Source organism: Sciurus carolinensis, chromosome X, assembly GCF_902686445.1.
Source record: "Sciurus carolinensis chromosome X, mSciCar1.2, whole genome shotgun sequence".
Taxonomy (NCBI): domain Eukaryota; kingdom Metazoa; phylum Chordata; class Mammalia; order Rodentia; family Sciuridae; genus Sciurus; species Sciurus carolinensis.
Window position 1 is genome coordinate 60466439 of NC_062232.1, and position 72089 is coordinate 60538527.

A 72089-nucleotide genomic window follows, 5' to 3' on the forward strand; every position below is an offset into this window, starting at 1 on the left:
GGCTCAGTGGGATTAATTAAAATCTTTAATCATCAAGTAGTTTATGCTGAACTAGTGAAGGCAGATTCGATGATATCAAAGGGTGGGGGAAATCTAAAAAGGAGCATCAGACATCAGACACTGGAGGATTAGTGTCCAGAGTTGCTATTAAGATTGGTTTAGTTTTCAACAACAAAAAATAGAGAAATGTAGAGAAATGGGAAAATGTGACCCATTCACAGGAAATAAAGCAAATATTAAAAGGAACTTTGAGAAGACTTAGATTGTGGACTTTGCAGACAAAGCTACCAAAGCAGCTACTATATATATAACAAAGAATCTATTTCCTGGAATACTTTGAGGAGTATCAGTATTAGTTCTTCTTTAAAGGTCTTGTAGAATTCAGGTGGGAATTCATCTGGTCCTGGGCTTTTCTTGGTTGGTAGGCTTTTGATGGCTTCTTTTACTTTGATGCTTGAAATTGATCTGTTTAAATTGTGTATGTCCTCCTGATTCAGTTGGTAGGATTATATGTCTCTAAAAATTTGTCAATGTCTTTGAGATTTTCTATGTTGTTGGAGTATAGATTTTCAAAGTAGCTTCTAATTATGTTATGTATTTCAGTGGTGTCTGTTGTGATCTCTCCTTTTTCATCACGAATTCTAGTAATTTGAGTTTTCTTTCTCCTTCTCTTTGTTAGTGTGGCTAAGGGTTTATCAATTTTGTTTACTTTTTCAAAGAACCAACTTTTTGTTTTGTCAATTTTTTGAATTGTTTCTGTCATTTCAATTTCATTGATTTCAACCGAAGATGATTAAAATATTCTAACAGTGGTGTATATAGCAAGAAGCAGTCTGTACCCTGGAGCCATTAATCATGGATTCAACATAAATCAAATGCTTAGGCCACTTACAACAAAATGGCATTGTAGACTTAAGTAAAAAATTAAATACGTACTCATAATTTAGAAATAAAAAAACTAAGGAAACTGTTAATGAATTAAATGAAGTTAGGAAAATAATATGTCATTACATAAATAATATTTTAAAAATATAAATTATATATAATGGAAATTCTGAAGACTAAATATAAAATGAAGTGAAAGATTTACTAGAGGGGCTCAAGAGTACATTTAGAGCCAGGCACAGTGGTGCACGCCTGTAATCCCAGCGGCTGGGGAAGCTGAGGCAGGAGAATCGTTGAGTTCAAAGTCAGCCTCAGCAAAAGTGAGGCACTTAGCAACTTAGTGAGACCCTGTCTCTAAATAAAATAAAAAAGGACTGGGGATGTGGCTCAGTCATTGTGTCCCTGAATTCAATCCCTAGTACAAAAAGAAAGAGTACATTTAGTTTCAGATTAAAGAATCACAAATGTGAAGATAGATCAATACAGATCATGCCATCTGAAGAACAACAACAAAAAAAAGAATAAAGAAAAATGAAGAATCTCATAGAAAGTGTGACATGCTGGGAAAAAGTAACATATGCATAATGGATAGTAGGAGGAGAGGAAATAGATAAAGGGGCAGAAAATATTTAAGTAAATGATGTCTATAAAATTTGGTAAAAGTCACTGAACTTCAAATCCAAGAAATCTAATAAACACCCAATAGGATGAACAGAAAGAAGTCCACAACAAGCCACACCACAGTAAAAAAGGTAAATTCCAAAATAAAAAGAAAATAAGAAAAGCAGCAAGAGAAGAGCAATTAATTAGCAATTAATAATGAGATTGCCAATAGACTTCACATCAGGAACAATGGCAGGCACAAGATAATGAGATGACAGTCAACATGGTGACAGAAAAAAATAACAAATATCAACCACTAATTCTGTACCTAACCAAAATGTCCTTCAAAAATAAAGGGTAAATTAAGACATTTTCAGGTAAACTAAAACAGAGATTTTCTTTCTGGAAAACATTCCCCCCCCAAAATACTAAATGAAGTTCTTCTGAAAGAAAATAATATTGAACTATAATTTAAATGCACTTGAAAAACTGAAAAGTTCAGTAGAGATACTTATGCAGGTAAGGATAAAGATGGTAAAATTACCTATATCCATCCTCTCTGAACTAATTTAATAATCAAGTACATTAAGTAATATGCACTGTATCATAGGGATCATAGCACATTTGTTGAACATATTCACAATGCAGTATTATAGTAAGAAAATTATATTAGGTGGTAATTTGAATCCATAGCAATCAATAAAGAGAATCAGAAATTATAAGAAGTCCATATATTTTATTAAAGGAATAAAGCAGGAGGGGTTACACTAACTGACTTGAAAATATGCTACAAAGCTATGGTAATAAAAAGAACATAGTGTTGACATTAAAAGCAAAAACTGGCAAATGGAAGAGAATGGAAAGCCTAGAAGTAAACACAGCCAACTTATTTTCAACAAAGGTGCTAGGAATACCCATTGGGGAAAAGATATTCTTTTCAATAAAAGAGCACATTTTTTACAAATGGTGCTGGGAAAATTTGCTGTTCTTATGTAGAAAAATGAAATTAGACCCTTATCTCTCACCTACACAAAAGTAAACTCAAAATTGATCAAAGACCTAGGAATTAGACCAGAAACTATGCAACACCTAGAAGTAAATATAGGCTCAACATTCCAGCATATAGGAACAGACAATGATTTTGTCAATAGGATCCCTAAAACTCAGGAAATAATGCCAAGAGTTAATAAATGGATAGCATCAAATTAAAAAGTTTTCTGCCCAGCAAAAGAAACAATTAGAAATGTGAAGATAGAAGCTACAGAATTAGAGAAAATCTTTGCTTACTATTCTTCTGAGAGAGGATTAATATCTAGACTATATAAATAAATCTAAACCTTGACATCAAAAATCAAATAACCCAATTAAAAAATGGGCAAATGAATTCAACAGACACTTCTCAAAAGAAGAAATGCAAATGACCGACAAATACATGAAAAAATATTCAGTATCATTAGCAATTAGGGAAACTACACTGATGTTTCATTTCACACAGTCAGAATGGCAGTCATCAAGAATACAAATAATAAATGCTGGAAAGGATGTGGAGTAAAATGATCACTTACAGTGTTAGTGAGATCGTAAATTAGTATAACAATGATGGAAATCAGTATGGTGGTTCCTGAAAAGACTATGCATGGAAGCACCATATGACCCAACTACACCACTCCTCAGTATTTATGTTAAAGAATTAAAGGCATCTTACTACGGTGATACATGCATACCCATGTTTATAGAAGCACAATTCACAATAGCCAAACTATGGAACCAGTCTTGGTGTCCACCAACAGATGAATGGATAAAGAAAATGTAGTATATATACACAATGAAATTTAATTGAGCCTTAAAGAAAAATACAATTATGACATTTGCAGGAAAATAAATGGAACTAGAGATCATCATGTTAAGCAAAATAAGTCAAACTCAGAAGGTTAAAGGTTGTATGTTTTCTCTCATATGTGGAAGCTAGAGAGAAAAAAAGGAAAGGAAAGGTGGGGTAGACCTTCTAAGAATCAAAGGGAAATCAGTAGAGGAAAGGGAGCAAGTAGGGAGGAAGGGAAAGAGGGGGGAAATGCTGGGGAGTAATATTGAGAAAATATAATGTTATATTGTGTGCATGTAAAAATATGTAACAACAAATCCCTTCATTATGGATAACTAAAATGCACCAAAAATACGTAAAAAAATTAAATGGGTTTAGTAAACTAATCAAAAGGCACAGATTGGCTCATTAAATTGAATGAGAAGAATATCCAACTGCATGCAGTCTACAGGAGAGAACCACTTTAATTCAAAGATAAAAATAGGTTGAAAGTGAAGGGATAGCAAAAGATACACCATGGAAATAATAACCAAAAGTCAGATATTATGAAAAAAATAGACATCAAGACAAATATTGTTATCAGAAGTAAACAGGAACACTTATTATAATAAAATTGTCAATTCTTCAGTAAAATATAACAATTATAATCATATTTTCACCTAATGAGAGTTCCAAAATACATGTAACACAAACTGGAAGAACTAAAGTTAGAAACGGACAGCAATTACAATTGACAAGTTCAGTACCACACTTTCTTCTTTTTAAAATTATTTTATTGGTTCTTTTTAGTTTATATATACATGACAATAGAATCCATTTTGATATAATTATGAAAGCATGGACTATAAGTTGTTCTAATTCCATTTCCAGTACCTCCCCTTCCCCAGGCCTCCTTGAATCCCCTGGTCCTTTCCTTCTATTCTACTGAAATTTCTGTCATATATCCTAAACTAGAGAAATGCAGTACTCCACTTTCACTAATGGATACAATGTTCAGGCAAAAGATCAGTAAAGAAACAGAATATGTTATCAAAACTGTAATAAGAATTTATAGAAAATTCCAACAAAATATACCAGAATATACATTTCTTTCAGATGATCATGCAATATTCTACAGGATCAATCTCTACTTGCACATGAAACCAGACCCAAATGAATTTAAAAGTATTGAAATGATATAAAGTACATACTTTGATCATAATAAAATCAAATTATAAATAGAAAACACAAGGAAATGTAAATCACAAATATGTATGAATTAAGAAACATACTCATAACTAAGTATTGGGTCCAAGAAAAAAGACACAAGGGAAGTTGGAATTACTTGAAGTGGACTGAACGAAAAAACCAACAACATACCAAAGCTTATGAAATCCATCTAAGTACTCTTAGAGGTATATTTATAGTGATTAGCATATATTTGAAAGACAACAAATTGAGAGCCTAACTTTCCACTTTAATATACTATGAAAGAAGAGTAATCTAAACACTAAACAAGTAGGAGGAAGAAAATTACATGGATTAGAGTTGGAAATTAATGAAAGAAATAATAGAATATTAATAGAGAAAATAAATAAAACCAAAAGTTGATTATTTGAAAAGATAAAAATAAACTTTTAGCATTGCTCATTAAGACAAAACAGAGTAGATTCACATTACTAATATCAACAATTAAATAGTGGTTATCACTATTCTATTAAGAAAATATAAAGGATTATAAAGAAATGTATATAAAAATGCTAACAAATTAGATAAATTAATAAAATGAAAAAATCTTAGAAACACACAAACTACTGACTGACTTGCCAAGAAATAGTAAAAATTATTAAATTGTATACTATAAGCATGTGAAGTTCATGGTATTTGAAGGCCAGATTTGGCCTGCATGTCGTACTTTACCAATTCCTATTCCAAGTGGAAGAATGCTAATTTATGGAACAGGAAGGAATGATAGGCAAAGAAAGGACTGCAGTCTGAGGTCAATCATTTAGTCCTTTGCTAATACACATGAGGTAGGTGAAACTATACAAGCCCAGAAAGGGAGAAAAAGCAGGTAAATTTTCTTACTTTTCCCCAACAAACATACACTTAATTAGAATTACCAGATTTGTTTACTTCTTTCACATTCCTGAGCTACTGGACTACAAGTCCTGTCCTTGTCTGAAAAAAGGTGATTAGATCTTTGTATATGGTAGCAAAGAGATCACACTAGTATTGGATATCTGAAGAATGAAAAATGTGTAGCTATACTCTGTGAATATGAAACTTAGCTTGGAGGATTTTCACATGGTAATGTTAGTAGTAGGTAATACATTAGAAATTTGCTAAGTGTCTTTTTATACCACATGACACCCCTATATAGTAGATTCTGTTATTATGCACATTTTGCAAATGAGGAAATTGAGGCATTGAGATAATAAATTACCTGTCCAAGTTTAAAGGGCTAGTGAGAACTAGAGCCAAGTTTGTAATCCAGGTGGAACTCAACAGACCTTGATTTTCACCATTGCACTATATGGATATGTGATCCCAAGCTCACAAAGGTTCAAATGATTAATATGTTAAATACTTTTTCACAAAATATTTATAAACAATTCAAATATTTCATTCACATTATGTTTTACATTTAATTCTGTATATATAGCGTTTTTAACATAGAACTCTTAATTGTGGGCCTGAAGTCCTGCTTGATAGATTCCCTAGGGCTTTTTCAAACAACTTGAGAATCTTGGCTGTAGCCTATTGTCTTCCTTTGCTTAAATACCTTCTACAATATTTCTGTCTAGTGTTCTTAGACTGCCATAAATAACACCATAGACTGGGTAGATTAAACCACAGACATTTATTTTCTCATAGTTCTAGAGGCTGAAAGTGCAAGACCAAGGTTCTGGCAGGGTTCATTTTCTTTTAAGGGCTTTGCTTTTCTTCTGATTAGCAGATGATCGTCTTTTTGCTGTGTTCTCACACAGGAGGGTGGGGAGGGAGTAAGAGGGAAAAAAGTGAGCTCTCATGTCTTTTCCTCTTTTTATAAGACCACCAGCTCTATCAAGTTAGGGCTCCACCGTTATGACCTCGTTTAACCTTTGTCACCTCCTCTCAGGCATCATCTGCAAATACAAGTCACATTGGAGGCTAGGGCTTTAATATATGAATTTGAGAAGTGGGGGACATAATGCAGTCCATAAAAATTCCAATCATGAATACTCACAATTCTCCCTTCCAAGCTTCAGACAGGAACTCATTTATTCATTTGCATACCTATGCTATCCTTCATAACTTAACATAAATAGTTGTTTGGTCTTTATTGTATTCATCAAGCCTGTGTTTTGGGAGTTTGTATTTACTGTTCCCAATTGTTCCCTTTAGGATTGTGTTCATCAGTCTGTTCATATAGAGAGCTTAACTCTGTAGCTGGCACATTGTAATTACTGAATAAGATAATACTATTACTTTTTCTAACAACTACTGGGTTATTTAAAGTTAGAAGGCTTCTGCTCCAAATTCCTTGATTCTTCTCTTCTACATACTAAACTGCGATGAAATATATTTATCTTATAAATTTTTTTAAAGATGGCAGAAATATATTTATAACATAAAAAATTTTCTCACCACAACAAAATGATAAATATTTAAGGTAAATGGGTATGCTTATTACCATCTCAGATGCTTTCTTCTTCTTTTTATTTGTTTCTTTTTAGTTCTACATGACAAAATCCATTTTGACATAATTATACAAGCATGGAATATCTCTTGTTCTAATTCATACTCCAGTACCTCTCCTTCCCCTTCCTTCTCCCTACTCCTTCCCCCTTCCTTCTATTGATCTTTCTGCCATTTACCATAGTTATTTTTTAAATTAATATCTTGTGGATGTACATGATGGTGATATTCACTGTGGCATATTCATATATGTATAGAATAAAGTTATATCAGATTCATTTCACTTTCTTTTCCTATCCCCCTTTCCCTTCATTCCCATTTTTCTATTCCAATGAACTTCTATTTTCCCCTCCTCCTTTTTGTGAGTTAGCTTCCACATATCAGGGAGAATATTCAAACTTTGTATTTTTTTGGAATTGTCTTATTTTAATTAGCATGGTAGTCTCTTTCTTGAAGTGTGGATGTCTGAAATGCACAAACTATTTTAGAAGTGGTCTCAGCATAGATTATAAGTATGACTACCACTATTGTAAATAATTTCCACTAATACTAAGGTAACATTTACCTTTTTTTGTTGTTTGTCGTGACTATTGACCATTTTTCACTGAATCTGAAAAATTCCTGTATTGTTTTCTTCTGCAGGAATTGCTACTTAACCATGTCTCTCCATCTTTATAACTGCTTGGTTACATTTCTTTGGATATAAATCAAGACATTTAAAAAATTATTTGTATATGGACAAAATACTTTTATTTCTTTATTTTTATATGTTGCTGAGGATAAAACTCAGTGCCTCACACATACAAGGCAAGCACTCTACCACTGAGCTACAATTCCAGCCCCCAAGACATTTTTCCTATTTAAAATCCAGTTACTTGTTAATACCTCTTGGGTCTACAATGACAAGTCTACCCAAATTTGTCACGGTTCCAGGTTTGCTGGTAGGTACTGCATACAGCATAGAAAAATCCTGAGCAAAATGTAAGACACATTATGTAATTTAGGCATCGTACTCTCAGGTTATATCTGCTCTCAGATAATTGCTCCAACAACAACTGGAATAAAATGTAGGTTGGAAAGGATATGTTGTGCTTGATATAGTCACCTTGCTTACTAGCTATGTGATCTTGAGCAATCTTCTCAAGCATATGAATGTACCTAATTTTCCTCACTCATAAAGAATATATTAATCTGCTCTACTTATCTTGCAAGGGTTTTGGAAGTATCATTTGTAGAAAATTTACTTAAGAATGAAGCCAAACCAGAGGAAATAAGAGATAAGATATGACAAGAAACATTTTTCCTGCTTCCACTATTGGAGCACTTAGATCCAGCAATGCTTGAAGTCTTGAAATTTTCAATAGCATGAGCCAATATGCTTTTTCTGAATCAAATTTGAATTGGGTTTCAGTCACTTAAACATGAAAAAGTCCTGACTCAAACATCTAGGGTGGAGCTAAGCATTATTGGTCCATGTGGTGATAATTCCTGAAAAATAGAGTGCCTATCTTTCCTTTCCACACCCAAGGTATCTGGAAGACTGAGGGGAAAGAACAGTAATGAGTCACATGGGTAAGCTTCAGAATGGGGAGGATAGATAGGGACTTTTCTTTGGGGTATTTGATTAATTACATGAGAGAGAGCATGGCCTTTTGGCATGGGAGATCACAGACTTATCTACTCCCTCCATAGGGGAAAAGGAAGCATCTTAGTCATCACTATGCCACTTGCATGTTGTTGAGTTTATGGAGAACTGTGTTGGTGCTATAAATGTTAACAGATGTTAACAGTTCAATTGAAGATTCTGATAAGCTGGAGAAATCACCTTGTTTAATGGGTGATGGCAAGCAAGTTTGAAAAGGCAATTGGTCATAAGTGCGTTTGAGGAGATTTGGTGTTATGTAATTAGAAAGTAGCCCAATATCAAAGACATCATTTATTACTGAATATAGTTTCCAGAGCAAAACAACTGGGAAAATGGTTCAAGATGTGTAGCCATGTTCTAGATTTCAAAGATTGAGACAGGAGGTATGGCATATGAAACTTTCAGAGCCTAATTAAGAAATAGCTGATTTTGGTGTAGATAATCTCTGATAGATGGTTTGAAATTCATTTTATATTACCCAGTGCAAAGGAGCTTCAGCAAGCTCTTGAGATTAGAAGGGAACAACAGAACCAATTTAGCCCAGTTCTCTAAGCTTAGGAAGAATCATTTCCTACTGATTATTCCTGACATTTTTACTGTATATGAGTAATATATAGAGACAACATATAAATTACTTCATTCATATATCTCAGAATAGAAAAAAAAAAAACTCATAATAAACTGACCTCTGCTCTTTTAAGTCAGAGTTGGGGAACAGAACAGAAAAATCAACACATGGTAGCCTACAACCATCCTTATATTCCCAGTTCCCTCAAAACATCTGTTGACTTTCAGAGTTCTGCACACAGAGAATGTTGTTTATGAAACTTTTGTTTTTCACTGTGGTTGAAAAGGATCTTTTCACTATTAATCCGTTTTTCCTTCTTCCTTTCTCAACTATCAACCTCTTATTCCCTTTATACTTAACACCCAATTAACTATCCCCTTATCATTTCCCCTGTTAATTTTTTTCACCTCACCATGCTCTTGAATTAGGTCCAGGCATTCTTGAACTGGCCAGGTCCCACCTCTTAGCTCCCCCAAACTCCCTGTGTATTCAATTATTTATGGGAGCATGAAAAAACAGAGACAATCCTTAATGCATGAGACATTCAAATTTGAGGACTGCAGACATGGCTTTAGGGTATCTTATCTTTCAAATATTTATCTTCTTTATCCTCTTTGACTTAAGCTAAAATTCTGAAGAATTTTGAAGCAGACCAATTCTTTATGAAGTTAAATGGTTTTGGAGTGTCCTAAATGGTCTTAATGAGCCATTTTTATCATAAGTTGTTCCTTGAATGACACTCTTATTCTCTCATCAATCCCAGTCACCTTCAGATGCTGCAATATAAAGGAGTTGAGCTATCTTAGTTCCCATGGAAAATATTATATTTTTAGACCTCCAACACCCCTTCTATCTGATTTGTAGGTTGGTTTCTTATACCATTGAATTTGAGAAAATAAAATTTACATTATATGCATATACATAGAGAGATACATATTTTTATTTATTAGTATTATGTTTTTGCAGGGGGCATACAGGCATGTGACACAGATTTGGTCAAGCAGATAAATCTTCATGACACTTGGAAGTGTAAGAAAACAATATGAGGTTGGAGCCACATGGAAAGATTGGATCTTCTGGAAATGATTATGGTTAAGGAATCTGATTCTTTTAGAGAATCCAGGAAGTATCACATCCAGTCCCTAATATCATAAGTATTGAGTAGAGGATGGTAACTATAGTAGTATTTCTGCTGGAGTATTCCCCTGATATGACTGAGTTTTGTTCTTACCTGAATTGGCCCGGTTCTTTGTCTCTCATGAAGATTTGGTGATTTATCTAATAATCTTTTAATCCTTTTCTGTCAAAATTAAGTATAGTCAGCAGGGTAAGGTAGCCTATAATCCCAGTGACTCAGAGGCTGAGGCAGGCAGATCACACATTCTAAGTAACTTAGTGGAATCCTGTCTCAAAATAAAAAGAAATAAAAAGGGATGGGGATGTGGCTTGTTTTTTAAGTGCCCCTAGGTTTAATCCCCAGAATCTAAAAAAACATAAGTATAGTCAATTTTTGAGTGTCTATAAAAACCTAACTTGTAACTTTAAACACTTACCTAAGCCACTGTGGCTAGAATCTTTTGAAATTGCAGGAGCGGAATGATTTAGAATTGAGAGGATGCACACTCATTTAAAAAGTCATTACTGTATTTAGTCTAGTGTTCCTGGTCTGAAGTACATCTGATCATATCCTTTCCACAAATATTAAATTGGGAAAAGACCACAATGCACTTATTTAGAGAAATAAGATATTGAGAAAAAGACTGTTTGGAGCAATGCAAATAACACTCAACTAAAATGGACAGATTAGGTTCTAGTCTTGGTTATTCCACTTCTTGGCTATGAGAAATGAGCAAGTCTCTTGTCCTTTCTGAGCCTTAGTTTCCTTAACTGAAAAATGAGGTAAGTGATGTTTGACCTTCTTTGGATCTTGGATTCTGAAGAAGCTTATGATAGATATGGAAAATCTTTCTAGTAAATTATACTAATTGAATTACAATCATGCAGACATGTAAAAATTATAAAATTTCAGAGATTCTTTAAGCTAAACATGCTTTTAAATCACATCAAATATCATGGCTCTGGTGGTCAATCTTTTCTTTCCATTTTTATCACCTCTCCTCTCTTGCCTTTTACTCAGATCTGAAAATGCCAGTATAAGACTGTATCCAACACACTGAGCACCCACTTTATCACTGACAGTGACACTTAAAGTAAACATCAAGAAACTGATAAGAAAATGATAAGGGAGATCACCTCTCAAAATAGTATCTACTGAATTCACTTTGATTAACTATGCCATATTATACAAGATTCATAGCTCTTGGGACTTCAACTTCATCACCTGTAAAATGAGGAAGTCAGACTGATCAGCCATTTGTAACCATTTGGGGATTACTATCTGAAAACCTTCACTACTGGGCTCTTTCTGCCAGGTTGCACTTCCTTGTAGCAGACACTCCATGGTGGCAATGGTTGTTAGTCCAGCAGTTCCTAACAATTTTTGTCCTAAAACCCCTTAATAATCTGATTAAAAACTATAAATCTTCTTTTAAGTAAAATACACATGTGAATGTACACAGACAATTTCATAAACGCTCTCAGGAATTCAAGGACCTTCTGAAGTCAATTTATAGCCCACCAACAAAAACTCATGCCAGGGAGATTATTTTTCTTCCAGCACTCCATGAGTTTCTGATGTGGTCAGCAGGTTTGACCCAATGCAGAATTGTGTGGTGAATACTTACCCATAATACATTTCATCCTGTTTCAGCGTTCTTTTCCTGTTAATTGTTCTAAAACTTTCAGTGTCTCTGTTAATATACCTGATACATGATTTACCTGATATACTCACACTATGTAAGGAATTTGAGGTTATACATTCAGAGTTTGCTTGTATGAAATGGACACAGAAGGGGAAGAGCCAAAGGAATTCGCCTGAAATACTGACATTTCAAATTGATGGCAGGTATGTGAGTGGATTTTGGGGGATGTATGACACTTGCACTGAGTATTGTATTATGTGGAATATGTCTGTAGATAAGGGTGTTACTTTCTCTTTAGGATCTTGTCTATATATACATACATGAGAATGGACTAGATAAAGTGACTTTTATGGACTATAGCCAAATTCTGTGTCACCTAATGTTTAGTACATACATTGTCTCTAACTACTTATAGTTAATTATAAGCATTTAAAATCAAAGAGAATATAACCACCCCTAGATCTTATTCTGGTCTGAGCACGTAGATTTAAACATCTGTTTTCTGTATATGTTTGAGCATTGTTTTTATTGGGAATTCTAATACTTATTTGCTAAACTTAAATTGTGATTTTTTAATATAACACTCTCTGGACATTTTTGGAATAGCAAATTAGGTTCCTTTCATGCCCCAAATGTGCCCGAATACATGATGACATTATTATTATTTTTTTCTTTTTTTGTACTGGGGATGGAGCCCAGAGGCACTTAATCACTGAGCCACATCCTCAGTCCTATTTTGCATTTTATTTAGAGATGTGGTCTCCCTGAGTTGCTTAGTGTCTGGATAAGTTGCTGGCCTTGAACTTTGGATTCTCCTGCCTCAGCCTCCCAAGATGCTAGGATTACAGGCATGCACTACTGAGCTTATTATTTCTTGTTTTGAACACTGTTCTAGACCATTTATCTTTTTTCTTTTATTTTCTGGATAAAGAATGAAATTCAGCTAACGAATTAAATTTTACTATATTGCTTTTGCAAATGAGCATGGTCTTGAGTAAACTGGCATTTCCGCATTTGACCGCCTAGCCATTTGTCTGTTATAGAAACAACTCTTCACACAAATCTCTAATTTCTTTCTGGATTCAGTGAAGTTCTGTGAGATGAAATCTTTTTTCCCCACTATCTTCCATAATTAATTCAGGGACTTTCCACCAAGAAAATATAAAAACATGCAAGCATCAGCAAGAACTGAGAAGTTGGACATGGAAGAAGGGAGTTGAGCAGTTGGTCTGCTCTGTACCTGTTTGAAACTGATATTAAGCCATATTTTGCAGTGCATTTAGGACTACATGGGAGTTTCCTAAATATGAGATCTCTCTGATGCCAATATAAGTTAATTTTCCCAAGCCTGGTGATTTTCCTCTAACCCCTGTGCATGTCTTTAGTCTACTGTTATCAGGTTCTTTTGTTTTTCATTAATTTATAATTACTAATGAAATTCAGTTGCAATATTTTGCTTTACTAGTAGGTTCTACTATAGTCTCAGGATCAGCAGTGGTATTCTTTGGCTTGAAATCTCCTTAATTTCAAAATTCCAAATCAATATTCAGTGTTTTTTGACTATCAAACTGTCTAGCGTGGGGAAAGTTACTTAACATTTCTGAACCTGTTTGTCAGTTGTAAAATGGGGTAAAATAGTACCTAAAACATAGGTTGTTTTGATGAGTGAACAGATAATGAATATAAAATACAATATTTAGCACAGTCCCTGGCATGTGGCCAAACTCTTAGTCTGTAAAATACCTTCCCTTCCACATGCAGGAAAAAGTATTTTACATAAACAGGGAATGAATATAATGAGTACATTAACTAGTAACTCCCCCCAAAATAATTTGGATAACTGATTTTTAAAGATTTATTTTAATCTGTTAATTGCAGTACTCTCATGTTTTATTGTTGATGATTCGTCAATTCTGTGCACTTGCATGGCAAAGCATAAAGCCCTCTGCAGATTATGACCAAATTGTAACCAAAAAATGTTTAAAATATGGAAAATTCTTGAAATTGGAAAATCCCTCCCTGATTTTGTAAATTACAGGCCTGATGGTATGAATATGTGCAGGAAAAATATATTAATCATAATCTATACTGCACAATGTAAGTTTTTACATGCAGGATGACAAAGAAGTTAAGTTGAAATTTAATAATTTTAGGATCATGAGGTAAACATTAGGTGATAATGAAACATTTATTAAAAAGAAAAATTCTCTTCTAACCAATAATAAAAGTTCAAACTTCTCCTTTATTTCCGCTTCAAAATATTGTACTTTTCAGAATTTTGCTATTGAGAAATGATAAAAGATAGATCTGTAGCTCTATTCTTAATTTGAGTGAGGTTTGACCTTTTTCTTCTCTAAGTAGATCTAAGTGAGTCAAAATGTCTTCCTTTTTTTATCTATAAAGGCAAATTCATATAGCTCAGCTTTTGAGTGCATTTGCTATTTTGCCTTTCCTCTGTAACTAAACAAGACTAAAGTTTGCTGCAGATAATGCAACTACAGTTAAATCACCCATTTCATAGATTCCATAAGGTATTGGCCAGATGTAAATAACTTTGGTGAAGACATTCTTGTAAGAGTCAGAAAACTGAATTCAGTTCTCAATTTTATCATTAACTCACTTGTGAGACTTGAGCTGTGTTGCTTCTTTCCCACTTTCTTCATCTTTAAAATGTGAGTTTAGACTAAACTATTACTCAGTTCTTATAGGGTAGTATTTGATCAATTTGGAGTGAAATTTAAGAGGTTGTTATAGGGGTATTCCTTTGGTTCTAATCAGGCTAAAATTCTTTCACCTAAGTATAAAAGATAGGTGTACTCTAGCTCAAGAATTTTTACACTGGGTGTTTTATTTCAAAATCTATGAAGATTGGCTCCTATGAGGTCTATCTGAGACAACAGGCTGAGAATTCAAAAGACATGTTCTACATGAGAAGACTGATATGTGTGTATTCAAAGCTTATTTGGTGAAAGCAGGTGAGAGGAAAATGAGGATACCCAGAGGTATGTTGGTATGAAGTAGCAAGATTTATGATTTTTTAAAAAATCTCAGTTATTGTTTTATTTAAAAGTACATGCATATAATGTCAAATTATATATTTTAAAAATGAAGAGGCATATTTGGTACTTTAGAAAATATTTGCAATATCCATTAATGTAAAAGTTTCAAACCAAAAGCAAGAAAACTTCCCATAGAAAAATGTAGAAAGGAATAAGATTTATGAAATTTAAGAAACACAAATATCTTTTTTTATTCTTTCCTTATAAAAGTCCTGCCATTCTTACTAGGTCCAGCCCAAACCCTGCTACTACTGAAAGACTTGCCTGACTTCCATACTGGAATTCTATCCCTTAATTCTAGCTCTCCAGGATCCTTGACTTCCTCTTTGAAATCTCACACTAATATGATGTTTTAAGGTTCTTTTCACATATGTGTTGCCTTATATCTGAGAAAATTACACAATATCTTATCTGCTTAACTGGATTCTACAAAGCTTCTGAAAGATGGCATCCTTTCCTTTACCATCAGTCTCCCCCCATTCTTTGACCCTCATTCTCCCCTCCATGGCTGTATTCGATCCATTGATCTGCATTTAGCAGGTATTCAAAAGATGTTTGATGAGGTGTGCTAAGGCTATTTGATAGGGAGATGGAATCACAAAAAACTACAAACAGACCAAAAAGCAAGTAGAAAAACTTAAATAAACAAAATATTATCCAGGCTCCAGAGTATGGAATAAAAAGACAAAGTAGATATAATATAATTTAGTCTATTGTCAACATACCTGGCATAATGCAAATTTAGATTAATTTACACTGTTTCTCTTTATACTTTTCCTCACTTGTGTGAGACCATTCTCTCTATAGCTAGCCTAGGACAAAATCATTAAAGTTTGCCTTTTTGCAGTTCAGTTTTCTTTATTTCCCATTTCCGTCATCCACTCCTACCTTTCTAGGACTAACAAAACCTCAAATAAAGGTTTTTTAAGTAAATATATTTCTAGAAATGTTGATATTTTATAATCAAAATCATTGGTGCCTTAAATAAAATAAAAGAGATATTTTGAGGCATAGGCCTCTCCAGGTACTCACTGTAATATATCACAAAGGTTTTGGACACATGAGGCTGAACATGTGCTGAAAAATTTCCTTCTCCCATGACCTATGTGAAATGTTCCCTTTTTCTGATCTGGAGTTATTACTCCAGTCCTGGAGATTACCTCCTGTTCATCCCCCTGTGGTAGTTGGAGGTGGAGGGTGTGAAGTGTCTGATACAGTGTGACACTGGGCTCTGGGCCTCCTGTGCTCAGGGGTTCCTTGGAACACAATTTTCAAGGGTGTAAGGCTGTGGGTCTGGGTTACAGGTAACCAGTTCCTGTTCACCCAATCCTCCCTAAACACTGGGAGGAAATGGGGTCTTACCTGCACTCCCTGATTGTAGAGACTCTGAGTACAACAAAGAGAGGGTGGGCAGAAAGTGAAAGGTGGGTTATAGTTCCAAATTCCTCTTAAGAAGTGGAATGTTTATTTCATTGTCAGGATTTCAAAGGTTTGTGTATGAACGAATGCCTTAGACAGAGGTAATTCCCACTCTGCCCTCTTCTAATGGGAAATACCTAGGGAACATCCTTAGTTAGAGAAATGTCCTCTTTGGTATTGGAACATAACTGAGGATCTGTGATAAAGAATTATACTGAAGATTTCAGTGGTCTATGGAAGGGGCCAGAGGGCACCTAGTTTCCACAAAAGGCTCCATAAACAAATAGTCTGTGTGTTATCACAAACTCAAAGCTGAGTGCAACCACAGAATTGGAAGACAATGCATTATGGCCCTATAAATAGAAATGAGGATTTCTTCTGCTAAGTGTGAAGCTTTGCAGGCTCTATGTACAGACTGTAGCGTAGCCCTGCATCATTAATCAGAGAGAGAGAGAGCAAGAGCGAGCATGCTGCCCCCTGGAAAACGGAAATGTTCAGTGTGCACAGAGTAGCTTGCATATTTCACTCTGACATCTCACTACCATGTTGAAAAACATGGTAGTAGTTAGGTAATTCTGAGAATTTTATTTCTTTGTTTTTCTTTTGCCTTCATCATTTTTCTTTTGGATTTCTTTTCCTTTTATTTACTCTTTTTTCTTCCTTCCTCTCTCCCTCCCTCTTTCTTTCTTTCTTTCTTTCTTTCTTTCTTTCTTTCTTTCTTTCTTTCTTTCTTTCTTTCTTTCACTTTTTCTTTCTCGCTTTCATTCTTTTTCTTTTGTACTTTTTCTTGATGGTCGAAGGAGGATTGGATTGATTGTTCTCAGAACAGGGAGAATTGATACAAAGATTACTGGCGTCTTTATTGGAGTGACTGTCGTATGATTTCTTTGGAGATCTCTGGAGAAAAGAGAAAGAAACTGAAACGGTAGGATCCAAATTTGTAATGCATAATTAGCTTATGTCTGTGCCTTTCACCCTTGATATCTAGAATTGAACTCTCCACATCAGTTTCTGGATAACCTGTGAGATCTAAGGGTAGTTATGGATAAAATAAACCTGGACCATACTCATATGTCATTTCCTTGGTATATGCACAAATAAAAATAATTTTATGGTTGAATGCCTGTGGTGGGAGGGAGTATAATTTCGAACTTGGGGAAATGTAAGTTTGGCATGGAGAGCTGTTTCATAATGTGTTTAGCTCAATTGATATTAAATAAATAGCCCTGTGAACATCTGCAATTTAACCTATTCCATACTAAGAAAAGTTTCTTGCATGAATGGCAAGGTGATTTTCATCTCATTTTTGCTATAACACTTTGGGGATGATTTTTTTAATCAGTCAAATAATTAAAATTTTTAACTTCTTGTCCTTTTTAAAATGAGCTATGATTTTAAAAATGAGAGATATAATATCTCATGACCTTTAGCAATAAGAATGAATCATCCTCCGTACTTATATAAATTACATATTTTCACTATAAAAGTGGATTTTTGTAATTGATGGTAGATGTGGACATTCTGCTTTCAAAGAAAGCAGTCAGGGAAAAAACATATTTATGATGACAGAGGGGAAATAAAAAACAACAGGCACAGTTGCTGTTTCTCATAGATAAGCCATATCTATCCGAGTAAGTAATCAGTAAACTAAAAAAAAAACAGACAAAATTATTTGGATTAAATTTTCTTTCCAGATATTCATAACTGACAGAAGTTACTTTTGACAAAATCTAAGTTAAATTGTTTTGATATGCATGTTGAATATTGATTGGATTCAAATAGAAAATATTTAGAAAGAAGCCTTCTCACTTTATAGCAAATATGAGGCTATCAATGACATGTAATGGTTAAGAGCTACATCCAAAGATTAAAGTAGAGGAAAAATTGATTTCCATTTGAGATCAGGGAGGAATGAAGAGGGATGTAATATGAACAAGGATTAAAATTCTAGTACATTTCCTGCTCCTTTGCTGTCAACAATGATGTGTGAGTTTATTTTTATATTTCTCTAATACTCCAGGAAAGAAAAAGTTATAACTTTATTAAATAAGCAGAACTAACTATTTTGCAGAGCTTGGATCATTCAGCAAGGAATATTTCTTTCCTATGGCTGTTTTAAATCTCTGGTATAGAGGCAATGGTATCAATCTTATTGATGGACTTCAACTTCATTAGCCCAGGGAAAGATTCCTTCAGTAACACTGGCAAATATTTGGATCACATAAAATCCATCCTCCATGAAGTTTGTGTCCAAAAGGGGGAAAAGTTTACTGTGCTTTGTACTTGTGAACACAGGTACCCATCTGCCTTGCAATGTATTTGTTGTAATATTTCTGTGGGAAATGTGTCTAGTGTATCTATTTGGTTGGGTCTAGGGTAGCATAGTACTGAATATTGTAAAGTTAAACAAACACAGTTCATGGGCTTTCACCTGAAGACCATTATTAATAGATGAACTTGATTATTCCTCTTTGTACTGAATAATGAAAATGGAGAGAAGAAAAAAGCATGCCTTCTGTCTTCCTTTCATAGATACTTTTGTCAGATACTCAAAACCAGAAACAGAACTTAATTCCATTTCTTGACCCCCCCCATTCAAGCCTGAGAGAAGGGGCCACAGTTGGTACCATTAATTTTGTCATCAAAATGACCTCTTCATAGCCTTCTTAGGGATGATCTCTCAAGAATCTGTTTCCAGATCCCCAGTGAAAGAATAAAACTTACCAAACACAAATTCTAATTCTGTCATTCACTGGTACAATGGCAAACATCTGAGATTCTTTTGTGCTTTGAAAAGTGAAATAGATTGCCAGTTTACTTTATATAATTGGAAAAACTGAGGCTCAGCTTTTGAAGTGACTGGGCCAAGTACCTCTGTGAGGCTTTGCCAGAGAAAAAACTAGAACCTAGATCTCTTGACATCTCATCCAGTGCTCATTTCACTTCTCCCTGCTGCCCAACAAAGTTTGTGGATTGAGACATGCATTATTCATTTGGAAATGTTAGAAGATGTCATTTTGAAATCACTCAAGAACTTGTCAATACCAGAGCATATTTCAGGATTCTGCCAAGGGCTCCAATTTTGTATCAGACCTTAATTTGCTGGGTTTTACCACTATTTCCTTGTAAGAATAAGAAAGAATTATTCCTACTCTGCCCGTATAAAAAAATCTCAGGATATAAATTGATGCTAAGTGTTGTAATACAACATTAACATATACCTGGCCATGTACTGGATGCCATGTACTATGTCTAGTGCCAGGGAAACAATTTGTCCAATACAGAAGATAAGGGAAAATATTTGGGAAGTCTTGAGGTATAGGAGATTCCAGATTTGAAAAGATGAATCAAGATTTCAGGATATTTGCCTGACAAAAACAAACATATGTGCTGATTAGCTAAGCATAAAGTGTGAGGAAGCTAAATTATTATAGTAATTGGTGGTGTGTGAATCCCAAAGATGATGCACTAATTAGTGACTTCTTTATTACTAATGACCATATATCCAAGTACTATCTAAGATTAGAAAATTAAAATGGGTTTTCTTTGGTTAGCCTTTGAAGACAAATATTGGGAGAAAAGAGCATGATACAGAGCATGATATAGAGACATCATTTTCATTGCAGCAATAGGTGCAGCTGCATCATCAAGGAATCCAAACGCAGACGGAGTTCCTGAAAAAAAATTGGAAATTCATGATATTAACCCAAACAAGTCTGTACAGACACTGAAAACTTGGATATGGGTAGGAACTTTTACTAACTTTATCTAGTGAGGAAACCAAAATTTAAACTATTGCCATGATCAGCTATGTGGGAAATGTAGAAGCATGACTTGCCCTTAGAATAGAAACTGAGGCTTCCAATTCAGGCTTGGTTGCATCTCAGACAGCATGATTACTATCACGCTAGGGACTTAAAATATATGCAGATATTTCTCATCAAGTCAAAAGTTCTTCAACTTTTTCTTACTTCCTGTTAATATATTTGTTTCTTCCAAAATCTTTTGATTAATGCTGTACTATGGTGAGCAATAAGTTTTCTCCACATTCTTATCTGCATATGGCTTTAATATTGTTATATGTAGCTAAAATTCTTCTAAGTTTTACTTGACAGATCAGAGTCAAGTATTTCTTACAAGCTAATGATTTATATTATGTACTAAAATAATTCTTACAACTTCATTATAGGATGAAATAATGGTCCGATATTTACTATTTACTGTAGTATAGGATATTTTTTAGATGATACTAGGTGACTTATAAGTTGGTTATTTAAAACTAAAAGTGTTTTATTCTGAGTGTCTAGTCTATGTGAACTGTCAAATCATATACTGAAAAAGTGAATGGCATGTAGAAGATAGACTGATTTATTATTTATCAGATGTTTTTAAAATTAAATATTGTCACTAAATTATAAGAAGAAAAAGTCCACAGAGAGGAATTTTAAAGTCTGTATTTCATTTTAATATATATTTTCCTGATTCTCTATTAATTCTTTTTACATTTAATTTTTAATTTATATTTATTTATGTTTTTATTGTCACATTTATTTTTATTTTTACATGTTAAAGGGGTACATTATGGTAATTTAATGCAAGTATATAATGTGTATTAATCAAATCAGGGTAATAAATATTTCTATCTCTTTAACCATTAATAATTTCCACGTGCTGGGAATTTCATACTCTTCTAGTCCTTTTGAAATACATTATTTTGCCCAATAGTTGCCCAATAGTTGCACTATTGTGCTAAAGAAGAACTAGGAGTGATTATTCTACTCTGTGCTTTCTGATACCCCTTATTGAATTGGGATAGCCATCACAGAAAACAGTAAGGAGAGTCCTCTGAAACTAAAAATAAAACTACCATATGATTTGGCAATTCCATTACTAGGTATATACCTATAAGAGATGTAATCTTTTAACCAAAATGATACTTGCGCACCCATATTTATTGAAGCATTATTTACAATAGCCAAAATATGAAATCAACCCAGATACTGTTCAGTGGGTTAATGGATAAAGCAAATACTATATATTTACACAATGGAATACTACTCAGCCATAAAAATAATGAAATCATGTCATTTGCAGCAACATGGATGGAACTGGAAACCATTTTGGTAATTGAAACAGGCTAGACACAGAATAAGAAATATATGAAAATACATGTTCTTACTCATTTGTGAAAATCATTAAGTTTGTAGATAAACAGAATGGAAGAGTGATTAATAGAGATGGGGAAGGGTAGAGGGGAGGAGAAACAGAGCTATTCAAGGGACATCTATTAATTCTTTTTTATTATTATTATTTTATTTTTACAGACTGCATTTTTATTCATTGTACACAAATGGGGTATGTCATTTCATTTCTATGGTTGTACATGATGTAGATTCATATCATTCATGTAATCATACATGTACATAGGGTAATGATGTCTGTTTCATTCCATTACTCATTGAATATTCTAAAGATATATTTATTTGACTTTTTCTCCCCACATTCCCATAATAATAGGGAGTATATTCTTGGGTCTATTTTTAACTGGAATCTTTTTTTTTTTGTCTTTTTCCTTTTTAGCTCTGACATCTTCTTATTCGGAAGGTACCACAGCCTTCTCTCTCCTCTAAGGGACCTAGGGTTAAAAATAGTTGGTACTGATGTTTTAATACTTCATAAAACTATTCAATATTTCTAATAAAAGAAAGTTCAGTCTCTGGATCAACCATTGGTCTCTTTGAGGAAGAACCACTAATGGTAGATAAGCTCGTTTTATTACCAAAAGCAGTCGTAGTCCATATTAAGGCATCTGATGCATTCTGAGGAACTTTCCCTCTAAAACTCTATGACCTCCAAAATCTTATGAGGACTAAAAGAAAAGTTTACCCAGGTGAAGCATAGTGTGAATATGACAGAATAAATTGTGAGGTGGCTTGCCTAGATAACCAATCTGAATTAATTAGGAAAAGTAGATTTGGAGGCCAAGTTGTCCTGAATGGTTGATCATACATTGGACTTTGCTCTGGCTACCTTGCTGAAAGGTTCCTTTGGTCATGGAAGATACAGTAAACTTCCCTCATTTTTGAACCATGAAATTCGATTAGGCAAAACACTACAAGGATATTTTGCAATCTGAGAGAAAACAGTGCTGTTTTTCAGAACACAAGGTATGACCTGGATCATATTTGAAGTAGAATTTCTTGTTAATAACCATCTTGATTGTAAATTACAGTTGTAAGAATTGCACGTTAAAAAATATCATCTGTATGTCTGTTTAGGGCTTTCCAAGGAGAAAAATCACTCAGGAAATTTAAACTGTTTGACCTTTGGAAATTGTTAAATTTGAAAATCTCTGTAACATAGTCCAATAAGGAAGAGATATTAAGGTTGATTTCCTTGGATTATGAGTTACTCTCTGACTGGGACTTGTGCCAAACATATATGGCCAGAGTAAATCCCCAGGTTAAACCAGTATCTGAAAATTATGGGCATGATGGCTAATCATGCTTGTTTCTCTTCAAGTTCTGTGATACCTATATTCTGAGGGCTGCTTTAATACACTGGGTATAGGTACAATCTTTTACCCATTCTTTTCATTTAATGGCACCTAGGAACTTGGAAATACTTTGAATACATATGAAGATGGAAATTGATGGTGAATCATCTGATACAGTCCCCTCTGAAGACTTTATCATGTTGCTTTGAAAATTCTAATCTAGTAACATTTGCCCACATTAACCCACTTGTTATGTTGGACCTAGGCATTGGAAACACTGCAAAGACATGGTGATCAGTTCATTATCTTTTTCTGAAAAATTCCAACACATCAGTTATAATGATGAAATTAATATATTTTCATATCTGAAAAATTGTTTTCAAAGTAAGGTTTTAATTTCGCATAGCCCTCTTATGGATGGAAAATTATATTTAGTTTTGAAACATTAATTTTGGAATGTAAATGAGGTTTGATCTGCTCAGTCTCACTCCTACACAGGCTGACTTCATTTTCTTCATAGAGAATTCTGAGTCTTTGGACTTGTTCTACTCCCACAGCTCTGGGAGTTCAATCTGGTTTATTTAGAAAAAAAAATTAATCAGTTTCCCAAAGTGATTTAGGGTTTTGGAAGTACGTTTAGGAATTCCCAGAACCTCCTCACGCTCTAGATGTGAGCTTCAATACAAGGCCAATGCCTTGCTATCAACAGAGTCAATATCAAATTTAGGCCATCTCTTAGCTGCTGTTTTCTTCCTGTAAAACTTATGCCATATTCTAAATCAAGCATCTTCTTAGTAATGACTCCAGAAAAATTATTAAATATCTGTGTAGCTATACAGAATCTAGGATTTTGGATCCTATCTCTTATGGTCTCTAAATTTGATCTTGACACTTAATCATCATAAAAAGCTTGTTATTCTTACTTATTGTACACTTATAATGTACTAAGAATTGGGCAAGATGTTTTACAGTATGACAACTCTATTATTTTTCCCATTTTACAGATTAGGATAGTCATATTAAAAATCCAACAACTAGCCCAAAGTCTGAATATTACTGCCTTGGTTCAGTTTCCATTTTTTTTTTTTGTACTAGGGATTGAACCCAGGGTCACTTTACCAGTAAGGTTCATCTCCAGCCCTTTTTATTTTTTATTTTGAAACAGGGTCTCATTAAATTGCCAAGGTTGGCCTTGAACTTGGCATAATCCTAATGTAGCCTCCCCATTCGCTGGAATTACAGGCATGCCTTGGTCATTTTCTTTTTTAAAAATGTTACATTGTTAAAGTATGGCTGATATACAAAAAACTGTATATATTTAATATCAAATCCAGTTTTGTTGGTTGTGAAGGCTCTTTCCATTATGCTGTGCTGTCCCTGTATGAAAAAGTCACATCTCACAACAAGGGACAATTGTTTTTTTCCACTTGAGAATCAAGGGACTTTGTAATAGTAGGAGTCAAAATGTGATAATTTCAAAACAGGCTGTTATTTTACTAGATATAGTCTAGGAGAATCTGGAAATGGGAGGGCAATTGAATAAAACATACAGAATAAGGAATAAAATGAATAGAAATTGAGGGATTATAAAAAGTATAGCTGAAACACTTTCCAACCAATCTTCATGGTGTGTTTACTATTTTTCTGTTGTGATATGGGTAGCAACAGGAAGCATATAAGATACAAACTTTGAATTCATGCAGCTTATTTACTTGGGGAGGATAAGCTACCACATATTAAATATGACAACATAAAAGGAATTTGGGAAGAAGGTATGTAACTTCTTGACACTTTTTGCCTTAGAGAGTCACCACCCAATTTATAATTAAGCTGATGTGATGTGAAAAAGAGACCATATTAGAGCTTTTATAGAGAGTTTTTTTCTTATCCCTAATCTAATCTATATCATGCTAGGGTTTAACAGCAAACAGCTTGAATTGCAGATACAAGTCTCCGTCAGAGATTAGAACAAAATATGTGGTTTTAGATATAAGTTAAAATCAACACAAGGAAAAGGCTCAGAGAAGAAATATATAAAGAGATACTCCTAAACAGGTCTAAGGGAATAGTTTTATTGATATGTGTACTTGTTTTCTGGCATCCTACTGCACTCTACATGGGCTAAGGGACATTAGAATTGAAAGGAAAAGTATGGAATATTTCATATATACATCAGTGCTACACATCAACCATCAGAAGAGAGTATTTTTGTATTTGTGAGTAAACCTTTACATTAGCATTAAGGACTTAGAGTTACAGGATGCCTGTCTCATGTACATAGCACAAACTGTGGTTACATTACAAACGAAATTAACTGGAAATGTAATGTAGTAACCATTTTATTCAATCAGCTCAAAACACTGAATTAAAGAAACAAAACAAAACACAAGAACAAGATTTTAGGTCAGTTCATCTCCTGGAAACGTTGATCATTCCTGACAGAGGTCTCCTGCTCTCTGTTTTCACATACATACCCTCATGACCATGTTTCCTAACCAATATGATATAGAGAAAGTGCCTTGGAACATGCATTCATGAACTCTGTTATAAATGATGCTGTTAGCAGGTGCCAATTCCAAGCTCCAGTTTTAAGTCATACTCTTTGGAGCTGACTAGGAGAATAAACCTGAAAAAAATAAAACAACTAAGCTTCCTCATTTTTCAGTTTCTCTATCTGTGAAAACAATATGATTGAGGGTACTTCTTTTTCACAAGTATGGATCATCATACTGATGCCCAACAGATACTTTGCATTTCTTTGCTAAGGGTTCCTCTACAATTTGCACAGTACCATGTGCTATGAGATTGAAATCACACTGCAAAAATTGAGTGGCACCTTCTTTTCACCTAAGAAAAATCTTCAGCACGTGGCAGCATTACGCCTGATCAAATTTTCAGCTTGAAATGCTTATGAAAAGCAAAATAGTCATAAGACCTGCAACTGAATAAATGAGAAAGGGAAGCATGAGTTTTATTGATCAGTGAAATTATTGCTTTCATAAATGCCATATGGAATAGCCTAAATACCTTAAGGTTTACTGTGGGTTTGTGCCTTAAGTATATGGAAACTTTCTATAAAATTTAGCATTTGACCTGCTCAATTTAACAATTTACTTTGCACATCTCTTGGTTTGTCTGTTGAATCATTGCTGTCAGTCTACAAGTTTTAGAGGGCAGGGACCATATCTCCTTTCTTTCTATTTCCTGTGACATCTAGCACAGTGACTGATTTATAATAAGTTGTTACTCTTCTCACAACTTCATTCCTTCCAGCTTGGTAGTTTAGTAACCTGTAGCAGCAGGAAAGTTTTCAAAGAAGAAAAAGATCATTTGCCCCATTTTAGTTATTTTCTTTTGTTCATCTTGAATGCCAGTGGAAATGTATGAACCCAACCTAAAGAGGGCCTTGACATTTGTATTTCTGTATGGGGGAGGTTGAGTGACAGAAAAGAATGAGAAAGAGAGAGGAATATGTGACAGTTTCTTTTGCACATAATAAAGAATATTTGTTTCCATCCCATTGCAAAAATAAAATAAGAAAGATACTTGTTTCTGATTTGTACACTTGTGTCTGATTTATAAAATTGACAGCTCTTAACAACATTTAAATGTAACACGCTTACATTTAAATGGTTTGACTATCAGAAGGAAAGAGAAATATTCATACACATATTTGAGAATGTACAGTGGGAAGAAAATGTGATGTGTATAAAGGAACACAAGGCTTTTGAATTAAAACTCATGTTCTAGTCCTGGCTCTGCCATTAAAATATTATGTAACTCTGAGTCCCTTACTTTTGCTGGACTTCAGTTATCTTGTTTGTCAAAGCTAAAGAATCAATAGGGATTCATAGATTATTAATATCCAGGCTGGTGGCACATACCTATAATCCCAGTGACTTGAGAGGTTGAGGCAAGAGGATTACAAATTGGAGACCAGCCTTAGCAACTTAGCGAGACTATCTCAAAATTTAAAAAAGGCTAGAGATATAGCTCACTGGTAAAACATCCCTGGATTTAATCATCAGTAGCAAGAAAAAAAAAGATTATTAACAAAGCTTTAATAAAAAATTAACAAAGTCTGATCTTTAAAATGCTGACTCAGTTTTGCTAGCAAATGAGAAATTATTATAAAACTCATTGAATCATTGTCCGTGTCACCAACATATCTATCAGTGTAAACAGCATGTTTTTCCAGATGCTCAGTGTGTGTATGTGTTGACTGAATTATTCCATGTTTAGGCTGCTAAACAGGATTCAGTTTATGATATGAGGGATTCAAGCTGTCTATAACCTGTTTCCTACTCTCCTCCCATGGTATGTGTTCTTTATTTGCCTAGTTTGCAGTGGTTCCAATGAGTTACTTAAAGAAGTTAACTAGAAAAATAACTGAAGATTCCCTGTGAAAGTCTTTGATCTATCTTCTAGTTCTATAGCTAATTCATTATCTTAAATCCACTTATCCAATTATAATGGTTTTGAGCTTAAAAGTACACACTGTCTCTAAGGGATGTTTTGATGGGGAGCTATCCATGACAAGAACAAGTCTGTGCTAACTAGAAAAGTCTGTTTAAAACTATGGGTCTTGGGTTACATATGGAGTGCAGGCAGAAAGAGTTGTGGAGTAAGGATTCTCAATCAGGCCTGATGTGGCAAAGCATTGAAAAGGAAGGACACAGGCTTTCTTCTTATCTTTTACAACTGTTATATAGATTTGAATCCATTTTACAAATCAAATTTTCTACTAGGCTTACACTGTCAGAGCTCAAAGTAACTTTAGGGACAATCAAGTACAACTTCCTCATTTTATAGATAAAAGATCAAGATCCAGAAATAGAAGGGGACGTTCCCACGGTCACACCACCATTAATTGGTGATGAGGCCAAGACTAAAAGCCAGGTGTCCAATATTTCTGACTAGTGCTCTTTCCCCTATGTAGTATTTTTACTTAGCTTAAGTAACATGTCTTAGGAGTTGAAAAAGATAGCCAACAAAATAGAATGGTTTTAGGGTATATGGCTAGTCTACAAAAAAATTAAAAGTGACCCAGCAAACCAGAGTCCATTTTGTGATATTTTGCCTAACTCCTCTGATCCATGAACTAAAATAAGTGAAATTATTAAAATTTAAAAGTACCCAAGAATATTCACCATTTCAGTAGAATCTTCTAACAAGCTAGATTTTTTCTAGTGTTCATGATTAAACTGTGACCCTGCTCAGTGATGTACTCTGTCCCTGTACAATATTATTCTAGTTTGTCTTCACATATTTGCTCCACGAGGTAGTGCTTGGGCAGTTCTAGTTCTGCCTTTACACATAATAAACTATCAACAGTGATTAGAACTTGGTCACTTTATAAATTCCTGCCTGGGGTTTTTTTCCTAACTCCCATGACAGACCACTTCAGATTCTGAGTGTCTGAGAATGTATTTTGGTTATTCATCTTCGTCTCTGGTCTGTTTCTTCTACTTTGTTACCCTCATTTGAAGACAAAAAGAAAATCAAAAGAATTATAAAGTACTTTATTCTCACCACTATTTTTCTTTCTCATGTATTTTTAAAATATTTATTGAAAAGTTTCTATGTGCCTAGTGTCCTATTTATCAGGTGCTAGACATAGGAAGTAAAGCATGAATTCTACTTATTGAGAACCTACTATTATGTTTGTTAGTCCTCATTAAAAGGACTAACACCCACATGTGTACTTAGGAGCTATTACATTGTCTGCCTTCCCTCTGTGTTTTGGGTCCTCTTCTCTCCTTTGTAGGATCCCTTCCCAACATTTAGGAAGCAATCTGACTTCCCAGGCAATCCTACTGTATGTCACACCTAAGACTGCCTCCCTTTATGTTCCTTCACTGTCTTCTTCATACCAAGTAAAATGTGTCCCTTTGTATTTCATAATCTTGACTTTCTGAAGTGAAATAGCTCATCTAGTTGATTACAGTTAATATACTAATGTGTGACCCCTCCTTGTAGTGTTTTCACTTTATTAGGATATTATTGCAGACACAGTGCCTTAAAGGATAGAATCTATAATGAGACATTTCAGGCAAGGTAGTCATTCTGGAGCAAAGAGAGTTGGGGTGTAGTTTTTGGTGCCCCTAAGTCACTCCACATAGGAAGCTAACTATAAGAATTGCAAGGGTATATCTAAAATTTAATGTGCCTCCTAGAAACAGCAGTGCTGACAGCCAATGGTCAGCTGGGTCTCTGATCATGTGTATTTACTAATCAATGAAATGACTGTGGTTATGAGGACTCCTCAGGAAAGATTGCTGACTGAGATAAAGAAAGCTCCAACCCTCCAACTGTGTTGTGAGTTTGACTACAGGCTGTGGGATTTTTCTAAGATAGCTCATCATAGTTAAGAATGTCTTATAAAAAAAGAAAAGAACTATAAGAAATAATTTTTTTAAATTTTTTTTTAAAAAAGAATGTCTTGTGTCCAGGGAGTGATTTGTAATCCAGCCACTTACATTCCTACCTTCACTCACCCTTCCCAAAGGTTGCCAGGTCAAAAAGAGATGTCAGATGGTAAAAGGATTCCCACTGACTCTACCTGGCTACCACTAAAGGTCAAGTATAACTAATTGTCTTGATACTTTCACTTTTCATGATAATCCATTTCAGTATCTACCTGTTGAGATTTTCTAGTCCTCTGTGTGCATCTTCTCCATGCTGCACTTGGTCACTGCTTTTCCATGTTCTTTCAGGCATGAATGAATTAATCAGGCAAGACCTCTCACTACTTCCTCAGGAGACCCTCTTGATCTGATTAAGTAGTTCATCAGCACTGGAGAAAACAGTAAGGTATTCAAATAGAAACTTGACTTCTGTTTTTTTTTCTACAGACCAAATTTTGATTCATTGTTCACAAATGGGGTACAACTTCATTTCTATGGTTGCATGCAATATAGAGTCACACCATTCATGTAATCATACATGTACATAGGGTAATGATATCTATCTCAGTCCACTATCTTTCCTTCCCCCACCCCTTCCCACCCCATTTCCTTCTACACAATCCAAAGTTCCTCCATTCTTCTCTTAATCCCCATCGCCCACATTGTGTATCAACATCCATTTATCAGAGAAAACATTCAGCCTTTGGTTTTATGGCATTGCCTTATTTCACTTAGCAAGATATTCTCCACTTCCATCCATTTACTGGCAAATGCCATAATTTTATTCTTCTTTATGGCTGAGGAATATTCCATTGTGTATATATACCACAGTTTCTTTATTCAGTCATCTTTTGAATGGTTGGTTCCACAATCCAGCTGTTGTGAATTGAGTTGCTATAAATATTTATGTGGCTATATTACTGTAGTATGCTGATTTTAAGTCTTTTGGGTATAGGCCAAGGAGTGGGATAACTGGATCAAATGGTGGGTACATTCCAAGTTTTCTGAGGATTCTCCATACTGCTTTCCAGAGTGGCTGCACCAATTTGCAACTCCACCAGCATTGTATGAGTGTACCTTTTTCCCCACATCCTCGCCAACACCTATTATGGCTTGTGCTCTTGATAATAGCCATTCTAATTGGAGTGAGATGAAATCTTTGGTTTTGATTTGCATTTCTCTAATTACTAGAGAAGATGAACACTTTTTCATATATTTGTTGATTGCCTGTACATCTTCTGTGAAGTGTCTGCCCAGTTCCTTAGCCCATTTATTGATTGGGTTCTTTGTATTTTGGGGGTAAAGATGTTTAAGTTTTTTTTATAAATTTTGGAGATTAGTGCTCTATCTGAAGTGCATGTGGAAAAGATTTTCTCCCACTCTGTAGGCTCTCTTTTCACATTATCGATTGTTTCCTTTGCTGAGAAAAAGCTTTTTAGTTTGAATCCATCCTATTTATCAATTCTTGCTTTCATTTCTTGCACTCTGGGAGTCTTGTTAAGGAAATCTAGTCTTAAGCCAACATGATGAAGGTTCGAGCCTACTTGGTCTTCTATTTGGTGCAGGGTTTCTGGTTTAATTCCTATGTCCTTGATTCATTTTGAGTTGAGTTTTGTGCAGGGTGAGAGATACTGGTTTAATTTCATTTTACTGCATATGGACTTCCAGTTTTTCCAGCACCATTTATTGAAGAGGCTATCTTTTCTCCATTGTATGCTTTGGTACCTTTGTCTAGTATGAGATAACTGTACTTCTGTGGTTTGTCTCTGTATCTTCTATTCTGTACCATTGGTCTACCTGTCTATTTTGGTGCCAATATCATGCCATTTTTATTACTATTGTTCTGTAGTATAGTTTAAGATCTGGTATTGTGATACCTCTTGTTCACAATTTGGCTATTCTGGGTCTCTTATTCTTCCATTCAAATTTCATAATTGTTTTCTCTATTTCTATGAGGAATGTCATTGAGATTTTAATTGGAATAATATTAAATCTGTATAGCTCCTTTGGTACTATGGCAATTTTGACAATATTAATTCTGCCTATCCAAGAACATGGGAGATCTTTCCATCTTCTAAGGTTTTCTTAAATTTCTTTCTTTAGTGTTTGTAGTTCTCATTTTAGATGTCTTTCACCTCTTTTTTTAGATTGATTCCCAAGTATTTTTTTGAGGCTATTGTGAATGGGGTAGCTTTCCTAATTTCTCTTTCAGAGAATTCATCAATTATGAATAGAAATGCATTAGATTCATGAGTGTTGATTTTATATCCTGCTCCATTGCTGAATTCATTTGTTAGTTCTAGAAGTTTTTTGGTGGAGTTTTTTGTGTTCTCCAAATATAGAATCATGTTGTCAGCAAATGGTGATAGCTTGAGTTCTTCTTTTCCTCTTCATATCCTTTTAGTTTCTTTGGTCTGTCTAATTTCTCTGACTAGGGTTTGGGATCTCGAAAGCCAGGTTCTCAGCCTTTTTTCATATTTTGAAAATAAACCTACATACAGACCACATAAATGATTTCAATATTAAACATTTAAAATTTGTATATCTCATTCAGTGTATATTACCATTCTGTATACATACAGTACAGTAATACTTGTGTGTTAAAGAAAAGAATGCCATTTGCTGAGAAGAAATATTATAGTCAGTGTAAGTGAATCAAGTGAACATTATGCATGTGTTTATTCATTGATTGGTAAGTCTCAGGTTGGGGAATGATTTGGAAGATGCAGACTTCAGAATAGGAAATGTTCAGAATGTTTGATTTTGAATTCTTTGTCTGCATGCCTGTTGTTAGGAGTGTGTTACCCAGGCAGTAGCCTAGATATCTCATCATTGTTTGGGGATAGGTCTAATGCTTAAATTTAATTTAAAATATCATAAGCAAAATGACTGTGCAGATCACTGTTGAAAATTAGGGGAAATGGGCTTTAACAATAAAGAAATTAGGTTATAGCTCTAACCAGGAGGTCAGAATTTTAGTAAGCAATGCAACTACTGCAGTACATTTATCCTCTGTGTATATATATGCATGTTTACCCTAATTATTTAAAATATGGTTTATAAGCATCTGAAACATATATTGAACACAATTGATCCTTCTAGTTGCATTTTCTCATAAAAGATGAAAGATCCTCTGCTGAAGACAACTTGAACCTCTTCCCTTGTTGTAATTGGGATGACAGTTAAGAGCTCAGTGAAACAGGTAGAAAAAAGTCAGGCACCTCCCCGAAGCACATCATTTTGGTAATATTCATATACTTGTGATTCATGACAAATGAAGTAGCCTACACATCCAGTGGCATACTTCTTTTGTCAAATGTGGTCATTGTTGGCTGAAATGAAGTACTATGCCTCTGTTGGAGGTATTAGCAGATGAAAGTGCTGGGTGATCTTTTCATTCCTGTTCTGATATGAAATTCAAATTAACTGGAGAAAATTAATTTTCAATATTAGTAGTCAAAAAAACCCTAATGAAGATATACCCTCTGGCTTGAGAGACAGGAAGAAAATACTCAGCTGTTAGTACTAGCACACAAACAAAAAGCAAAACATAAAAACCCAACAAAAATTTTTTTATTAATAGGTGTGTAAAGATAAATTGCTTAAGTTATTTCCTCCTGGAAACATTAACCAATATTCAGTCTTTGTCCACAGCATTTATATATATATATATATATATAAACACAGTTATTATATATAGTATATATATAGTATGTATATATATTATATATATACAGTTATTTTATACTGTTTAAAATGCTAACAATTTATTTTATTTAATATATTTATATAATACTTACAATTGAACCTTATAAATATTAACTCATTATCTGTTCATAGAAGTAGTTACTATACCATCTCATTTATAAGATCAGGCAATTTAGACATAGAAATGACCATCTTACCCAAAGTCACACAGAAAGGAAGTGGCACCAGAGTCCATACTCTTACCTACAAGTGACCCCTTATTATTTATAAAATATTAGATAATAATAACATTCATACATATGAATAAATATTTATAGCATGGAATGTCAAGGCTATTTGAAATCTGAAATGACAAAATATCAGAGATGGAATTGTCCTTAAAATATTACCTGAGTTAACGTACCCATTAGGGCTCAGAGAAATTAAGCGACTCCCCAGTGTCATGTGTATATTCAATAGTAGAACAAGAATTCAAGATTTATCGCTTTCAATCTAGTACTCTTCCTTATACTAAGTGTTTCTGTTTTGACTAATGTAAACAAAATGTTATCACATTTTATATTTTTGAATAAATGTCACATTCTTATTCTAATGATGCTGTTTTTTTACCAAATATTCTCATAATTTTCCTTTGAAATTGCTTTTGCAACTGGCTTTAGCCAATGAAGGAAAAGGATTCTTTAAACAGTACGGTCATAACCTACTTTTGACCAAGAATGCCATTTTTTTCTTTGAACTCTAATTTCATTGTTTAGACCTTGCTCTGAATTACTTTTGATTGTGTACAAAAATTTAAAGACCCTTAAAAGGCAAAAGTTTGTCATTCCTAGGATTATTCTAAAGAACACAATGCACAATTTGAGTATAATTCTAAAAGAGACTTCCAAAAATGTTCTCGGCAGTAGGAATATAATTGGAATAAGCACATAGCCTTTCAAAGTGACAATTTAGAAGAGTCAAATTATTTAGATTCTTGATTTCTGATAGTTTATTTAAAGAAAATATTATCACTGTAGGGAAGCCATGTTTTAAAAATACCAAGTTATTAATGGAGTGCAGAAGGTAGTGGGGGGATTGATGTGAATGTGTGTGTGTGTGTATGTATGTGTGTGTGTGTGTGTGTGTGTGTGTGTGTTATTTCTTGGGTGATTTTTCCAAGATGTAGAAAATTGCAAATGGAGAATATGCTACTTACCCTCCCAGGAAAAGGATATTTCCTGGAGATAGATATCTTGGTGTGCTGTAAAGGATATGTTCATGTCATAGTTTGGAGATGTAAGAGTTATGGAAGTCAGATTGACAGAGCTAGGAAAAGGCAAAAGAAGATAGATCAAAACATTTTTTTTGGCAGCTATGTTCAGTCAAACTCATTAACAAGGAGAGAGAACAAAGATTAAGGAAGATTTTAAAGTAGAAACATTGAACTCTTAGTGATATCAGTGATATTTCCAAGGTTATTAAGAATGGGAAAAGAGAAAGGTCTGTTTTACACAAATTTATCATTTCAGTTTACTAGCTGTTTGTTTTAACCTTCTTCCAATCCCATCTTTGAAGGCTTGTCTAAATGACTGATACATAGATAGATAGGTGACTGGAATAGGGACCAATCACAGAATAAATAATGGAAGTACATGACCATTCGATGGCCATCTTAAAATAAAAATACAAAGACTTCTCATGTTTGTAATTACACTGTCATTGATATAATCACTGAAACAAACAATACTTGTCCACACTGTCAGAGTTGTGTTTCCAATCTCTTTTCACTTGACATATACTTAAGTTGATATTTACAATAAGGGCATATGAATTCAAGTTATTTGTCATTGCTTAGAGGTACATGTCATTATTCTAACACTTGCTATAATGTTATAAAGAAAACAGGTGGAAAATTAAATGAACATCATCTAAATGAATCTCAAAATGTGGCTGGTTGCTTAGTTTTCACTCCAGTGAACTAGTCAAAACCAACCAGATATTGTAAGTAATGTCATTCCTGGAAAAAACAATCCTTTTATTTATTGTCACCAGTTTTGGTATAAAATCACCCTTTTCAGCTTTTTACAGCATTCATGTAAAGAAAAGAAATTAGAAATAAATAATAGGAAACAAAAGTACACATTGCTTCTAAACTCACTCTAATATAAGGTAATTCCACAGTCTAACTGGTATCCAGCAGTCCAGCCTTATACTCTGAGTGGATAATGATATAGTAAAATAAGCAGTTTATCTATGGCAGAAATAAAAGTAAGCAAATCAGCTGATAAATTTAACAATATATTATCTTTTCTCAACTGCAGGTTTTTGGGACCAGAGCCTATTCAACACATTTTAGGTGCTTGGTAAGTCCCCTGGCGTGGTGGGGAAGGGACTTTTCATTTCCTGCCATGTGAAGGCAGCAGGCTATGCTAGAGAAAGTAAAAATAGCACCACATTTTCACAGAGAAATGTGCTCTACTCCATTTTGGTGCATGTGAGTGGAGAGGAAGTGATTTTTTTTTAAAGTTGATTTGCTTTCATTTTTGCTTTCTTTGATCATAATACAGTGTGATGCTTAAATGTATAGTATAAAGAGTTGGGATTTTTTCAAAGGCAATGAGTTGTATACTCTGCCTTAGCTAATGGCTTGCAGATTAAGATGGTAAATTTCAGGTTGGATGATTTTTTTAAGGTTATATGAACATGGAGCTTCAGGGTCCATTGTTGGTCTGAAGGAGGTGCTTTTTTGTTTGTTACCAAAGATTATTCAATTTGCTTCCCAAATACTTAAACACATTGTGATTATTTTTGGAAGACCACGTAGGAAATCCTAATCAGTTCAATGGGATAGTGTCCAGAGTACTTATTTTTGTCTATTGGCAGGTGACCAATAAGGAATAGCAATTCTTCTAACGGAGGAAGGTGGAGAAGGATATAAATCTTAAAAAGAAAAATCTGAACGTAATTCTCAGTAAATGAAAAATAAAAGTTCTCAAGAAGGCGAATTTTGTGATCTCTAAATGTTTTCAGTGGCCAATATAAGTGATTAAAATGATAGTAGAAATTTACAACTTTTTCTCTTTAGATTTTATAACTTGTGACCTTTAAATGTCATACTGTAAAGATCATTCAAAACTGGATATTGAAAACAGTGCTTCTACAAATATGAAGACATTCATATTGTTCATTTAACAGACACTTTTCTAATGGTCTGCTAAGGGGCTTTAATATGTTGTAATTGCTGAGGGAAATACACAGACGAATAGGAAATAGTTCTCACTCTTGAAGAGTTTATGGTCTAGTGGTTGTGCAGACAATGCACTATATCATCAGACAGGATGAATCATATCAGACAATAGAGGTAAAAGCAACATACTGTGAGAATTCAAAAAAAGGAAGACTAATTCCAATTTGGATGGCATGGAAACCTTGAGGAGGAAATGAGATTATCAAAATTCTCCTTTAAAGAATTTTCTCATAGTCCGGGTATGGTAGTATACACCTATAATCTCAGTGGTTTGGGAGGCTGAGGCTTTAGGATCATAAGTTCAAAGCCAGCCTCAGCAACTTAGTGAGGCCCTAAGCAGTTTAGAGAGACCCTGTCTCAAAACTAAAAACTAAAAAGGACTGGGGATGTGGCTTAGTGGTTAAGCTCTCTTGGGTTCAATTGCTGGTACCAAAAAAATTCTTTTTTCTCACCCATCAAAGTGAGAAGGTACAGGTGGGAAGCAAGAACATAAATACATTTAAGCTTAAGTCAAAGGCTGAGATATCCAGGTGCATTTTTTTGTGTGCAAAGATAGACTGGCATTTGGAAGGGTATAATAAGAGATCAGGCTAGAAAGAGAGAATAGGGGGACTGGGGTTGTGGCTCAATGGTAGAGTGTTTGCCTAGTATGTGTGAGGCACTGGGTTCAAGTTTCAGTACTGCATATAAATAAATGAATAAAATAAAGGTCTACCATATCTAAAAAATATTGTAAAAACAGAGAAAAGGACTTTGAATGTTAGGTTTTTAGGCCTTTGAGGTGTGGATACTTGAGGGGTTTTGCACAACTTCGTGAGATGCTTCAACTTACATCTGATAAAGACAATTGCAGAAATATGTAGTCTAAAATAACAAAGTCATGCTATTTAACATAATAAAAAGGAAGTAGGACTACTGCTCATGTCAAAATGTTGAAAGCAGAGATAAAATATGAATGTTTGTTCAGTCTTCCAAATATTGCTGAATATTGCTTATATTATATTGAAAAGGTACAAAAAGCTTGTATTTGCCAGTGGAGATTCTTTATTTTCTTGCCCGATTACTTTAAGTAGATGATGCCTCTCTAGTCTTTCATTTAATCCAGAATACAAGCTATAGTATTTTTTAAAATCATCTACAAAATATTGAGAAGAAGGGGATTTCTAGGTTTCTTAGGTACTTTTTAACTCAAAGTACAGAATACAAAAAAAGGATAGATGCTACATTTGTTTTTAAGGCCAAAAATCAGTATCACACAACATTGGCCTGTCAGTTCTCCTTCATTGGGTCCCAATATTGAGTTCTTTTACTTTTTATTTCAATGAAATAAAGAACCACCAAAAATGAACAAACTGTTGAAAATAACACCACTGGATGCAAAAAAAAAAAATAGTAACAGAACCTTTTTCAGTGAAAACAAGTATGCAAAATTCCAGCCACCTATTGCCTATGCCTCAGCTTCATAAACTGGTTTGATCCCACTCTAGACTCAGAATGAGGTCTGTTTTCCTTTAAAACACTTCATCCCTTCTTAGAGGACAGCAAAATTCCCGGGTCATTGTGAATCTAGTAACTACGAGATTGTTGTGGGAGGAAGAAGGTGAAAGTGTCCCATATGGCTCAATTTTCACCACCTCCTTTCAATCAGTATATACAATGCCATCACAGACAAATGTGACAATAGTTCTGATGAGAAGCTACAGTATTACTTAATATCTTATATTTCATATGTAAGGCATATTTCTTCCAGAATCAGAGTATACTGACCTCAAAGTGAGTATGTCATTACCTGGGTTCTTGGACAGTGGGTGCAATAGATTTGCCACAAGAATCTTTGAGTTTAGTCAAGGATTCTCCTTGCTTCACTTCTGCAGCCTCCATTAGAGATAGCTTCAGAACAATGGCTACCTACCCATCTAACACATTATAGTTAGAGCTCTCTTCTTTAGTGTGGTACCTTATGAAGCAGTAGGAATACAAGGCTAAGCAGTAGATGCATTAGCAGTGATGTGCTGCGATTTTCTCTGCTTCCTTCTAAGCCAAGGTGCATAGGGTTGCTATTACTGGTGGAAGATCACACAGAGAGTCTTGCCGTTTTCATTTTAATGACACTTCAGTTTCAAAAACCAGAAAGATGCCCCTGAGAATCAAGAGTTTCTAAAATACTTGGTTTGCGTCTACTAATCAGGATTGCTATGCTGCCAGAAGGAGGAATGTACGCTCATTCATACTGATTTCTGACATGTGGTCACTGCTCAAGGATTTTAAAGGGTTATTTTCTAAAATGAGGTCAAAATAATTCTTCCAGAATCTTGTTTAATTGATGGGATTCATTCTCAAAATATAGAATATGGTAGAAAATTGAGATGTAATCTTCTAGAAACTTGTTCCATTTGAATATGGAAAGACATGCCACCAAGATTCAGAAAATTAAGACAGGTCCAGCACAAGACAAAGCTGTGGTGCAGTGGTGCACACCTGTAATCCCAATGGCTCAGGAGGCCGAGGCAGGATGATTGAGGCAGGAGGATCACAGATTCAAAGCTGGCCTCAACAACTAAGCGAGGCACTAAACAACTTGGTGAGACCCTGTCTCTAAATAAAGTATAAAAAAAGGGTTGGGGATGTGGCTTAGTGGTTAAGCGCACCTGTGTTCAATCCTCGGTACAAAAAATGAATAAATAAATAAATAGGAAAGAAAGAAAAAGAAAAGCAAAATGACAAAGCTTTGCAACTACAGGAGGCTTATATTCAATCATATGAAATAGAGTGTTAAATATATCATTCTTCCCTCAAAGTCTAATATAAGGAAAGGATCTATTAGCTGTCACTTAACATACAGAAATGAGATCTGCATGTTTTAATTAAATTGCCTAGCTCTTGTGATATAAACTCTTCCATTAGCACTTTTAAGGGTCATTGCTGAGGGCTTGATGTACACATTTTAGAGTAATTACTGAGAAGTAAATAAATTTTGCCACTTGTATTTTAGTATTTAAAATCTTAAACTTAAAATAATTTTCCAATAGGTTTCTGAAGACCTCAGTGTCTACTCAGAGGCTTCTTCTACATTACCCTTTTGTTCTTTAAAAAAATGCTATATATTTGGAATAACATAGCGTGGAGAAAATGATATATAACACACACACACACACACACACACACACATATATATATATAAAACACACGTTACTGTGGAGGAAAAAAGCTACTAGGCACAAAGAACAGAAAAAGTCAATATGGTCAGTGAGCTGAAAAATCAAAGGATGTGAAAACTCTGTGATCAATTACACATGTTCCAGAATTTCTGTTTGTGTGGGGTACTGACATTCCCTAAGAAAGGGTGCCAGGCTCGAGTTCCTGGGCCTGATCTTTAAAGGTGGGAGTTTGGTACTCCCAGCCTAAACTCTTCATATGGGCAAAAGGAGATTCATTCCCAGCCAAGTGGGATATTTTTTTCCTCTTTTTTATTAAAGGAAGGCATTTTGATTCCTTAAAAATCACACCAAATTAGGTAGCCACCTACACCCCAAACCATGACCAGTCCTGAAGTGAGGCCCTGGGGACTGGTTTTATTTTCTACTCTCTCTACTAGACCCCATAAGGTTGGTTTACTCCTCCACTTTCACAGGCTATTAACCCTGTGGAGCAGTGGATAGGGCACACTGTCAAAGAGAAAATGGCAAGAAGGCCTGCAAAGAAGTGAAAATGGCCAGAAGGATCTGATTATCTTGGACCTTAGTTTATTTTATGTAAGCTTGGAAGCTCATAACTTTCCTTTTTAAAAAATCCCCCTTCTTGTCCAAATGCTCATGTCTGGACTGAGACACAAGGTGAACATTCAGAAAAGCTGAGGAAAATCCCCACAGCCATGTCAGTACTAAGAACAGGAAATACATACAGTTTTCCCAGTGTATCATAACTTGTGATCTTCTCATCACTTCTACAAAGTGAAAATATTTGAAATTTAATGTGTAAAATGGAAATTTGTAAAATAGTGACTTGCCTTCTAAAAAGACAGTTAGGATACACACACCCAGAGTAATAAAAACAGGAGACACTGATAGCCAGATATTTGGGTACATGTAATTCTAAACTGTCTGCTCAGGGTTTTAAAGTACCCATCAAAAGTGATTTAATACTTTCACCAGTGTTTTAAACTTGTATAGATAAAGAAGTTTTGAGATTCACTATGAAGCACAAGAAAAACAGCAATGAACAAAGTGGAGCTTTATTCAAATTGTTTACAGAGGAACATAGCATATAAGGGACATAAAGGTATCATCATATTATATTAAGCTCTAATCTAGCTTCTCAAAAAATCTTAATTGATTCTAATTGAATCCCTGCTACATGCAAGGTACCTGCATTTTGAAGGTGAAGGAGTATAAAAAAATCATTAAAATACTGTCTTGGTGGGTAGGGAGCTCACATTTTTGTGGGAAGAATTAGGAAGAAGCATATTTCAGATATGAATAAAATAGTCTGGGAGTTCACAGGTGGATATGATCATAACCAGGCATGGAAAGCAAAAGCCTTCATTGAAAAGGTAGCATTTTTGCCAGTGGCCTTCAAGAATAGGTAGGATTTCAATGAATAAAAATGAAATAGAACAATTTAAGCTGAGGAACAACCAATAATATTGGTTATGGAGGTAGGGAAGCACAGTAAATGCCTGCAAGGACTCTAGATTCACTTTGGAGTCGATGGTATTACCCTTTTTCACTAAAAAGATTCTCCGATTTGAAGGCTCACAGATTTGTTTTTTGTGAAGCTTGTTAAAATGTAGATGCCTTAGCTCCACCCTTTGGCAATTAAGATGCAGTACATCCAGGAATATGCAGTTGAAAAAGCATTGCAGTTAGCCTATGAACCACATTTTGAAAGACCCAGTTTGAAAAAAAAAAGGGGAAATAGTATAAATGGCCACCTGTATATCATGTGGCTAAAAGCAAGACTCTGGCAGGTGGAAGCTTCATAAGAACAAATAGCCTAACATTTTTTTAATGAACAGTAGGGGCAGGGATGTGGGTAGTTAAAGTACTTGTTAATTCTTAGTTCAGGTTTGAATAGCCTCAGTGGTCATACATCTCCAATACCAGTTGGTGTGCACTGCTCTCCAGAATAAAAAATAATTGCAAACTATAATATCTGAGGAAAGGCAATGTAACTAGATATTATCAACTGATGATGGGAAGCCAGGTGATGACCATCTTGTTGTCTCCAATTAATTTAGAGTACTTCTCAGAGTAGAGGAAAAGATACTGTTCATTGAAAACAAAATGGGTTTCAGATCTCAGCAGAGATGTTGAGACTTAACTAAGTGAAATAACTTCCTGGTAAAGTGGCAATGTTCACAATAACTGCATTGTTTATATATATGTGTTTCTTCCCCTCATGAATTTGACCTATATGAGACTCGTAAAAGGTGTTAAAGCTAAAATAAGTTGGGAGAAAGCCTGAGGGGAGGATACCATCCAGGTAGATTATGCCTCTTTCAGATTTAAAAAAATCCAGTGGAGCATCCACTAGGGCAGAACTAAAAAATTCCCTAGAAGAATTTACCAAGCTAATACTTTCTAAAATATGTGCTTAGTGCCATATAGTCAGCTCTTCAATTACATGCAGTTGCTGGGCAGGTTTCCCAGAAAGATAGTAAATTATTTGACTTTGAAGTTTTAAAATGAAATGAAAAGGGAAAGCCTTGAAATTTATCAGAATCAGGAAGAAAATGTTATGCTATTCTATCCAATTTTTGTGATTATTCATGTGTAATAATGGTACAATTGTCTCCTACCCACATGCACACACCTGTTCAGCCCCATAACCTTTTCAGTCACTTGTGGTACTAGGTCTTCTTTTTTCTTGGCTTACTAAAATGCACACCTAACCAGAACTCTAAAAGTATTTTTGAGCATCTTATTGCCTAAAAGGTGGGATTCTGTAGTTTCTGGGCGGGACTCCACCACCACTTGCTGCTATTATGTCTCAAAGACAACCATTAGGGACAGGTAATTCGATGATCTAATATTTTGATCATTTCCTTTATTAATACAGATACATATTTTTTTGGTGATGCTGGGGATTGAACCCAGTGCCTTTTGCTTTTGAGGCAAGCACTTTACCAACTGAGCTATACCTGAAAACAGGTATATATTTTGATGGAAAGAAGTCTTAAGGTATTTTATCAGCTAACATCTTCATAGATCATAAGAGTTTTGTCAGAGTAAGTTTAACCAAATTGACAAAGTTATCCCTGATATTCATTTGAACCAGATTGTACCTGGATAAAGCAAACAAATATATACTATAGTTGAAAAATGCTCTTGAAATCTAAATAATATTTACTGAAGTTTCAGATTTAGATGAACAAATATAAATTTATAAACAATTACAATAACTTCCTACAAGATTTCCCTATGAAATAGTTACTGGCCTGCAGATCACCGGAAACTGATCATGCTAAATTAGGTCCATTGGTTCCTTTTTTCTTCTCTTCCTCCTACCCCCATTCCCAGTAAGTAAGTATAATTGAGGAAGGATAGAATCCTGAAGTTAGGGAAATTTTTGCTCAAGAGATCTGGTATATTGCTTCATAAATATTCAAATATTCATATTGCTTCATAAATAAATATCTTATTTGAAATTAGAGTCTGTTCCAGTGCCTGTTACAATATGAATTCTGTCTTACGCAAAGACAATCTCAAAGAATAATGGTATAATCTGAAAAAATACCCTTTTCATTTTTGTTCTCAAAACCCCTAGATAAAGAAATATTTATACTCACAGTTGATTTGGGGTTTTCCCATACTTGGAAGTCTCCTTCATAATCTTAAGAAACTTTTTTTTACTAGAAAGTCATGTTACATAAACAAAGGGAATGAATCATCAGTTTTTCCAGGAGGAAGCCAGAAGAATCTTAATGGAGATGTGCTATTCATTAGGCTAAAATATAAAGATGGAAATTCATCAATGTGTGGACAAAAAAGGGAATGACCAAGGGAAGCATAGACTTCCAGAGGGTGGTGTTGACTTTAAGTTCTATTAAGTTCAAGAAATATTCTTTACAGTTTGATCATTCCCCTCTTTAGTGCTTATAGGGTACAATGTATTTTGCCTATGAGCACACTTTTCAGACTGTACAGCAATTTGCATTCCTTCTTGCCAGATTATAAGGTCCAAGAAGACTTACGTCATGTGCCCTTTTCTATGATCTATATTTGCAGAACCAAGTTTGGAGCCTGGCAAACTGTACATGCTAAAGAAATATTTGCTGAGTAAATATTTGATGAATCTCCATGTTCCAAGTTTAGTTCTAGGTACTCCAGGAATATACAGGTGTACATGTTTCAGTCCATGACTTCAAAAATTTCTTGACTAGTTAGGGTGGAGTGGGCTGGGAAGGAAGATAATGGCATAAATATGAAAACAGAGAAAAATTACCATACTTGACTCAGGAGACTGAGGCAGAAGGATTGTGGATTTAAAGCTAGCATCAGCAACTTAGAAAGACCCTAAGCAACTTAGAGAGACCCTGTCTCAAAGTAGAAAATAAAAAGGGCTGGGGATGTTGCTCAGTGGTTAAGTGACCCTGGGTTCAATCCCTGTACCTACCTGCCCTGCAAAAATTACCATACTTAAAAAAAAGAAAGTGAGGTACTTAAACAGAATTAAAAATGAGATCCAAAGAAACGACTTAGCATAATGCCCTTAACTATAAAATATTTCATGAAAAACAGAAAGGCCCTTGCTAATAGGTAGGATTGATGGGCAAAAATGAAGATATTCCAAGTGACTCAAGAGGTTTGAGGCAGGATGATTGTAAGTTTCAGGTTCACCTGGACAACTAAGTGAAACTCTGTCTTAAAATGAAAATAAAAAGGACTGGGGATATAGCTCAGTGTTAGAATATCTCTGGGTTCAATCTCCAGGACAGAAAAAAAAAGGCTGAGATAGCAAAATGTGCAAAAGCTGTTTATGCAAAGAAAAAAGTCGGTTTGAAGAGTGGGAACTCAATTGAGCTGTAGTGCTGAGCATATTAGTAGAGTAGTGGAAGACAAAACCTAAAGATAAATGGCACTTTATTAAGGAAGCCTTTGAATGGCAGATTCTGCTTTGTGACTGGTGAGAAATAAGAAGCCATGAATACTTTTTAAACAGGTTATCTTAGAAAATAACTTACAATAGCCTGATGTACAATGGAGTGGGGAAAAAATGAGAACACAGAGACCAATTAAGTAATAAAAGCCTAAACTGGACTAGAAACAATACAGATTTTAAAATGGATATAAAGTGGGGCTGGGGATTATAGCTCAGTTGGCAGAGTGCTTGCCTCCCAAGCACAAGGCCCTGAGTTCAATCCCCAGCACTGCAAAAAAAATGGATATGAAAATTAATTCACTTACAGAAAATAATAATCGGTTGTGATTATTGTTTCTTGAACACTTACTATTTACCCACCAATGTGTTAAGTGAATTAAATATCTTTTTTTTATGTTTGATTCATTCCATTATTTTTTCATTCCCCCAACCCCTCCCACCTCTCTTTTCCCTCTATACAGTCCCTCCTTCTTCCATTCTTGCCCCCCTCCCACCCCCCATTATGTGTCATCATCCGCTTATCAGTGAGATCATTCGTCTTTTGGATTTTTGAGATTGGCTTATCTCACTTAGCATGATATTCTCCAATTTCATCCATTTGCCTGCAAATGCCATAATTTTACTATTCTTTATAGCTGACTAATATTCCATTGTGTTTGTGTATATATATATAAATATATATATATATATGATATATATATATATATCACAGTTTCTTCAGTCTGGCTATTGTGAATTGAGCTGCTATGAACATTGATGTGGCTGTATCTCTGTAGTATGCTGATTTTAAGTCCTTTGGGTATAGGCCGAGGAGGGGGATAGCTGGGTCAAATGGTGGGTTCATTCCAAGTTTTCTAAGGAATCTCCACACTGCTTTCCAGAGTAGCTGCACTAATTTGCATCCCCACCAGCAATGTATGAGTGTACCTTTTTCCCCACATCCTCTCCAACACCTATTGTTGCTTGTATTCTTGCATTAAATATCTTAACTCAGTTCTCATACTGACTCTATAAGTTGGTAATATGATTATTCTCACTTTACCACAGAGGAAATTAAGAACCAGAGAGGTTTAGTGAGCTACTAAAGGTCACACAGCTATTAAATAAAGGAGCAAGAATTTAAACCCAGGTTTTTCTGACTCATAAACATATTATTTTTCTCATGGTATGGTATTGCCCCTTTAGGAATATATTTAAAAGTGGAAAATAAGTGAAAAAGGCTCAATATATCCAAAACTTGAGACAAGCTGCCTGGGGAAATATTATCTTAAAAACAATAATAAGTCTGGAATAGAATCTTGTTTGAAGTTGGAGAGGTAATCCTTTTTGTTTGGGATATGTTGATTTTATTTTCAATTAATAAATATTTACACAAATTGTTGAATTTAGTAAACATTGAGCACTTACTTGGTGTCTTACACAGTTCTTGTGTCTGGGTATACAGCAAACAAAGCATATAAGAATATTTTCCTCATGGACTTTGCATTCTGGTAGGGAAATATAAATAAAATAAATATGTAAAAGTGATCAAAAGTAGGTTGTTGATTATTGATATGGATGAAATAAATACAGAGGTGACTTGGGGAGTACTGGGAGGGAGTTTAAATTTTAAATAGGAAGATCAAGGAAAGCCTCATTAAAAGGTAACAATAGAGCATATGTGTGTGAGCATGAGTGTGTGTGGTTGGGTGTGTGAATAGTAAAAGCACTTAAAATCAGTTTTTATTCAATTTCACATAAGTGATGCAATATCTGTAACTACAGTCACCATGCCGTACATTACATACACAAAAATATTAATTTTATAATTGAAAACATATACCTTTTGACCAACAACTCCCCATTTCCCATTCTACCCCTAGCCTCTGACAACCCCTATTCTACCCTCTGCTTTTATGAGTTTGGCTGTTTTATATTCCACATATATGTGTGCTCATACAGTATTTGTCTTTATGTGCCTGACTAATTTCACTTAATACAATGCTCTCCAGTTTCATCCATGTGGTTGCAAATAACAGAATTTTCCTCTTTATATAGTCTAAATATCAGGGAGGGCATGGGAAAGTACTGGGGTATGGAATCTATCAAATTATGCTATGTTCATGTACAAGTATACAACAGTGAATCCTATAAATATATATATAAAATTATAATTTTATACATACATATAATTATAACGTGCTAATTAAAAATAATGATAATAGAAGGGAGATCAGCAGAGTAAAACAAGTGGATCAGGTGGAGGGAGGAGGGGAGGGAAAGAATAGGCCCTGGGTATATGAGATTGATCAAATTGTTTTATGTGCATGTTCACATATGGCATATGAATCCCACTATTATATATAATTATAATGCACCAATAAAAAGAAATTTAAAGAAAGCAGCAGACCAAATAGAAAAAAAATTGCTGAATAGTATTTCATCGTGTATATGTACCACATTTACTTTATTCATCCATTAAGGGTTACTTAGCTTGACTCCACGTCGAATCTGTTGGGAATAATGCTAAAATGAACATGCAAAAAGAGAAATGTCTTCAACATACTGATGTCATTTCCTTTGGATATATATCCAGATATAAGATTGCTGGATCATATGGTAGTTCTATTCTTAATGTTTTGAAGAACCTATATGCTGTTTTCTGTAATGGCCATACAAATTTACCATCAACAGTGTAGAAGGATTTTCTTTTCTCCCCATCCTCACCAATACTTGTTATCTTTTGTCTGTTATACAACAGACATTCTTACTGGAGTGAAGTGATATTGTGCTTTAATTTGCATTTCCCTGATGATTAGTGATCTCTAACACCTTTTCATATACTTGTTGTTTGCCATGTAATTTTCTCTGTCACCTAATCAAAATCACTACATGTGAAAATATTTCAAAGATATACTTCCATTTGGGAGCTGAACAACCTTGAGTGTAACAACTCATTCAATATTGATGTTACCCGTTAAGAGTTATGCTTAGAGGTGTTTTATATCACCAACTTTGTGGTGATATAAAGGAGCTAGATTATTTCTCACCATCTTTATCTAAGAAATCTCAAATGTTTAAACTCTTCATTCTGAATACATACATAATTCATGTTACTCATCACGCCTTTTAAATGAAGTGAGCACCATATCTTTGAATAATGTGCTATTTTACTTAATAGGAAATTGAGGCAAAATAATGACAATAACAATTCCTTCAGGGGCTGAATCATGCATGTTTCAAACCACATGGATTTGATAATCCAAAGCAGGATGTTTCATAATTCCCATTTCATTTTTGTTCTTCCCATGTATCTTTAAAGTCAGTTAAGTCCTCCTAGATTTCAGCAGCCTTGAGGCAACTATCCAAGTCCCTAAGCTAAAATTTGTTTACCTCAGAACAAGGGTCATGGACCCAGCTGAGTCAACTTTCTGGGGATTTTCTTTCTCTGTTCTGGTGCTATGGTCTGTTGTCTTGGATCATTAAGAGGTGACTAAATGACCCATGTAAATGGAAGTATTTAAAGAGAGGCTGGTTGCCCACTGATTTTCAGACATCTGGGAAGGATTTGGATCAAATCAGTGGCCCCCAAATGATGGTTCAAGGACAAATGCTGGGCTGGTTATATCAGAATCATATGGGGAGCTTTTTAAAAAAATGAGTTTTGGGCCCTACCCCAAACATACTGAATCAGAATCTCTGGAGGAAACACCAGGAAAACTATAATTAAAAAAATCTTCCCCACATTAGTCTGAGGATAAGTGAAGTTTGTGAAACCATATTAGAGATTCTCAAATGTTAATGTGTAGAAGAATCACCTATGGGTAATTGTTAAAATGCAGATTCTGATTCTGAAGATCAAAGGTGGGACCTGAGAATTTCCTGAATCTCTAACAAGCTCCCATGTGATATTGATTCATAGATTTTGAGGAACAAAGGGTTAGATTATTTCTCAGGTTCCTTCTACCTATACTTTCTTGTAGTCAGAAAGTACCTTGTAGAAACTGTAGCATATTACCCTCATTCACATAAAAAACTTTCCATTTAAACTATACATATGTACATATATATATATATATAATATATATATTAGTTTGAATATATATTTTCTTTGTATAGGCTTTTTTTTTTGTAAAAATGTGCCAGACAATAATTAACTTATTTTCTTTCACTTGCAGCTCTGCCTGTTTCTCACTTAACTTTCAACACATATCTGAAAAAGTCCCAGAAATCTAAACTGACCAAATTAATCATCGTGGAAAGTGGGAGACCCACTGTGCACAAAAACAAACCTTTCATCTGTGTGAGCCAAGAAAGAAAAAGTAAAATAGCCTGCCAAACACCTGTAAAAAGATGGCTATCATCATATGGGAATTTGAAGAACTGCTATATGGCACAGTAACGATCCAAATGGGAGAAAACCAACTGTCATGACATCCCAGGAGGCTTTACAATAGAGTAAACAAGAGAAGAAAATTATAACAGCTTTCCATCTGTACTTGCAAACTAGACTTCCATGTAGTTACTCTAGATAAATCCAAGGCAATGTGCAGATAATACTTTGAAAAGTTCCCAAATCATACACTGAGGCTAACATATGTGGCAAAAGGATTATTTTACACTGTTTCCTCAACCCATTGATGATCCATATTTTAGAAAGAACAGAATTTAATTTCGAATTTAGGTTTTAAATCACCATCAGACAAAAACAGTTTCTCTAGAAAGAATCATGCTTGCTAATGACACATGTAACATGACAGATGGAGACAACACAGATTTTAGGTACTTTATCTATGCAGTGACGTACACTGTCATTCTTGTGCCAGGTCTCATAGGGAACATATTAGCCTTGTGGGTATTTTATGGTTATATGAAGGAAACGAAACGGGCTGTAATATTTATGATAAACTTAGCCATTGCTGACCTTTTACAAGTTCTTTCCCTGCCACTGAGGATATTTTATTACTTGAACCATGACTGGCCATTTGGACCCGGTCTCTGTATGTTCTGTTTCTACCTGAAGTATGTTAATATGTATGCAAGCATCTACTTCTTGGTCTGCATCAGTGTCCGACGATTTTGGTTCCTTATGTACCCATTTCGCTTTAATGACTGCAAACAGAAATATGACTTGTACATCAGTATTGCCGGCTGGCTGATAATCTGCCTTGCCTGTCTACTATTCCCGCTCCTCAGAACCAGTGATGACACCCCAGGCAACAGAACCAAGTGTTTTGTGGACCTTCCTACCAGAAATGTCAATCTGGCCCAGTCTGTTGCCATGATAACTGTTGGAGAGTTGATTGGGTTTATTACTCCTCTTCTGATTGTCCTATATTGTTCCTGGAAGACAGTTTTATCACTGCAAGATAAATATCCTGTTGCTCAAGACCTTGGAGAAAAAAAGAAAGCCTTGAAGATGATTCTAACTTGTGCGGGGGTATTTCTAATTTGCTTTGCACCTTATCACTTCAGTTTTCCTTTGGATTTCCTGGTCAAGTCCAATGAAATTAAAAGTTGCCTAGCCAGAAGAGTGATTCTAATATTTCATTCTGTGGCTTTGTGTCTTGCTAGTCTGAATTCCTGCCTTGACCCAGTCATATATTATTTCACCACTAACGAGTTCAGAAGACGTCTTTCAAGACAAGATTTACATGATAGCATCCAACTCCATACAAAATCCTTTGTGAGCAACCATACCACTTCTACCATAGCAACTGAATTATGCTAAATAACAAACTAATGAGGCCTGGAGTGCAAGTACAGCAGAATACATTTGCAATACTCCAAGCTACAGGGAAGTACTCACAGGAAGCATTCATAACTTTTCAGTTGTGCTCCCTTACTTGTATGGGGAATTCACATCTTCATGACAGTAATTATTTACAGCATTATGTTCCACAGTCATTGATGTTGAAATGTCCATTCAGGGATTTCTCATCAATTCCTTAAGACTTAAACTATAAAATTTCAGTGACATTCTGTACATATGTGCTCTCATCGATAGTCAGTGGCTTTATCTGTGAACCTAAGTCACAAAGAGATTACTAGCATGGGGCTACCTTAAGTCCCTAGTATTATTACTACAAATATTGAGCCTCTATATTCAGAGGAAAGGTAGTCTTCTATTTATAATAATAATCACATTTTACATTTCAAAATCATAATTTTGGTTGTATTTTAAATAGGACAGATATATTACTCTGTGTAAACAAAATGTTATAAACATTGACTCACTTTTATCTTCCATGTATGATTGCATTCCAAGGTTTAAAAACACAAATAGCTATTTTCCTCATTCAGTGTCAACATGAAACATCATCTGTCACACCTCTTCAGTGAATGAAAATCTGAACTCAGGCATCTGGTGTGTTTTAACAAAGAGCAACCACATCTACATACAATAACTTTGTATGATTGTATATGATGCCACCTTGAATCTATCCAGGGCAGGTAGTTTGCCAGAGTCCACCCAAGGTGACCCAAATGACCTCTATGCCCAGGAGAAAGCAGAAAGTAAATAGTCACAGTTCTGGCTCTCTTAAACTATTTTGAATGAATGTCTCTGGAACTGTATGAACATGCATAGTAGAGGGAGTCTTCAGCATGTTTCTAGAATTACATTGAGGTAACTCTGATAGTTAACTGTACTTACTGAGCCTATGGAAGAAATAGGGCACTAATTAATCACTAAATTTAGGCTTGAGTGAAAAGATGAAACAAAGTTAAGACACCTCTTAAAATCATCATCACGTTATGTTTCTTATTCCAGGCTAAGTGGTATTTGTCAATCCACCTACACAAGCCACAATAGGGTTTGGAGGCAGTCAGTCATGTGGGTACTTTTTCTAGTCCAGCTTTGCCCCAGCCATTATCAATCTGAAAGGCTGCACCCCTCACCTTCCAGCAACTGGGGAAGGCAATTCTTTCGCCTGTTGAAAAAAGTGTGGAAGATTATTTTTGCATCTTTGGATACCCCTTACAATGCTTTTTCTGTTACCTGTTTGGTACTATTATGGAGGACAAAACTAGGGAATGAGTAGTAATTAAACCTGATGCTGTAAGTATTAGCATATTTTGCAACATGATTTAGGAAAAAGCTCTAACTTTAAAAAGTGCTCAATTTAAAATCTGTGTTCTATAATGAAGAAACATCCTACTTTTCATCAAGAAAGAATGCAGAATCCAAGCAATGGTTTTAACATATTTAGAAGAAGGTGTAGTTTTAGGCACACAGTTATGATACTAATATGTTTATGGGAAAAAACTGGTAAAATCAAAATGAATTCTAATAGCTAAGATTAACAGAATATTTTCTAAAGTTTTCTCTAGGCAATTGTTGATTTGATATGTACTTTGATATTACCATAATACCATATTAGAAAAATGACTTTGTGCTGCTAGTAATAGTTTATCTATGTATCTCCTAATAATTCATTGTAAGGTATATGTTTTGATGTATTAAATAAGTGTTGAATTTTGTTTTAAGAAGAGTAACTATAACTGGGGTATGTTTGCTTCAAAGTGATTTGTGTGACTATAATTTAATGTTGTGATAAGATTGCAAGTACTCATTATGTGGAATTGTGAAACAACTGTAGGTACTTGTAATGGGAGCATCCTGTCTAAACTCTCTGTGCGTACTCTTTTCTAGATTTGCATGAATTACAATTCTTAGGATCACTTTGGGATACTATTGATTTTCTTTCATTAACACTGATTTCACCTTAAACATATCTTCTCTTAAAGGGGGAAGAAATATTTCTAGGAGTTTATTGACATTCAGAGGAGTGGTTGAAGCTAGAGTCTGTAACTTAGGCAGCCCATTTATATCATTCAAGGAGAAGACAAGTGTCCAGTGTTCTTATGCTACTTAACTAAGACCACCTCTTCTACAAGGCCTGCTCATCTAGGTTTGCATCAGTTCTCTGATTTACTTTATTCACCCCACACACCTCATCAATATATTTTATCATTTGCTCTATTCCCATGCCCTTCTAGGCAATAATATAATCAACTCATTCATGCTATGGTGCTAATGACTAATGTTAGCTTAATATTTGCCCATGGATATGAGAATTCCAGACCTTATGACTAGGCATTATTAAAAAGTGGGGAATTTTAGTGGAGGGATTGCAGGTACTGAAGCAGACAGACTGGAATGGAGGTGAATCTTATAGCAGTGCTTTTCAGCTTACATATAGTAAGTGACCAACTACTTTGCTGACCATTATGGGGTTGCTAAATTCTAAGGAATATATTCATAAATGTAGCTATCAGTTTCTCAGAGATCTCTGTTTCGTTTTTTTCTTTCTGCCTCACTCCCTTTCAATTCTGGACCTAATTTCAAGGGAAAAATTCAAGTGAGGAAAAAAGTCTTGATAAAGATAGTTGTCTCCTCCTTGAGATTCCCCTTTCTTTGGAGAATCTTCCCTTCAGGCCTCTCATTTAACTCTTTGGGTTTTATGAAAGGGGGTACAAAGAGTAAACACTCTCACCTGTAGTAACACACAATTCAAGATCAATCATCTCACATTTTCTATGTAAAATTGTTTAAAGTTTGATTTCAAAATGCGAAAATAATTATCACAATACTTTTGAATATGAAGTGATGTTAATGTTATCATTATTATCTTCACTGTTATTATTATACTCAAATGGTTTATATGTTTTCATTGTCCTCATTAAGCAGCAAATTCTTTCAATGGGCAATTCCATGAAGAAGAGCCATCAGACCCAGGAATGATAGACCAGCCTATCTTGGCCTGAAAGGGTGCATTGATGGAACTCTTGTGCAACCTAATTTTTATTTCACTTTTTGTTTTGACTCCCAAGATACTGTGAAATGTTGCACTTGGAGTTTATTTACAGCTATAATTTATAATACACCTTTAAATAATAAAGATTGTCTATTTGATTACAAGTGCATTTTTTGCCTCTAGAAGTCACTGTGTATTTAGTCACATTTTTTAGTAAACCAAAAGACTTGAGGGTCTTAGTATTCTCAGGCACATGAATACACACGAATAAAAGAGACTCTACTCCCCCTTTTCCCTCTGTTGTAGAGGTATATTCAGTTCATGAATAGAAAGCTGAGCCACTTCCTCCACCCCACCATATTCTGTTCTCCTCTCCTCCCATAGATAGACATTTTATTATCTAAATTATTCCTCTCCCTATCTGTGGGCCAAGTTTATTCGAACTACTTAAAGCCCTTCATTTTCAATAAGAGGGCAGAGGAAATGTTTTCTTTTTAATATTAAGGATTGTAAGACATGACAGTCTGATTGTTCTTGTGGAGTGGAGGGAAAAAATTCATCCTCTACCCTCCCTCTCCATTCTTCTTAAAGAAAATATACTTAAATAACAACAAAAATGTCAAGTCAGGAAAATCCTTTGGTCTTCTTCTCAGCTTAGCTCCCTTTTCTCTTGAGTCATTCCTTCTTCATTTCATCTATATCCCTAGTGCTTTTGGGAAATCCAACCATCTTCTGTAATAACCAAATTATTAGAAATTATACATTTTGATTCTCTCAGAATGTCTCTCCTAGGAAGTTGTAAAGGTTTCCCGAAGGAGGCATTTCTGATGTTCTGATAGAGCAAAAGAAAATATTGATATTATAAATGTATAACCTGTCCCATGCTTCGAAAGTCCTCAAGTCATGTAGAGAACTCTTCGGTGTCCCCCTGAAGTCAGCTCACAAATAACTCCATTTTCGTAAGTGGAGTGGTGGTGATTATGGGGAGGAAGTGAGAGAGAAACTTTTAAGAAAATGTAGTGGTAATAAAATATTCCTGAAATTGTAAAGGATGAAGTGTGTGTGTGGAGTGGAGGGTGGGAGAAGAACGAGTAGAAACTTTCTTGAACTTTACAAAACATTTCCTCAGCAGAACTTTTCAGCCATATCTACTACTTGATTTTTCCAGGACCACTTCTATTGTTGATAAAATTCTCTTCATCCAACTCCTTATGCATATCTTCTAATGCATCCATGGCCTTACGTATGCCTTCTTGTATTTCTTCAAAGAATAATAAAGCAACTGGTCCATAGAAAGGATGGTTATTAGGCATGACTCCCTGCCTCCAGTGTCTTTTATAGAAACTCCTCAGATTTAATTCTGGCCCATAATGGTGAGATTTTGGGGGTATTTTTCTAAACAATATTAAATATCTGAAAGTTATAAGAAGACTGATAGCATTCATACCTTTCATATGCTAATAAAATAAGAAGCAAAAATAAAAGTAGTACAAAGAAATGATAGTCCAAGTTATGGAATCAGGAAATGGAAGCATAAAGGAAGTGGTCTCACTTAAAACTCCCCATACCATCTTTGCATAAAGTAAAATATTTAATACTGACTTTAAAATTGTCTAATCTAGCAAGTTTAACTTTTTCTGTAAGATGCATTTCAAGAAAGATGGTATATAGTATATTCTATGTTGAAAAATTTCAAACATATTCAAAGAGGAGCAATTAATTTAATAAAACCCTATTATTCAGCTTCGAACAATATCAATGCATGACAAATTTTGTTTTATGCATGCTTTGACTCCCCTATCCCAGATTAAAATATATTCAGACATTATATAATTTCATTTGTAAATATTTTAGTAAGTTATAGTGCTACTTATATGAACCATTCAGTGTATGATCAAAAGGTAATGAGAAATAAAAAAATGATTTTAAGTGTTCTGCAATGATGTCAAACACTAAATTCCAACAAGTGAAATTCCTTTTTGATCAATCTGAACAAGTTCCAACACAGATACAAATATTTATTAACATAACTCTATTTCTTTTAGTTGAACCCTTTTCTACTTCAGAGGAGTGATGTAGACTAACACTGAATTCTGTTTAGCGATTCCTGGGTCCAAATTTATTATAGATTGTATGGGAAGGAATTGACTCTAATAAATTTAGTTCTACTAAATGTAAAAATACCAATACTGACAAACGGCTTTTTCATTTTAGTCAAAATTATTCACAAAATAATAACTTGAAAGAATAATATTAGAATCCATCTGTGTAAATTTCTACCATGTAATATTTTTGAAACCTTTGTTATAATTATGTGAACTCTGTGAATATTACTCATAGTTAGGTATCTGGAGTTCTCTAAATTTTCCCTCAGGCACTACACATATTAATATTTTGTATCTGTCCTGATAAGGAAAGAATAGTTAGAACATGGGTTCAGCTGCTGTTAATAGAACTATGACTTAAACTACATAGAATCATATATTTCTTTTACGTGTAAAAGCCTAAACCAGTATGGTTGCTTTTATTTTTCAAGATGTTAGGGGATCCAGACTCTTGTCTTATAACACCAATATTTCTGGTTTATATATATTTTTTATTTGTTCTGATTATTTATACATGATAGTACAATGTATTTTGACATATTATACATATATAGAGTATAAATTCTCATTCTTATGGTTGTGCATGGTGTGGAATTACATTGGTTGTGTAATCATATATGCACATAGGATAGTAATGCCCAATTCATTCTACTATCTTTCTTATCCCCATACCCCCTCCGTTCCCTTCATTCCCCTTTGTCTAATCCAAAGTACTTCTATTCTTCCCTAACCCCACTTATTGTGAATTAGAATTAGCATACACATATCAGAGGAAACATTAGGGCTTTGGTTTTTTAGGATTGGCTTATTTCACTTAGTATGTTATTCTCCAGGTCCATCCATTTGTCAGCAAATGCCATATTTTCATTTTTATTTATGGCTGAGTAATATTCCATTGTGTATGTATACCACAGTTTCTTTATGCATTCTTCTTTTGAAGGGAACCTAGGTTGGTTGCATAGTTTAGTTATTGTGAATTGAGCTGCTATAGACATTGATGTGGCTGCATCACTGTTGTATGCTGATTTTAAGTCCTTTGTGTATATACAAAAGAGAGGGATAATTGGGACATATGGTGTTTCCATTCCAAGATTTCTTAGGAATCTCCATACCACTTTCCAGAGGAGTTGCACTAATTTCTAGTCCCACCAGCAATATATGAGTGTACCTTTCTCCTTGGGTGCTTCCTTTGCAACTGAAAAGCACAAGAGACTGTTTTCAAAAAAAGTTTAATTGTGAGGTCAATAGGCTCACATAACTCCAGCACCTTGGATTCCTAGTTCCTACATAAGCAACTGAAGGCCAATGGAAATAGCAAAATGGAATTTAAAATTAACAGTCAGAAACTGCCAATTAACAACCAACTAGAGACTTTTCACCCAAAGAAAGCAAATGCCTTACTTGTGAGGTGCAAGCAGGCAATCAAAAGATTTCTTAATTTGATTCTGCATTTAATCTATAAAACTCTGATGCTCACACAGCTTGGTACAAGTTTCTGAACTTTTCTTATTCTTGTTCTGAGGGTTTCGCAATTCATCAACCACTCTTTGCACAAATAAAATCTGTTAAATTTAACTTGTATAAAGTTTTTCTTTTAGTGGTATCTTATTTCATTAGTGTCATAAAATGGGGGAGGGGAGGTATATATCTTCCCTAAAGTAGATGACTGGATATTGTAAATATCCTTCTGCTTGCAACTCACTGGCTTGAAATTTGTGACATGGCCCTACCAAGCTGCCAGGAAGTATAGAGTTTACAGTCATTATTCCATGTGGCCACTTGTTAAATTAAAAATTATCTTATTGAAGAAGTGGAAAATATATTTGGGGGAACAATGTGTATTTTCTGTTATTCTAGGGATTCAAGGGTAATAGGGATGTCATCTGCCCTAAACATTTTATCTAAACCACATACCTCAGCTGTCCTTTGTATACTCATCCCTCTAAGGGAGCAGCACCTTTTCTTTTACCTTGGGTTATTCAAACCATCCAATGACACTCATATCTATAGCAAAAGGACCAGCATCTTCCAGGGAAAAAAATCATGGCAAAGCTGACCTGGCACTGTATGAACAAGGGTTAATGTTAGCAAGATGGAGAATCAAAGAGGTGGATATTGGGAGCATCAATACTTTCTTTATACTGTTTCTGGAGAGAAAGCAACATTCCCTTTTCTGACCACATGTCAGTGAATCAGTGCAGCATTGCCCTCAAGTTTAATTACTTCAAGGAATTAAATTGCTTCAAAATGTCTATGAAGTATCTCTTTCCTGCACCTAGCATGTTCTTCAACAGCTATCTTGTCTCTTCCTTCAATTTTCAAAGTCATTCAATTCTCAATGTTGATAACTCTAGCTAAAAAGAACTCTCCACCACTTCAGATGCAAGTTCACTTTGAACTTTTACCTCATGACTACTTATAACTTATAATCTTTATTTATTGTATGTCTTCCTCAATTTGAATACTATATCTGTTCACTTTTGTGTCTGGGATGGTTATTCCACAACCTACAACATAGTAAATACTCAAAAAAATGTATGTTGAATAAATGAATAGAAAATAAGTATAAATAAGTTAAAATCTGTTACCCAGCATTTTCTGCAAGGAATATTATATAAACTGACATCTTATGGTTTACAGTGCACAATAATATTTCTGATTGATGACATTGAACTATGCCTTACCATATTTTCAGGTGCTATCAAAATCATCTATGAAGAAATATCTCTGACTTTTTTCCCCTTATATGTCCCTCATTAAATTATGTGGTATAATAAAGAACATATCTGGTCTTTGCTCCTGGGTTCCTTGCAAAGAACTTCAAAACCCTTGGAATTTCTTCCATTATAGGAATACATTTATGTTCAAGAAGTGATTTTCCAAGCACAGTGGCAAATGTCTGTAACCCCAGTGATTCAGGAGACTGAAGAAGGAACCTCATAAGTTCAAAGCCAGGCTCAGCATCTTGGTGAGACCCTGTCTCTAAATAAAAAATAAAATGGGGATGTGGTTCAGTGTTTGAGCACACCTGGGTTCAATCCCTGGTTAAAAATTAAAAAAAAAAGAAATCATTCAAAGGTTGGGGAGTGGACAGATTCAGGATGGGGACTGGTCACTAGATAGACTAATCAAGTGAGTGAGTGAGGGTCAATTGCACCTCCCAAGAGAAAAGAGGCTAGAGCTCAAGTTCCATCACATAAATAATGGTTTAATCAATCATGCCTGCATAAGAACTGGTGGCTAAAACCTTGAACATGGAGACTCAGAGTAGCTTTCTAGTGTTGAAGTCATTACTATCCTGGGAGATTGGCATAGTCTGATTCTGCTAAAAGAGAAGCTCCTGTAATCAGGGTTCTCCCAGACCTCACTTCCTGTATCTTTTCATCTGACCATCTGTATCTTTTATGATAAAATGGAAATCATATACATAGCAGTTTCATGAGCTCTGTGAGTTATTCTATTAAATTTCTAACCTGATGATGTTGTGCAAAATCCTAAATTTGTAACCAGTCAGGCAGAGGTGCTAGTAATTTGTGTACATCTCAATCTTAAAGCTGACATCTGAAATTTTGGCATTCCTGTGAAGGTCTTGCCCTTGGGGGCATCTACATGAATACCTTTTTGTTTGTGTGGTACTGGGAATTGAAGCCAGGGGCACTTAACCACCGAGCCACATCCCTAGCCTGTTTTATTTTTTATTAGAGACAGGGTCTTGCTAAGTTGCTTAGGTCCTCACTAAGTTGCTGAGGCTGACTTTGAACTCACATTCCTCCCACCTCAGCCTCCTGAGCCACTGGGATTACAGGCATGTGCCCCCACACCCAGCTCTACATTAACTCTTGATAGTCAGTGTCTGAATTCAAAATTCAACTGAATTGTAGTTATATCCAGTTGGTGTTATATGACTGATATCATAGTAGTACTGAAAATTTCAATTATTGCTACATTTTTATCCATAGTCAAATAGGACTTTGGAATAAGAACAACATTCCCATTAACCTGTCTGTGAAAGGTTCCACAGAGGCTTCAGGACCCTGGCCCACCCATGCCCCATGCAGACTTGGCACCCGCACCCTGTGGCTCCCCAACTACCAACATGTTAGGAAGCCAGTGCTGCCATCTTGGATTATGTTCTAAGCAGAAGCTGCCATCTTTAGGTGGGGAAACTCCCATGCTGAGACACCTGCTGGAGACTGGAAGCACATTTTCAGGTACCTCCCATACATCAGGCTACTGAAGACTGGAAGGTTTGAATAGTGTATGACTGTTATAGTGTAGATTTTCTTTTCTTTTTAAATTTTTAATTTTTAATTTTTTTCACTTTCTCTGTTTTCCTTTTGTTTACTTGTTTTCTCAGAGTCTCTTTCTCCCTTTTCTCATGGTAACAACTAACTTCTTTTGATTCTGCTTTTACCCCTTCTGTGATCTAGTACCACTATATACTCTCTTATCCCATTAACAATTATAGTCTACAACTCTCCCCATCCTCTTTTTCCACCATTAGAAATTGCAGAACTCATTGCAATCCTATTGGTTGTACTGTAGATAATAATTGAACTCATCCCCTCTGTTTATTATGATAATACTGTTAATGTCTTCATAGGGATTATTTGGTATATGGCTGCATACTGTTTATATTGGGTGCTGCAAATATTGATCTTCCCCTTAAAGGTGAGGTATTAGAAACCTGCAGGGTCACTATAAGCCTATAGGGGGGGAACTGCTCTACCCAGATTCACACTGCTGGACGGGAAGATACACAAACAACATGAAAAATCAGGGAAGAAAGTGTCCGTCAAAAACCAAGATGCTAGATTGATAGAATCCAATGACAGCATGGCAGTATAAGTGACAGAAAAAGGGTTTAGAATCTGCATAATTAAAATGATCCATGAAGCAAAGGATGAGATAAGAGAGCAAATGCAGGCAATGAATGATCACTTCAAAAAACAGTTCAAAGAGCAAATTCAGGAAGTAAAAGATCATTTCAACAAAGAGATAGAGATTCTGATAAAAAAGAAACAGAAATCCATGAAATGAAGGAAACAGCAAACCAAATTAAAAACTCAATAGAAAACATCACCAACAGAGTAGATCACATGGAAGACAGAATCTCAGACTACAAAACAAAATATTTAATCTTGAAAATAATGTTGACCAAACAGAGAAGATGGTAAGAAATCATGAACAGAACAACCAAGAACTATGGGATGTCAAGAAAAGACCAAATTTAAGAATTATTGGGATTGAGGAAGGCACAGAGATACAAACCAAAGGAATGAACAACCTATTCAATGAAATAATATCAGAAAATTTCCCAAATCTGAAGAATGAAATGGAATATCAAATACAAGATGATTACAGAACACCAAATGTACAAAAGTACAACAGATTCACACCAAGGCCCATTATAATGAAAATGCATAGCATACAAAATAAAGATAGAATTTTAAAGGCTATGAGAGAAAAGCATCAGATTACCTGTACATGGAAACCAGTATGGATATCAGCAGATTTCTAATTTCAGACCATAAACCTAGAAGGGCTAGAACAACATATTTCAGGCTCTTAAAGAACAAGGATTCCAACCAATAATCTTATACCCAGCAAAATAAACTTCAGATTTGATGATGAAACAAAATCCTTCCATGATAAGCTGAAGTTAAAAGAATTTACAAACAGTAAGCCTAAACTACAGAACATTCTCAGTGAAATATTCCATGAGGAGAAAATGAAAAACAACAATGTAATTCAGTAAGGTGAGGAACTACCATAAAGGAAAAGCCAATCAAAGGAGAAACCAAGACAAGTTAAAAATTAAAAAAAAGAAGCCAAAATGACCAGAAATACAAATCATATCTCAATGATAACCCTGAATGTTAATGCCCTAAACTCATCTATCAAAAGACATACACTGGCAGATTGGATTAAAAAGAAAGACCCAACAATATGCTGCCTTCAAGAGACTCATCCGATATAAAAGATATCCACAGACTACAGGTGAAAGAATGGGAAAAAACATATCATGCACACGGACTCAGTAAAAAAAACAGGGGTTTCCATCCTTATATCAGATAAAGTGGACTTTGAGTAAAAGTTAGTGAGAAGGGATAAAGAAGGACATTTTATAATGCTTAAAGGAACCATAAATCAGCAAGACATAACAATCATAAATATTTATGCCCCAAACAATGGTACATCCATATATGTCAAACAAAGCTTTCTCAATTCCAGAAACCAAAGAGATCACAACACAATGATATTGGGTGACTTTAAACACACCACTCTCACTACTGGATAGATCTACCAAACATAAACTGAACAAAGAAATCATAGAACTCAGTAACACAGTCAATAACGTAGACATATATAGAATATTCCATCCATCAATGAGTGAACACACTTTCTTCTCAGCAGCTCATGGATCATTCTCTAAAATAGACCATATATTATACCACAAAGCAGCCCTTAGTAAATACAAAAAATAGAGATACTACCTTGCATTCTATAAGATCATAATGGAATGAAATTAGAAATCAATGATAAAATAAAAATCAGCAACTACTCTAACACCTGGAGACTAAATAATACACTTCAGGTAAATGAGAACACCGATACAACATATCAAAATCTCTGGGACACTATGAAAGAGGAAAATTCATTGCGTGCAGCACATTCAATAGAAGAATAAAAATTCAACAAATAAATGACCTAACATTACATCTAAAAACCCTAGAAAAAGAAGAACAGATCAACACCAAAAGTAATAAGAGGAAAGAAATAATTAAAATCAGAGCTGAAATCAATGAAATTGAAACAAAAGTAACAATTTAAAATGTTGTAAAACAAAATGTTGGTACTTTGAAAACAATAAGCAAAATTGATAAACCCTTGGTCACGTTAATGAGGAGAAGGAGAGAGAAAACTCAAATTACTAAAATGTGTGATGAAAAAGGAAATACCAAGACAAACACCATTGAAATACATAACATAATTAGAAGCTATTTTGAAAATATATACTCCAACAAAATAGAAAATCTCCAAGACATCGGCAGTTTTCTCGAGACATATGATCCTCCCAAACTGAATCAGGAGGACATACACAATTTAAACAGATCAATTCCAAGCAATGAAATAAAAGAAACCATCAAGAGTCTACCAACCAAGAAAAGCCCAGGACCAGATGGATTCTCAGTTGAGTTCTAGAAGACCTTCAAAGAAGACCTAAGATCAATACTCCTCAAAGTATTCCGTGAAATAGAGGAGGGAACCCTTCCAAAGTCATCCTATGAAGCTCATGTCACCCTGATACCAAAACCAGACAAAGACACATCAAGGAAAGAAACTTTAGACCAATATTCCTGATAAACATAGATGCAAAACTCCTTATCAATTCAGTCAAATCACATACAAAACACATTAAAAAGATAGTGCACCATGATCAACTGGTGTTCATCCCAGGGATACAAGGTTGGTTCAACATCTGGAAATCAATAAATAAAATTTATCACATCAATAGACTTAAGGTTAATAATCATACAATTATTTCAATAGATGTAGAAAAAGAATTTGATAAAATACAGCACCCCTTCATTTTCAAGCAGTAGAAAAAATAGGGATAGTAGTTGCATATCTCAATATTGTAAAGGCTATCTATGCTAAGCCCATGGCCAACATCATTCTAAATGGAGAAAAACTAAAAGCATTCCCTCTAAAAACAGAAACAAGACTGGGATGTCCTCTTTCACTGCTTCTATTCAACATACTCCTTGAAACTCTAGCCAGAGCAGTTAGACAGACCAAAGAAATTAAAGGGATACAAATAGGAAAAGAAGAACTCAAACTATCCCTATTTGTAGATGACATGATCCCATATTTAGAGAACCCAAAAAACTTAGCCTGTGATTACCATAAGTCTACTTTCTGTCTTTATAAATTTTCTTATTATAGGTACATCATATAAGTAGAATCATACGTTTGTTCTTTGGTGCCTGACTTACTATTTCATTCATTTTTTAAGGATGAATAATATTCCACTATAGGTATAGTTTGTTTATAACTTTACCCTCAGTGGACATCCTGACAGTTTCCATGGTTTGGTCTTTGTGTATAACGCTCTGAAGAAAATTGGTATACAAATATCTACTTGAGTCCCTGTTTTCAGTTCTTTCAGGTGTATACACAGAAATAGATATGCTGAATTATATGGCAATTCTATGTGTAATTTTTTGAGACCACCATACAGCTTTCCACAGTTGCTGCATCACTTGCATTTCCAACTGAAGTGCACAAGAGTTCCTAATTCTCCAGAACCTTGCCAACACTTATATCTTTTCTGCATTTTTTTGTAGTTGTAGATGGACAGCATGCCTTTATTATTTTTATGAGGTACTAAGGCTCCAACCCATGCTAGGCAAGTGCTCTGCCACTGAGTTACAGCTCCAGCCGCTATTTTCTACATTTTTGATAGTCTCCATCTTAATGAATGTAAGTGATATCTGTTGTTTGATTAGCATTGATTAGAATTTCTCTAAAGCTTAGTGATGTTATAATTTTTTTCATGTATTCATAGACCATTTGTATCACTTCTTTGGAGAAATGTCTATTCAAGTCCTTCCACCATGTTTAATTTAATTTTTTTTCGTAATTTTAGGTTTGTAGGAATTCTTTGTATATTCTATATATTAACGCCTGAACAGATCTAAGACATACAAATGTTTTTTCCTTATTCTATGAGTTGCCTTTTCACACTGTTGAAAGTGTCCTTAGATGGATAAAAGTTTTTAATCTTGATGTAGTCAAATGTTTATGTATATATTTATATATGAATATATTTACATGTAGATATATACATTTAATATATAATCAATTACACATGTATATTTGTACATATATATTATAATATAATGTTATACATTATTGTATAACAATATATATTATATATTGTTGCCTGTGCTTTTGGAGTCATATCCAAGAAAGTATTACCAAATCCAATGTTATGAAGCTTTATCTTTATGCTTTCTCACAATAGTTATATAAAATTAACTCTTATATTATAACATTTTAAAATACATTTTGAAGTAATTTGTGGATATGATTTATGGTAAGGCTTCAAAATTTTTCCTTTGTATGTGTATATCAGATTTTCATGGCACCATTTGTTGAACACACTGCCCTTTCCTCAGTGAATTATCTTGGCTATTTGTTCAGAGTTTATCCCTTCACTCTATTCTATTACATTGGTCTATATATTTGTTTTTATTTCCATTGCTACACTCTTGATCACTATAGCTTTGTAATATGTCTTAAAATTTAGAAAATTGAAGACCTCAAATTTCATTATTTCTGAAGATTACTTTATTTCTTCAGTATCCTTTGAGATTCCATATGAACATGAGGAAGAATTTTTCTATTTGCACAAAATATATCATTTGATAGAGATTGAATTGAATCTGTAAATTGCTTTAGGTGGTCTTGACATCTTAATTCTTTTACTCTATGAACATGGGGGTATCTATCCATTTATTTATAACCATTTCATTTTTGCAGCAATACTTGTAGTTTTTAGTTTATGTCTTTTGCCCCTTCGTTAAGTTTATTTTTTATTTGTCTTATTTTAACCTAAACAAAACATGAAAGTTGTACATATTAATAGGGTACTTGTAATTTTAATACATGTATGCATTGCACAATATTTATATTAAGTTAGGAATACTTATCTCCTAAACATTTGTCATTTCTCTATGGTGAAATTTTAAAATTTTATTTTTCTAACTTTTTGAAATGTACAGTATATAATCATTATCTTTAGTCAACATACTACACATACCCTAGAGCTTCTTGCACTTATCTAACTGTAACTTAGTATCCATTGATCAACTTTTCTCTATCTCTCTCTGCTCTTCTCCCTAGACTCTGGTAATCACCATTCTGCTCTCAACATATGCACATATTCCACATATTCACATATAAGCAAGATCATGTGGTACTTATTTTTGTATGCCTGACTTAATTTGCTTAAGAAAATTATATGTGGTTCTATCCATATTGTCAAAAATGACAAGATTTCAATCATTTTATAACCAAATACTATTTGTTTGTGCATACATACCATATATTCTTTATCCTTTTAACCATTTATCAGTTGATGGACTCTTTTTTTTTTTTTTTGTACCAGTGATTGAACCCAGGGGTGCTTAACCACTGAGCCGCATCCCCAACCCTTTTTTTTTTTTTTATTTAGAGACATGGCCTCACTGAGTTGCTTAGGGCCTTGCTATGTTGCTGAGGCTGGCTATGAACTTGCAATCCTCCTGCCTCAGTCACCAGAACCACTGGGATTACAGGTGTGTGCCACTGTACCTGGCATTGATGGACTCTTTATTTCTTTTTTAAATTATTTTTAATTTATTCTTTTAGGTTATATATAAAAGTAGGATGCATTTTGACATAATCACAAAATTATGGAATATAATTTTCTTTAATTTAGTTCCCAGCAATTCCCTTCCTTCTCCCTCCCCCTGTTCTCTTCCCTTTACTCTACTGATCTTTCTGCAACTCATTTGCAATAGTTATTCTTAAAATTAGTGTCTTGTGGATGCACATGATGGTGAGATTCACTGTGGTGTATTCATGTATGTACAAAGGAAAATAAGGTCAGATTCATTCCATTGTTTTTCCCTTTTCCCATCTCTATATCCTTCCCCTCAAACCCCTTCATCTACTCTACTTATCTTTTCTCTATTTTCATAAAATTCCCTCTCCCTCTCCCTCCCCTTATTTTTGACTATCTTCTGCATATCAGATAAAATATTTGACATTTCACTTTTGGAGACTTGCCTATTTCATCTACTGCAATGTTCTCCAGTTCCATCCATTTACTGGCAAATGAAGTAATTTCATTCTTCTTTATCACTGAGTAATACTCCATTGTGTATATATACTACATTTTCTTTATCTGTTCTTCTATCGAAGGACTCTTAGGTTGGTTCCATAGCTTAGTTTTTGTGAATTATATTGATATAACATTGATGTGGCTGAATCCCTGTAGTATGCTCATTTTGAATCTTGTGGATATATAGTTGTTTTCAATTCCTGGCTATTGTGAATAATGCTGAAATGATCATAGGAATTCAGATGTCTTTCTACATACTGATTTCAATTGTTTGGATATATACTTAATATTGGGATTGTCTGGTCATATTGTAGTTTTATTTTTAACTTTTTTTAAAGCAATCTCTACACTGTTTTCCATAATAGTTATATTAATCTTTATTCCCACTAGCAGTATGCAATAGTTACCTTTCTCCACATCCTTGTTAGCACTTTTTGGTGTCAGCCATTCTTACTGTAGTGACGATTTCTCATTGTTGTTTTCATTTGCATCACCCTGATGACTAGTGATATTGAACACTTTTTCATACAACTATTGGCCAAACTATAGTTTGCAAATATATTCTTCCATTTTGAAAGTTTTCTCTGCACTTTGTTGATTGTTTCCTTTGCTTTGCAGAAGTCATTTACTATAAGCCCATTTATCTATTTCTGTTTACATTACCTATGCTTTTGGGGCCTTGCCCAAAATATCATTGCTCATTCCAGTGTTCTGATAATTTCCATTATGTTTTTTTCTAGCAGTTTCATAGTTTCAGGCATCACATGTATCTCTTCAAAATTTTTGAGTTGATTTTTGTGACTGCTAAAAGATAAGGACATTCTATATTCTGCATGTGTATTTCCAATTTCCCCAACACTATTTATTGAAAAGAGTGTTTTTCTCCAACAGGACTGTTTATTTCTATATCTTTTCTGAAAATCAGTTGGCCATAGATGTTGTGGGTTTACTTCTAGGCATTATATTATTTTCCATAAGTTTCTGCTTATGCTTTTAATGCCAATACAATCGTATTTTGATTACTATAGCTTTGTAGAATATTTTGAAGTCAGGTAATATGGACATTTGTTCTTTTTGTTCAAAATGAATTAACCCATTCAGGATTTTTTTTGTGTTTCCATATAAATTTAATATTTTCCTAGTTCTGTAAAGAAAAAAATTGAGATTTTCATAAGGACATCATTAAATCTTTAAATCACTGGATAGTGTGGACATTTTAACATTTTAAATTCTTCCAGTCTGAACACAGAATGTCTTTTCACTTGTTTGTGTCTTCTAAAATTTCTTTTTTTCTATTTTTATTTAAATTTTTAAAATTTTACACACTGCATTTTGATTCATTGTACACAATGGGGTACAACTTTTCATTTCTGTGGTTGTACGTAAACAGTTTTGCAACTACATTTGTAGGGTACACAATGAAAGTAGCTACATAAAGAGACATGAATGAAAACCAGCAGAAATGTTCTTTTAAACAGATCTGCAGGACCTCCAGATACTGGAGTTTTCAGAGAAAAACTTCTGAGAATTTTGGCAAGAACTGAAAATTATATTAAAAACAAAATGGATGTACTAGAAATGAAAATCACCACGGACTCAAATTAGAAATTAGAATCTTGATAGATTTGACAGCAGAGTGGGCTTAGCTGAAGAATTAGTGAATAAACAAAAGTTAGAAGAAAATAGAATGATGCAGAGGGACAAAACACTGAGAATACAGAAGAAAAATGTAAAATGATTCAACATAGTAAATTGGTGTCCAGGGGAGAAGAAAGAAAATGAAATGTAATAGCTTATGAGATAACAGAACTTTACAAAATTGATGAAAGACATTAAAGAACCCATATCAACTGGACATAGTGGTGGATACTTGTATTCCCAGCTATTAGGTGAGGCTGAGGCAAAAGGGTCTCTTGAGTCCAGAAGTTCGAGGCCAGCCTGAGCAACATAACTGGAAAAAAGAAAGAACCCTTATGAACCCCCAAACAGGATAAATAAAATGAAAACCAAATGGAGTTATAGCTCAGTAGTAGAATGTATGCTTAGTATACACAAGGCCCAGGATTTAGTCTCCAGCACTATAAAGGAAAAAAGAAAAAGGAAAAAAACACATGAAATCACATTGTAAAACTGCTGATAATCAAAGATGGAAATAGAAGTCATAAATAAATATTACATTAGAAGGATAACAATTAAAATAATAGCTGGCCATTATTTTTTTAAATGCTTGATCAACTTCAACAGTGATGATTTCAATACCATCTATGCTTGAAGTTTTCTTTGTTGAAAGGTTTTTAACCACTATTTGAATTTCTTTATTAAATGAAGGACTATTCAGGTTATGTAGTTTCTCTTGAGTAAACTTTGGTAGTTCGTGGCTGTATTAGTTATTTACTGCTGCATAATGAATTATCTCAGAACTTAACAGCTTTAACTTGCCCTGGTAGCTCATGCTTCACAGTTACTTGGGAGGCTGAGACAGGAGGATCACTTGAATCCAGGAGTTTGAGAACAGCCTGGGCAACAACTCAAGACCCCCTTACTCCTCCCTCTGTCTGTGTCAAATCTCTCTCTGCCTTTTCTTATGGTGACACTTGTGATTGCATTTCCAGCCTACCTAGACCATCCAAGTTGAGAAAAAAATGTTCTAAGATGTCCTCAATTTAATTATGAGGACAGAAGTTAAAGGGGAGGAGTGCTAGGTGAGGTTAATTGTTTAACAGCTACAGGCCATAAACAACAAAAGTCCATTTCTCAGTTCTGAATATATGTTAAACCTTAATTCAAATGCCGTCAGGACCTCCTAGGTGCCACCACATTCTGCTTACAACACCAGCCAATCCAGAAGCAATAATTAATTCTCCTGTGGACCGCCCGTCTACCCCAAAGCTTTCCCCACTTTGTTTAATCCCACTCCTTTTAGTGATAGCAAGGTAGGTTAAATATAAACAATTTATGCTTTCCTTTCCCCAAAGTTTTGTTATAAAAATACTCTTAGCTTTAGGTTCAGTAGACATTTTCTAACTCCTTTCTAGCCTGGCTCCTAGAAGTTGGGGGAACTTGTTCCAGGATCTGATCCTTTTTCTGACTAGCATCAATAAAAGCTTGATAAACCCTTTTACTACATAGATTCCTCCTCTCAAGAATTTTGGTGTAGCAAGGGTAATCTCCCCATTTTAAGATTCTGAAGCACATCTGGAAAATATCCATTTTCCTTTCAAAGCAACATTTACAGGTCCCATAGATTAGGACATGATATATTTGGGTGGGGGAGTATTATTCAGTTTACTACAAGGTAAGAAGGCATTGGCACACATTTAATGGTAATTAAAATAGTTGACAATCACTATAGTTACCAACCAATAAAATCAGAGGCACCAACCAATAAGAATGAATGTAACACTCATAATAGAGCCTGCATCTGAAAAGAAACCCTGTACCTGCCATATGCCAGCACCTAGCACCTTGCACACCTACTATACAGTGAATAAATACTAGTTTATTGAGGTTCAACTTTCTTATTTTATTTTTTTTAGGGTTGGGAATTGAACCTAGGGCCACATGTAAGTTCTCTACCACTGAACTATATCTCCAATCCAGAGTACAACTTTATGAGGTTAGGCATTTTTAAAAATTTTTATTTATTTTTATTGTAAATAAATGGGATACATGTTGTTTCTGTTTGAACATGGAGTGACAGCATACCATTTGCGTAATCATATATTTACATAGGGTAATGATATTTGATTCATTCTGTTATTTTTTCCTTCACCCCACCCCTCCCACAGTCTTTTCCCTCTATACAGTCCCTCCTTCCTCCATTCTTGCCTCCCTCCCACAACCCACTATGTGTCATTATCCGCTTAACAGCATGATCATTCGTCCTTTGGTTTTTTGAGATTGGCTTATCTCACTTAGCATGATATTCTCTAATTTCATCCATTTGCCTGCAAATGCCATAATTTTATTATTCTTTATAGCTGAGTAATATTCCATTGTATATATATACCAGAGTTTCTTTATCCATTCATCAATTGAAGGACATCTAGGTTGGTTCCACAATCTGGCTATTGTGAATTGAGCAGCTATGAACATTGATGTGACTGTATCTCTGTAGTATGCTGATTTTAACTCCTTTGGGTATAGGCCGAGGAGTGGGATAGCTGGGTCAAATGGTGGTTCCATTCCAAGTTTTCTAAGGAGTCTCCACATTGCTTTCCAGAGTGGCTGCACTAATGTGCATCCCCACCAGCAATGTATGAGTGTACCTTTTTCCCCACATCCTCTCCAACACCTATTGTTGCTTGTATTCTTGATAATCGCCATTATAATTGGGGTGAGATGGAATCTTAGTGTAGTTTTCATTTGCATTTCTCTTACTACTAAAGATGGTGAACATTTTTTCATGTTTGTTGATTGCTTGTAGATCTTCTTCTGTGAGGCGTCTATTCATATCCTTAGCCCATTTGTTGATTGCGTTATTTGTATTCTTCGTGTAGAGTTTTTTGAGTTCTTTATAGGTTCTGGAAATTAGTGCTCTATCTGAAGTGTGAGTGGCAAAGATTTTCTCCCACTCTGTAGACTCTCTCTTCACATTAGTGATAGTTTCCTTTGCTGAGAGAAAGCTTTTTAGTTTGAATCTATGCCAGTTATTGATTCTTGCTTTTATTTCGTGTACGATAGGAGTCCTGTTAAGGAAGTCTGATCCTAAGGAAACAAGTTGAAGATTTGGACCTAATTTTTCATCTATAAGATGCAGGGTCTCTGGTCTGATTTCAAGGTCCTTGATCCATTGTGAGTTGATTTTTGTGCAGGGTGAGAGATAGGGGTTTAGTTTCATTCTGTTGCACATGGATTTCCAGTTTTCCCAGCACCATTTGTTGAAGAGGCTATCTTTTCTCCATTGCATATTTTTGGCCCCTTTGTCTAGTATGAGAAAATTGTATTTATTTGGGTTTGTGTCCATGTCCTCTATTCTGTACCATTGATCTACCTGTCCATTTTGGTAACAATACCATGCTGTCTTTCTTACTATTGCTTTGTAGTATAGTTGAAGTTCTGGTATTGTGATACCCCTGTTTCATTATTCCTGCTAAGGATTGCTTTACCTATTCTGGGTTTCTTATTCTTCCAGATGAATTTCATGATTGCTTGCTCTATTTCTGTAAGGTATATCATTGGGATTTTAATTGGAATTGTATTGAATCTGTATAGCACTTTTGGTAGTATGGCCATTTTGACAATATTAATTCTGCCTATCCAAGAACATGGGAGATCTTTCCATCTTCTAAGGTCTTCCTCAATTTCTTTCTTCAATGTTTTAAAGTTTTCATTGTAGAGATCTTTTATCTCTTTGGTTAGATTTATTCCCAAGTATTTTTTTTTTTGAGGCTATTGCAAATGGAGTTGTTTTCCTCATTTCCCTTTCAGCTGTTTCATCGTTTGCATATAAAAATGCTTTAGATTTATGCATGTTCATTTTATAGCCTGCTATTTTGTGGAATTCATTGATGAGGTCTAGAAGTTTTCTGGAGGAGTTTTTGGGATCCTCTAAATATAGAATCATGTCATCAGCAAATAGTGACAGTTTAAGTTCCTCTTTTCCTATTCGTATCACTTTAATTTCTTTGGTCTGCCTATTGCTCTGGCTAGAGTTTCAAGGACAATGTTGAATAGAAGTGGTGAAAGAGGACATCCCTGTCTTGTTCCCATTTTTAAAGGAAATGGTTTCAGTTTTTCTCCATTAAGAATGATGTTGGCCATGGGCTTAGCATAAATAGCCTTTACAATGTTCAGGTATGTTCCTACTATCCCTATTTTTTCTAGTGTTTTGAGCATGAAGCGGTGTTATATTTTGTTGAACACTTTTTCTGCATCAATTGAAATAACCATATGATTCTTATTCTTAAGTGTATTGACATGATGGATTATGTTTATTGATTTGTGGATGTTAAACCATCCTTGCATTCCAGGGATGAACCCCACTTGATCA

At 34.6% G+C, this 72089-nt stretch overlaps 1 protein-coding gene and 1 non-coding gene across 7 annotated transcripts; one reads left to right on the forward strand and one right to left on the reverse strand.

Annotated features, from left to right (window-relative positions):
* The first annotated feature begins 12029 nt into the window (after nucleotides 1-12029).
* Gpr174 (G protein-coupled receptor 174) lies at nucleotides 12030-53213 on the forward strand. 6 transcript variants are annotated; one of them, XM_047536111.1, is made up of 4 exons: nucleotides 12044-12148; nucleotides 29636-29732; nucleotides 35335-35376; nucleotides 48518-53213. In XM_047536111.1, the coding sequence occupies exon 4, from the start codon at nucleotides 49069-49071 to the stop codon at nucleotides 50068-50070; it is 1002 nt and encodes a 333-aa protein (XP_047392067.1). In that variant the 5' UTR covers nucleotides 12044-12148; nucleotides 29636-29732; nucleotides 35335-35376; nucleotides 48518-49068; the 3' UTR covers nucleotides 50071-53213. The 6 variants fall into 6 exon arrangements, with proteins under 6 accessions (XP_047392069.1, XP_047392067.1, XP_047392070.1 ...); XM_047536110.1 differs by lacking the exon at nucleotides 12044-12148 and adding an exon at nucleotides 17184-17348; XM_047536113.1 differs by lacking the exon at nucleotides 29636-29732 and having other exon boundaries at nucleotides 12030-12148.
* Trnal-caa (transfer RNA leucine (anticodon CAA)) lies at nucleotides 42331-42400 on the reverse strand. Its single transcript has one exon. It is a non-coding gene; the product is annotated as a tRNA-Leu (tRNA).
* Nucleotides 53214-72089: the final 18876 nt, after the last annotated feature.

Bases quoted from the DNA above. Each gene is read 5' to 3' on its own strand.
- Gpr174 (XM_047536113.1), top strand. From the start codon at position 49,069: ATGCTTGCTAATGACACATGTAACATGACAGATGGAGACAACACAGAT.